Here is a 63,711-nt window from a genome sequence, read left to right on the forward strand (position 1 = left end):
TAAGCCACAGCATCTTTGCTGGTGACAGGCAGCAAGTCCCCCATGTGCTGTGGGAGCAGAGCAATTAGCAGGGCCCTGACAACACAGGCAGGGGCAGGCATCCCACAGCCACACATTATGGGGGAGCATGCTGGCAGGTGAGGAGACTTCTCAAAAAAAAAACTTAGAGCTCCCTCACTGACAGGGTGGTGGAGACCAAGCCCTGGCTCATCCTGGCAGCACTTGCTGCTTCTTGTGTTCAAGCCATACCCAGTTCTCCATCAGTGGTTTGAAACCAGAGCATGAAGCTCTCCATAGGGACCATGTGTTGATTTGTTTCACAATTTTCATTAATTACCAGGTAAATGAGATCCCTGCACACTCCTTGGGCACCTTGCCTCATTTGTTCAGGCTTTTGACAGCTGCTGGAGCAGTAAGTATGTTTTCATCACATGACTCCTGGCAGGGCATTCTCTCCCTCATTCTGACCTCCAGAATCATCTGCTTTATTTCAGCATCCCTCCCTTGGAATTTGTCCTCATCAGCTAAAATCCACCTTGGTGCAGAGAGAGAGAGGAGCTCAGAGTTCTTCAGACTTCAATTAGCTGGGGAAAGGCACCTTGGAGCCTCGAGGCTGGCCATGGCTCTTGGGTGAATGCCACCCTGTACTCTGAATTTAGGAGCTGGCAAAGGGCTCGTGTCAGGCTGAGCACACAAGGCACCACGTGGATCAATCCCTCATCTGTCAGACTTTCTCTGCTGAAACTTTTCCTGGAAAGCCAATTAACAGCACCTAGGGCCTGCTTTGGCTGCTCTTGTTTTGTAATTAGTCAGGCCAGAGCTGAGCAACAGCACCCTTTGGGAGGAGGCAATGAGGGAGAGGAGAATAACCTTTGATTTATTGCAAGGGAGGGAGCTCATAGCCTGGCTTCACATGGGACTGGGGGAGTCACACAAACTCAGGGACTTAAAACCTGGGGGGCAGGCAGGGCAGGGCTGCTCCTCTGTCCCAAGAGACTCTCAGTGTTGGAAAGTAAACCCAGAAGGGCAAGAGGTGCAGAAGACGCACATGGCCATGAATGCTCTCATCCACAGGGCAGACTCAGTTCATGGATCACTGAGGAAGATCCCTCCCAGCAATGAGCTGGGAGCACCCAGGCCAAGGCACATTCAAGCACCTGGAAGACACCAAAACCATCCCCAAATTAAATCCCTAGCCAGGGGGTCCTTGAGGTGAGCCCACTGCTTGAGTCCTGCATGGAAACACATCCCTTGGGCCAGGCATGCTCCCACCCCATCACCTATAACAATCCCAGCCCAGAAAACTGTATTTCTAATTAAACATTTTTTAATTTAATGTTTCTCTCTGGAGCAGGGGACACGTTTCAGATCAGATGAAGGGTGGGACACACTCCCTTACCCACTCATTTACAGCATGTGACATGCCCCAGTGATTTACAGGCATGCAGAAGGCCTGCAACACACTGAGGCTTTTAAGGATTACTTAACACAGGATGAAGTAGATCAAATGCAAATGGGTGGATGGTATGTGAAGTACTCCAGCCAGCAAGGGCTGCTAAACCCTCTGGTTTCTTTCAGAAGGCTTTGAAATGGGGAAATGTAGCTTCAGATAATTTATTAGCTAGGGGCACCAGGGAGGGAAGGGGAGTATTTATGAGCCAAAGAAAATCCAGAAGGTATATCTCTGGGGATGAACCCACCAGGGCACCAAGGGTTGTTTGAGGGGGGAATGGGATCCCTGCCCTCAGCCCTGGCTGCCAGGGAGATGAGTTGCCTCCTTGGGAGTCAAGCCAGAGCTCTCCTACTATCTCTACCAGGGCATGGAAGTTGGTGCTGTGCACAAAGCATCTTCTAGAGCAGGAGGAAGGGCAAACACGGGGCTGCTTGGCAGCTCTCTGCAGACAGACAGTGACTGCCCCTTGGTCTCTGCCTCCCGTGGGGTCAGACAAGCTGGTTGGGTGTCAGGGCTGCAGGTGAGATGAAACCCACAAGGAATCTCCCCTACTCTCTTCCAGGATACTCAGCACACCCGGACAGAGCAGCCCTGCCAGAGTCCCAGACATGAAGAGATTGAGTTACCAACACCAGGAACTGTTACTTACTAAAATAGTGCTCAAAAAAAAAACCCACCCTAATCACCATTTATTTTTCTTGGCACTGAAGGTGGTTTCACTGCTCCTCGTGACATCCAGCACACTGGAAACGTGGTGCTCACAAGGGAGATAGCTCAGAGGGAGTGGCTCAGTGTCTTAATTGGGGGCACTTGATGCAGATAAGAGCCAGGCACTGTGAACCGGGCCAGCACCGACCTCCAGCCCCCAACATTCCCATGGATCTGTCCCACTCTGGTTTCTACATACATGGCCCCAAGCCAGAGACTTACTTGGAAAAGCAGAGGAAGTCTGCAGCGTGGGGGGAGAGGGTAATTCCTTGAAATGCTGTCTTTGGGGATGGGATCTGCAGTTGCTGGAAATTCCTTCCCTGGAAGCTCAGTTGCAAAGCTCAGCTCTCTCCCTCCCCACCATGGCTGCCAAGCTCATCCAATGCCTCGTGTTTGGCACCAAAGGCAGAGGGACAGCACAATTCATGGCCCCAAAGTTTATGGGTACAAGGTGAAGGTTCCTGTGTGTGGAACTGGTCTCTCCTACAAGAACGGGTCCAGAAACCAGTTCACATGGAAAAGACAGAAAGCAGCTGGGTCACATAGGGAAGTGGAGTTTTTAACAGAGCAGTGCAGCCACAAGCAATAGTAAGTCTGGAAATTCAGCTGGATACTCCCAGAAAAAAAAAAAAAAAAAAGTGCTCAGCAGCAGCATTTGTGGTCAGAAGGGTAGAGAGCAGAGGCAGCAAGGATCACCAGGCTGGGAACCAAGCTGGCAGCCCCCCACCATGGCTATTGCCTGCTGAGGATTGCTGCTACCTGACAACAACCACCATGTGGGGTGGCAAACCCCCCTAGTCTGATGTCAGCTGCAGCCTGTGCCATCAGCATCAAAAATCTGAAGTGAACTCAAATCTGGGAAAATCATGAACTTATAAAAAGAGAAAATAATAAACTTTTTTTGGAAAAGTAACCCCTCTAAAATAGCATTGTGTGCCTCTGTCCTAACCCCCAGGAACCAAGGGTTGAAAGATCAAACCATATTCCTCAAGGGCCTGTTATCACCATTTGATATCAATTTTCCATCTGAATACTCCTTTTTAGAAATTTTTTTCTCTTGCTTCAGAAAACGAGTGCTCCCAGAGAGCCACCAAGCACAGGGAGCCCTGGCCCCATGCTGCCTGCATGTCACCACCCCACAGCCCCAGATTGCAGGACACCCCCAAGGATGCACCTGCAATGGGAGAGGGAAACAGGACCATGGTCTGGTTCACCCCAACAGATCCAGAGTTCAGCTGTGAGCCAGCATGGGAAGGTGACAGCAGAGTGATTCAGGGAGCCCCATGCCCACACCAGCAAGGATGGAGCATCCAAAAAAGAAAACTTCTGAGGCTATGGCTCTCATTGCCAGGACACAGCAGCACCTGATAAAAGGAACTGCTCAAAGCAGGGAGTACATTTTTTTTTTCCTTCCTTTTTTGAAGGGCAGGAGAATTTCTGACCCTGGGTGGAGGAGCTGGTGCACACACAGGCTTTTTCCCAGAAATGGTCCAGCCCTGACTCTGGTGACTGGCAAGGTGGTAAAGTTAAACTCCTGTGTACTCATGAGCAGGAGGTAGAAGGACACTTAGAACACTCTTTAAACAAAGCATTGAACATCATAAAATTTAAAGCTGACATCCAACAGACACTTGGGAGCAGAGACTTCACTGCCAAAGCCCAGCAGCCCTGTCTTGCTTTCTGCAACAAGAACACACTGGGCGCACATCTCAACACCCTTGCACACACAGAGGGTGTTCACACAGCATGGATGACTCTGGGGACAACACCAGGGTCACCCAACACTTCTTCTCTGCCACGCTGGGAGGGCAGGGATGTGGGCAGGGATCTCTGCAGCACAGGGCATCTCTCAGGCATCCTGGTCAGCAGCCAAGGCAGCAGACGGCTGCGCAGAGCCCTGTGCTGGCCAAGCACAGAGGGCAGATGAGGGCCAGGGCTGCTGGGCACTGCTGATGCCAGCACTGCAGCACAGAGCACAGAAACACTGCTCAGTGTCAGACTGGGGAAGGGCACATCCCCACGGACACTCTAAGGAGAGAGGTCCAGGTGCTGAGCCCCCAGCTTGCACATCGGAGGGGTTCTTGGTTTAGGCTTCATGGATCCAGCCAGGATCCAAACCTGGCACCACAGCGTGACAGAGATCCCCAGCCAAGACAGGATTAAACCCAACCAGCACAGGAGGAGCACAGGGAAAACCTACAGTGCCCGGGTACAGGTAAACCACAGAAGCTCTCCTCCAAAATTGCATGAGCTTTTTATCTTCCCTCCAATTAGTTCCTCCCGGAGACATTCCTTGTGGCCAACTACACAAGAAACCAGGTGCCACAACTCACTTCATCTCCAGGCACCTCTCAGATGGACTTCGGGCCCTGCAGTCCCACACAGGCAAGTTGCATGCACATAACACTCAGTCTCCTGTAGCTATCAGGTAGAAAAACACTTCCTCATCCCACATCATTCTGCCAACCCCTTAACTGCAAAAGAATCAGCTACACATTGCTTTGTTTGTTTGCTTGTCTCATGTGTTTTGTTCTGGATATTTTAAAGCAGTAGGAGCCACACCTCTTCCCCAGGAGACACACTTGCCCACAACCTCTGCAGCAACAATCCTACTCACCATGATTCATTGCTGGAGGATTTTGTCACTGCTGCAAAAGTCTTGCATGTAGGGGACTGGAGCCGCAGCCTGCGTGTGCTCAGGAACAAATCTGGATGCAGCGAAGAGGAGAGGAGCAGTCACACATCACAGCAGAAGAGAGCAAAGACTTGCTGGGTCTCAAGCCAAATGTTCAAACCAGAGCTCCTCCTGCCTGCTGGGGTTTTAACCCAGCACAACCAGTAACAGGCACCTGGGAGCACTGGGACACAGGTGAAGGGGATAATAAGGAGGCTGCTCCAGGTGCAGGGGGGTCTGGGGTTCTCCCCTGTAGCCCCAGAGGATGGCTGAGTTGGGGGTGCTTCAGGGAAGGTGTGATATGGATGGAGAAAGGACATGGGAACAGCTACTGTGCTGCATTCATAGCACATTCATAAAAGAATCTTCCCCCCAGGGGCAAATGGGGAGGCCTGCATTATCTCTGGGCTGTTTTCCAGAGGAGCCAATGGAGGCTCCATCACACAGTGAAGGAAAATAAAGTGAGCACCAAGACCCCATCTCCTCTGTTCCTCCTCCCCCAGTCACCCCTGCACTGCTGCCCAAGCCAAAAGGCAGCTGCTCTCAGCTGGAGAATCACAGAATCTTTCAGGTTGGAAAAGTCCAGCCATCACCCCTACTCTCCAAAGTTCTTCCCTAAACCATATCCCCCAACACCACATCTAAATGACCCTTAAAAGCACAATCTCGGTGGTGAAGCCCCCTGTGGATGGAGATGATGCATTCAGCTCCCCTGGCCATGCCAACCTGAGTGGAAGGAGCAGCCTAAGGCTCTGCACAGTAGAATAAGATTGTTGTGTAATTGTTGAGCCTGTGGAGGCCAATTAAAATCCTTGGGAGAAAGTAAATTACTTTAATCCGTCTTGGCTCAGAGGAGCTGTGCTGGGCCCTGTGCAGCGAGGGGGATGCTGCGGTGTCACAGCCCCGAACACTGTGTACAAAAGCAGAGGGAATTGGCAAGGGAGAATGAGTCAAGGCCAGGAAAAGACTTGGGGGGCTATGGGAAGCATTTTTAAATTAATTGGAAGCTTCACAAGCAGCCCACAAGGTGACTGAAGTGCAGGAGGAGTCTACTTGGAGTTCTCCGAGATGGATAACGAGACTGCAGCCGGGGGCAGATGGCAGGGGCTGGAAGGGACCTCTGGAGATCATCTTTAGTCCAACTCCTCTGCTAGGGCAGGATAACCTTGAGCAACTCACAGAGGAACAGGGGAGAGGGGGACAAACCCCCACGAGCTCTGGGATCAGGCGCTGGTGAAGCCGGCGGGCAGGGGCTGCTGAGGGGGCAAAATGGCTGAACAGCCTGAGGGGGCTCCTCTGCCCCTCCTCAGCGGGGCGGGCACCGGGGGCTTTTCATCCCTGCCTCAGTTTCCCCATCTTCGTGGCGGGGTTTCCAAAGTACCTTGGATGCTGTGTGTGCCCCTCGTGTCCGTGCCCTTCGTGTCTGTGTCCCTCGTGTCTGTGCTGAGGACGCTCCCGGTCCCCCTCAGCCCTCCCGGGCCCGGCGGCTCCGCGGCCCCACAGCGCCTCCCGGTGGCCACGCGGCAGCTCCGCAGCCCCCAGCCCGGGAGCACCCCCGGGGCACCCCCCGACTAAAAACCTATTGCGACCTTCGGATCCGGAATTAAAGTAATTAAAACGCTCTTGAAAGATCTTTTTTTTCTGCAAAGTAAAAAAAAAAAAAAGGAAACAAATGGAAAAAAAAAAAAAAGGGAAAACAAAGCCCCAGTTTGTGCCACAGTCCCATGTTTTATTTCTGCGACAGCAATTAGCACCAGGGCATCGTTAAAGCCTCCAGCAGGTGAGCCCACACCAGGTTTTAGTTTTGGGGAATGCAGCAGGGTCTTCTTGGGGTGACAGGATGGATGGAGGGCCCTGCAGTGCCTTGTGTGGTCCCGATGCTGCTTGCTGAGGCCCTGGGTTCTGAGCATTTGCAGGATAATTTTGGATTCAAGGCCAAAAGGAGTTTACAGCTGCAGTTTAATCATCACCTCCGCTGAGGACTCATGCTGCAGAAATACTCCAGCAGTTCTGGCTACAAGAAGGGACTTTGCTAGTGCCCCTTTGTGACCTGGGCTGCATCACAGCTGTGGCCACGCTAAGCCAGCCCGAGCCCAGCTGCAGGACTGGGGACATGGACACCAGGATAGGAAACTGCTGGTGCTGGGTTTTGTTCCTCTGCTTTTCCTGCCTCGTAAGAGGACAAGCACTGCTTACTCCACTAAAGGGGTCACAGTGCTGTCCTGAACGACTCACAGTGGTAGTGGATTAAGGGCTGGACTTGATGATCTCAGAGGTCCTTTCCAACATTTATTGCTCTGTGATTCCAGTGGTTTCCAGACCATAACAGTATCCATGTCACTTGCAGTGTACCTAGTCCTCTGCTCCAAGAGAGCCCAGAGATTCCCCATATTCCACATTTTAGCCTTGCCAGAGACGCCCTTTGGCTACCCAGGCTCCTAGCTGAATGCAGGGAAGGCAGGTGTGCCAGGCAACCACTGATAGTAGTTATCCAAGAATAACCACGGGCTTTTCCCTTCTTTCCCACTGAAAAGTGACCCCAGCCCAACCACCCGAAATTGACATCCAGCCCTAGATGCCCCCAGACCTTCTTTCAGAAATCTGCAATACTTTCACCAAAGCCTACTAGGGGCATCACTACTTTCATGATTGCACGCAGCTTCCTCCATCTCAAGAGCTCAAGTATCTTCATTGAGGCTCAAGAAGAGGGTCAAGCTCCTGCCTGGTTCCTCCCCACATGCAGGCAGCATGGGCAGAGCAATGTGATGGTCTACAGCATGGCCAGAAAAGCTGACCCTGGGTGTCTGAGCAGGCAGCAGGGACAACTGTCTGTCAGGAATCTAGTGGCAGGTCAGATGTACCACCACGATTTTTTGGCAAGGCTCATCCCAGTTACCCAAAGGAAGGAGAGAGCCAGCAGTCTAAGTAATAAAGGGTTCTGGGCTGGAATCACTGGAGTGCAAGGTCATGGCACAGAATTAGGGCTTTGAAAGTCACCACTGTACTCTCCAACCCATGCCAAGGCTGGAGCAATCCTGGGAATCTTCCAGAAACCCTGGGAAGAGACATCACTGAAGTGACAGCACCCAGCGTTGATTTCTGGTGAAGTTCAGTCACATCAAGTAGCAATAAAACCATAAGTGACTCCAGGACAGCAAGCCCCATGTGTATGAGCTGAACAGTGGGTTTTCAAAAGATCACTAAACCCCATCAGTGCTATGTACACAAACCTCATTTATTTTAAACGCTCTGGTTAAAACGCCTTTTATTCCTAGCAATAGGCAGTTTCAAATTGCAAAATAACTTTTCAAATCAGTCAGCGACCATCTTCATTCCCACTGGCCCATGAGGAGAGAGGGGCTGTGGCAAACACTGTCCCCCTGGGGACAAGGATTCTTCAACTCTGTTTTGGGTGTCTGGATGAGGTCTTCTGTGCCCCGGTGCAAGAGTGCCGGGGCAGTGCTGGCCTGTGGCTTTGCCGTGGCGTGTGGGGTCTCCACTGAGCTGCCCAGGGCAACTTCACCTTCCAGAGGCCCCCATGGGAATCCCAAGCAGGGCTCGTCCTCAGCACGGACGTGTCCTGGTGGGAAGGGTGCCAGGGCCAGCAGCTCAGGCGTCGGCATCGTCCTGGCTCAGCGCGGCAGCGTCCTGGAGCAGCGGAGTCGTCTCGGAGGAGGGGGATGGTTTTGTTTTGCTCTGCGTGGTGGAGTGGCCTGGGCTCTTCTGGGTGGTGGTTCTCTAAAGAGGAGAAGAGAGTGGTTACAGCCATGCCCTTGGTGCTGGCACTGAGCTCAGACTTTAGTGTGCCCAGGTGTCACTTCATGCCCACTTGGGACACACGTCCCTCAAACCTCCTGGATTTTCATGTGGCCAAGAACCCTTTCCTGATGACTTCTTACTTGATGATCTCTGAGGTTCCCTCCAACCTGGATGATTCTATGAAGGTTTTTTGCACCTCCTCCCCTAACAAAATGAAGTAATTTGTGTTCCTGCCCACCAACACTTGTAACACCCCCCAAACACCCAGCCTGAAGAGCTGTGTCACCAAGTGGAGGAGGCACAGGACAAAGTCAGCAGGATGCACAGCATCTGAGATGAAAGGCAGATGGATGGGATCTACTCAGGGACACAACAGCCTGAAGACCCCTAGACCCCAGCTGCAGCAGAGACACAGACAGCACCCATCCCTACCACAGCAATAAGTGCAGCCTCTGGAGAAGGTGACAGATGGAAGTTGGTGCCTCCTGGCACCAGGACAAAGACTTTACCCACGTAAAGGTTTATCACTACAAAAGAGGTTCACCACCCTCAAAACTGAAGTGGAGTCAAATACACTTTCAAGGAAAGCATGTGGGCTTCCTGACCCTAAATCATGCAACACCCTCCTGGAGGTAGCAGCAAGTGACAGCAGTGGGTCAGTCCCTGCTGTCGAGCATCCCTGCATCTGACCTGTCATCTAGAGACACTTGCTGCTTGCTGGGAACCTGGATTCAGGGTGTTGTGGAAGAACTGCAAGGTTTATTTAACCCTCTGACTATTAGCCACTGCTGCTTCTGTGTGAGCACCATTTACACTACCAGGGCCACCTAGAAAGTACCAAAAGTGACTACAGAGCTCAGGCGGGGAGAGTTGGAGCAAAAAAAGATTATTGATATTCAAGGATCACCTCCTCCAAGCTCAAGAGTGGTCCATCCCAACAAGTATCCCAAGTCAGGCAAAACCACCAGCAGGCAGTATGGATCAGCAAGGAGCTCCTGGCCAAACTCAGCTGCAGAAAGGAAGCAAGCAGAGGGTGGAAGCAGGGGCAGATAACCTGGCAGAAATATGAAAACACTCTCCCAGCATGCAGGGATGAAGCAGGACAGCCAAAGACCAGCTGAAATGGAATCTGGCCAGGGATGTCAGAGACAAGAAGAGCTTCTGCAAGTACAGAGGTGACAAAAGGAAGATCAGAGGTCATGGAGGGCTGTTGTGTGGGGCAAGGGACCCCAGAGACCAGGGGAAAGCCTGGAGCAAAGAAAGACAGCCTTGGGGGAAGAGGATGAGGTCAGAGAGTATTTAAGCAACTCAGACATATGTGAATCCATGGGCCCTGATGCTAAGGGAGCTGGCTACACCCCATCATCTTTGAACAACCCTGGCAACTGGGAGAGGTACCCAAAGACTGGAAGAAAGCAAGTAATTGCTATCTAGAAGTTAGAAGGAACCCAGTCAGCCTCCCTTCACCTTCAGCTAATCTTAGGAACCATCTCCAGACACGTGAAGGACAAGAAAGTCATCAGGAGCACTCAGCATGGCTTCACTAAGGGGAAACCATGCTTGACCAAGCTGCTAAACTTCTATGATGAAATGACCAGCTTGGCAGGTGAGGGGAGAGCAGTGGATTTGGTCTCTGTGGACTTCAGTAAGACTTTTGCCACCATCTCCCATAAGAACCTTGTAGAGAAGCTATGAATATTGGCTGCTTGAGCAGTGAGGTGGATTGAAAACTGACAGAGCAGCCAGGTCCAGGGGGTCATGAGAAGTGCCATGAGGTCTGGCTGGAGGCCAGCAGTGTAGCCCAGGGGTCAGTACTGGGTCCAGTCCTGTTTAACATCTTTATTAATGATCTGCAAGGTCGCTGATGACACAAAACTGTGACAATACATCAGAGGGTCTCACTGCTCTCCAGTGGAGCATCAAGAGGCTGGACAAAGGGGTTGGTGGGGACCTCATGAAGTTCAACAAGAGGCTCTACAAAGTCTTTCAGCTGGGGAATAACAACCCCATGCATCAGTACACCCAACTTATAAGCAGCTTGGCAGAAAAGAACCCAAGGGTCTTGGTGGACACCAGGGTGACAATGAATGAGCAGTGTCACAGATGTATCCTGTGCTGTATTTGGAGTGTGGACCAGCAGGTCAAGAGAGATGATCCTTCCCCTCTACTCAACACTGGTGAGGCCACACCTGGAGTACTCTGCACAGTTCAGGGCTTCCCATGACAAGCAAGATGGAGCTACTGGAACAAGTCCAGCAAAAGGCCACTAAAATGATTAAGGGACTGGACCATCTCTTATATAAGCAAAGGCCACAAGAGCTGGGACTGTTTAACCTGAGAAGAAAAGGCTCAGAGGGATCTGGTACTGTGTATAAGTATATGAAGGAAGGGTATAAACATGGAGCCAGAATCCTCTCAGTGGTGTCCAGGGACAGGACAAGTGCCAGCAGGCACATTCTTAAACTCAGAAGGTTCCATCTGCACGTTAGAAAACACTTTTTTTTTTTTTTTTACTGTAAAAACTGTAAAAATTGGAACAGTTTTGTCCAGAGAGGTTGGGGAATCTCCATCCTTGGAGATATTAAGAGTCATCTGAACATGGTCCTGGGTAAGCAGCATTAGATGTCCCTGCTGGGCAGGGGGGATGGGTTTTATAATCTCCAGAGGTCTCTTCCAACCTCAACGATTCAGTGATTTTGTGATCCTGTAATACAAACCCAGATATTTTATACATGAGAAATACCCTCTTGAAAGCCTTTCTTGTCCAGGCTCCTGCGTGCAGGAGAGGAGTGACACCCACCAAGTTGACTACTTCTGGGATCCTCAGGAGTTTTTACCCATTCAAAAACTTACCTTTGACTTTCAAACACTTGGACAAGGGATGGGGAAATAGGCAAGAAATTGTTGCCTCACACCAGTCCTACTTTTCACCCTTATCCCTGCTGATATTATCAAGGCTCAGGTCCACAGGGAGAAACAATAAGACTGTGTACACACAGCCTGCTTAAGTGTGAGTATTAAGACATCTAAATTGTCCTGAATAAAGCCATGAGACAACATCATTATATCACAGCTTGCCAGGAGGGCATGTCTGGGAAAACGTGGACTGTAAACATTTCCATTTGATTGGTTTTAAGCAAAGTTTAATCAAATCAGGATGAGGAAAAGTGTGTTACCTTGACTGGGTACCCACCTAGAGTCTGGCTTCCTGCAACACCGTCCCCTTAACTGGAGGCAGGTTTTTGGCAGAGGTGGCCTGGTTGGCCTTATTACTGTTCTTTTTATTGCTACTCCAAAATAAAGAGCATTTTTCCTAGAAGACAATCAGGCTCATTTATGGTGCACTGGGACACGAATTCCACAAGGGTTCCAAATTTTAGGAGATTTTAAAAATCACCGTTTAACTAAAATCTAGTTATTAACAAAGATTTCAAAATTTAGGTGAAACTAAGTCCTAGTTAAGATTTCAGTCAGTGGCAAGCCAGTTTTAAAATGGTCTGTTTGCCTTTTTTTCTGCACATCACCACACATGCTGTTGGCCATGTTAACAGGGGAGAGCTACAATGCTGCATTCTGGGCATGTTTTGAGCCTGTTCAGATTTAGATGTTTTTTAGAACTGCAGATCCAACAGATGCATTTCAAACTGGCTCCACTCTCCACTAGGCTAAGATTTAAGTATTTCACAGGACCTCATCTGGACTAGGTTTTGAGCACACTCCTCCCTCCAGAAACCAGAGGCACACAGGATACTTCAGGAAGGAGCTGGGATCAGGCAGACACGTGAAGGTGGGGACACTGCCCCCACTCACTGTCCCCTCTGACATCACCTGGGACTTCAGGAGGGAGGACTGTGCATGATTGAGCAATCAACACTAGATCACCAGCACTCCAATCAAAAGAGGAACATACCTTGGCTGCAAATTGCTGTCTTCCAGCTTACAAGCTCTCACCTATTCATTTGGCAGAGACTTTGGTGTGCTGTTGCATACCTTCCTTAGGGATGTATAAGGTCATTAAGACTGTTTAAATCACTTTCTAGGTAGTCAGGCACTTCCTGCGGTTGATCTTTAGTTCTAACACTTCATGACACTTCTGGCAGAGCACCCAAATAAAGCTGGCTTATGCCTGGGCTTGGGATGTTTCACAAGGAGATATTCAGTTGACTCGAGCAAATTTTAAATCCAGCTTTTCTTCCTGACCTTTTCTTGCATAATTAAGGCTCTTTGATACCAGGGATTAAGGTTAGGACAAAGCAGGGTGAGGAAATGCTCTCAAAAACAGCTGCTCAGCAAAATTCTGGCATATTTCAGATACTCTGGTTCTGTGCAGGAGAGTGAAACCCATTTGCAGGTGAAGCAGAGAGGTTCAGGGCACCACACCTGAGCACCTCAAGAGCATGGGATGGGTTCAACAATGAGGTCTTGGCCCTTAGTATCACTCCTGCCCTGCAGGAAAGTGCATGGAGGGACAAGGGGATTTGGGATCATGTGTTTTAAGTCAATTAAGCACTGGTAGGCTTGGTTAGAATCCAGTTACATGATACTCTGGTGCTGTTTAAAGTGGGTTTGCATTAGGGTTTCAGTGAAGGCAGTTACAGGAGGTTGAGCAGAAGCAGCCCCTCACATTTGCCCTTGCTGTACCCTGCTCTCATCCTAAGCATTGCCTTTTTATTTCTACAAGCAGTCTCTTCAGTTCTGCAGCTTCTGAGCCCACTCGAGTCATTTGTAGTGCAAATCTAAAGAAGCTTGCTTAGGGTAGGGAGCTAGATCTCTACTTCAAGAGCTAAAACTTTTAGACAACTTAGTGGTATCAGATGAGTGTTTTGGAGCTGGAGCCATAGATCTCCAAGTGTTTTAGCTGTTTTATGTTCCACCCTTACAGCTCCAACCAGACTTCTGTGCCAGCCAGGCAACCCCCATCCTGCCCAACTGCTCCCAGCAGGATGCAAAGATATTTGCTTCTCAGTAAGCCCAGGTGCACAAAAACCCCAGGTCCCCCTTCCAGAGCTATTTGCAGTAGTGTGCAGGGAACCAAGTGAGTTCCAGGGAAAAAGACAATCTGGGCTGGGATGAGAAGCAGCCACAGTGACTGCATTTCATTTGTGAACAAGCTGCACTCTGGTAGCTGCATCTCCTCAACAAAGCTCTGTTCAGATTAGAAAACTGTTGGGACCCTGCAGAGAGACACAGATTTGTGCCATGGCACAGACCTGCTGCTTTCCTTGGAAGCTGGGCTGATGAGCTGGGCTTGCTCTTTCATCAGCTGGGTGAGCTGAGAAATGCCTCCTCCTCCAGGCACCCACTTCCATCACTGGTGTGTGCTGAGAGGGTCAGAAATGCCTTGGGTGTTATTTATTTGCAGCCCAGGTGGCCAAGGAAGTCCTGCTGCTCTGTGCTGGCAGCATTAGGGTGCAGTTTGTGGCATCAGGCAGTGTTCTCTCAGGAGTGTTAGATTGTCAGCCCAATCTACATCATCTGATTTCACATTAGCTCTGATTTGACTTGCAGCGTTTCCCATCAGACAGCTGCAAGTTCTTACCTGTCTCCTTAGCACGAGCACAGCTGCTGTGATAAAGAAGGGGATGCTCAGCCCAAGGAAGACATACTGCAGGTAATCCAGGAGGGATGGGATCAGCACCAGGTTGGTGTAAAACTGCTTTAGGACTGAGCCTTCAATGGATCCACTCTGCTCAAAAAAGCAGAGCTGTCAGTGGTGTTTTCCCCCCAGCCAGAGCTAAGATGCACAACTCCCCTTCCACCACCTCCCAGCAGCACAGGTTAGGGAATTTATGGAAGATTTGGTTGGGCTAGAAGCTTTTCCTCAAGAGCTGGAGCCAGCTGAACATGCAGACAGCTGGAGACTGCACTCTCTGACCCACATTGGCACTGGGATGCTGCTGGCAGCTCCATTCTGGGGTCTATTTAACCCCACATCTAGGGCAGAGCCAGAGGTTTACAAGTATAGGGCAGGGTTTGTTCAGCTCAGAGGGATTAACAACACAGCCAAGTATTGTAAAGCCTTCTGGTGGTGCTTAATTAGTCTGGCTTAAGGCTTTATGCAGAGTGGAGTCTCCCTAGCCCTGGGCAATGGGGAAGCAGTTTCCCCCCTCCCACCAGAGGGGCTCTGCAGAATCAGGTCAAGACAGGCAGCTCACCTCTTCAAACCACAGCAATGGCAGGACCACTGGCTTAATCTTCCCTGTTTGACTGGGAGAGAAAAAAAAAATGAAACACACGTTCAGATTTTTGGCTGGCCACACCACAAGCAGTAGCTCAATTCTTCCTAAAAGGAGGCTCTGGCAGACTGATAGGGGCCAGGGAACCAGGGTAAGGAGGCAGCAATTCCTGCTGCTGCTTTCAGCTGCTCCCTCTCTGTGGGCTCAGGTCCAACTGGGGCCTTTCACATAAAAGCAGAGCTTACAGAGCTTCTATTCATGCCAGAGCAGCAAAGGGCTTAATTTCATCCTTAGGGGCATTAACATCTGGCACCATATAGCGTTGTTAAAGCCCTTCCAATTGTTCCCACAGACCTGAAGATGTCTTTTTTGGAACCAGGCTTCAGCTGTCAGCCCTGTAGGCTTGGTGTGCTTTGCCTTTCTTTCACTTTGAGTGCAACATCTGAGCAGCAGCCCAGGGCAGGCAAACTGCTCCTGTGCCTCAGCAGGAGGGACTGTCCCTTCCTTGGCTGTCTGGTCTGGTGCAGGAAGACTGCAGGAGCTGAGCAGCCAGGCTGCACTGCTAAAGGATGGCATGGGATAGCAGTTGGAGGTCACTGGAATAGCTGACATTTCACCACATGAGCCAGCTGGCTTCTGCAGCTGTGACAGCTGGTGACCCCAGCCTCAGCAGCACTCCCCAGGAGAGAAAGGGACATGGCCATTCCTAAAAGGTGACTACTTACATGATACCAGACACCTGCTTTATGTACAGGTTCAGCTGGAGCTTGATGGAGCAATTCATGGGGATGCCAGTCATCTGCAGAGGAAGAGACCAAGCTGCACATCAGTAGAGCCAATATTTGTTTGAGAACTCTGCAGAAGAGCAGCCCTTTGCTTTCCATCATAGCTGCTCTGGGTATGTCCTGGTTTGGGCCAAGATAAAGGTGATTTTCTGTCTTGTACTTTTGCTTTTAGCTAAGTCTCTTGTAAGTAGTTGCACCTTCCAGAGTGATGGAATGAATCATCCAGGGAGCCACTGCAGTCACCACACACAACACCAGGCTGGGGTTTCTACCCAAAGCTTTAGTGTTTTCTTAGTAACTTCAGAGGGTTTGGAAGCCTGGTGAGCCCCTTCCATTGCTCATCCTACCAGCAGCAGGATGGAAATGCATCAGTGCAAAGAGTTCCATGCACACAGCAAAGGACAAAACATTTCTCACAACCAGGAACAAACTCTCACTGTCTAAAACCACCAAGACCATGAAAACAACACACTTCAAAGCTGCTCCTGTTAACACCAGTTAAGACACTGGTTTCTCATGACACTGCAGTTTTGCAACACGTTTAGGGCATTTGGATTGCCCCTGTTTGTACTCAGCAGGCTGCAGCTAGATAAGAATACAGTTAACTTTGCGGTTATCAGTGTTTGATACTGTAATAAATTTAATTAGATTTCCATAACTACGATAAGAAAAGCAGAGTGAACCAACACTTTGATTAGCAGCCCAGTTTACCTGCCCTCAAGGGAGGCGTTGGTTTCTTGCTTGAGGAACCACCACTGAATGTTTGGAAGCTCTCACCAAATGCAACACAGGCCATGAGTGAAATATCCCAAAGTCCCCATCCCACTGGAGAAGGACACTGATGGCTCAGGACACCCCAACTCCTCACCACTTAGCTACACATCAGCACAAAGTCTCATATACTGACAGTCCAGTGCAGCCCCAGCCAGGCAGGCAAGCTGAAAGAGTAGAAGCCAGCCCCAAAATGATGGCAATAGATTAACCTACAGCATATTCTTCAGACTTTGCCAGTCACAGCAGGACATATTTGCAGATCTGGGGTGTAACTGGGCTGCTGCTGCTAGATACACCTCCTGGTGTTATGGTCCTGAGTCACTGGAAAGAACTTGATCATGCTTATCAAAACAATTATGCTTATAATTAGTTCTGCAATTCTCTAGAAGCTGGGCTAATTATTCAATCATTTTATGGCTTTGGCATTTTTATCTGCACACGTCCTTGCCAGTCTTTGCACTATGGAACCTGCTCAAATCACTGCCACGAGAACAGAGTGAGGCAACCATGCAGCTGGTGGCAGGGTCTCCCACCTCAGCCCAGGCTTGGACACCCAGGACAGGGCAAGATCTCCCCTTCTTATGGGGTGAGGACCCCCCCCCCCAAGGTTCACCTACCGGGTGCACATCGAGGAAGAGTGCGTGCTGCTCCTTGCTGGGGTGAAGGCCTTCAACAGTGTCCAGCAGGGCTGGGTCAGCATTGTAGAAGTGAGGATGGGAAATGAACATTGGAGCATCTGGATGAGAACAAGGACACCCTCAGCTCATCCTGTTGAGGTTTTTAAGCCCTTACACCACTGGTTCTGAACAGACTTTTTCAGAGACTTTTCTCCTTCCCACCAGAAAGCTCCTGCCCTCCCCTGCAGCTTATTCCATTGATCTGGGAGGATTAAGACCCAGGGTTGGTCACCCTCTCCCCTCCATGCTCCAAGCAGTGCTATGGTAACTCACTGTACCCAGCAGATAGGACTCCCAGTCTGAATTCCCAGTCTGGTGTGACCTGCACTCAGTGTCCAAAGTTCACATTTAATTTGCAGTTATTTGGCTGCCTCTTCCCACCCTTGCTCCTCAGCCTGATCCCACTCCAGGCCAGAGGACATCCTGCTCCTATCATATCCTTGGCCATTCCCACAAAAACCAGGATCTTGCAGGGCCATGGATCAAGGGGACTTGGCTCACAAGCATTATTCCTCTTTCCTTCCTTGCTGGGATGCCTGCAGAAGCGCAAGAACTCCATGTACAAACACCCCAGAGGTGCCTTGCAGCACCCTGGCTGAGAGCCAAGCCAATTTTATGAACAGCCAAACTTGTCTGGCATCCCTAGACTTAACATTGACATGGCAGAGGCAGCCTGGGGAGGAAAGGACTTACTCATCCTACAGGTACTGACGTTCTGGATCCCAGACTGCATGCAGGGGCAGAAGCCTTCATTGGGTGAATAATCTGTGCCATTGGCAAAAAGAGTTTTTGGCGCCACAAAGCGATAGGTGGGCACACCCTTGAAGTTTCCAGACTGCTCGTACACCAGTGTCATGGATCTGGAAAGGTTTCAGTGAAGAAGGATCAGGATTAGCCAAGAGGTTCCCAGAACCAGGCTCTTATCTTTGCAGGATAAGATGCGGTTGACATGTAACTTAGACTTTGAGATCAAGATAAACACTCTAAGAAGTGCTTTGGATGGGGAATGAGTATTTAAGCCACTTGCTTTCCATGTTTTAAGCACAGATAAAAGGGTAGTCAGGACTAGCTATGGGAAAAAAAACCACAGGCTTACATTCTGCTGGCAGTATCCAGATGAGAATTGTATAAAGGCATGCAGTAATCCCCAGGGCTGCTCTCCAAGAGCTAATTCCCTCTTTGTGCAAGCCTTGGCTCCAAGGCAGAAGTGTTCTGTCACTGGAGATGGACACCAGTTAAACCCTCTTTTGCAGCACAGCTCCAGGACACAGGCTGTTCAGCAGCTGTGTGTGTGCCTCTTGGCTGTGCTCACCTTCCTGCTGGGACATCCAGGTAGTGGCATCTCTGCATCAGCTGCACTTAATTTGCAAAGAGCAAAGGAGATGAACCATCCCATTCCCTTCCCTGCCCAACACTGCTTGCCCTGCACCAAGGCAGATATGCTTGTAGCCTATCAGCTGATCTTTGTGAGCTGATCCTTTCTAGCCAGCTGGGCAAGCAGAGAAGCAGAGAACCTGGGGAGAACAGACATGGAAGAGGCCAAGCCATTTTCTCCACAGCACTGTTCTGTAGGAACCACCCAAGCTAACAAGAACCCAAGCTTGGTTTCCTCCAGCTCACTTTAAGCTCTACCTGGAAACATGCTCTGTTCCCTAGATGATTTCTCTTGTTTTACTGAAACAGGCATATGCATTTAAACTTTGATTAGTGATAAACTTCCCTGTATGTCCTTGGCTCAGGGTCATTTGGGTATTTGCTGATGTCCCCTGTGTAGAGGAATTCCTGCACTAATACTTGGCTCAGCTGACTTTGCTGGAGAGGTCATTGCTCTCTGCTCACCATGAGCACTTGCTTGTTTTGCAGCACTATCTACAAAGCCTGAATTAACATTATCTTCTCTAAGCTGAGGACAAGGTTTTGTGCCACCACCTGCCCCAATGCCTCCTCTCCTTCCAGCCCCAGGGAGTTTCCACACAGGCAGGCACTGCAGGGTACTTTAAAGGGTACTTTAACCTCAAGGTGTCTTACACAGGAGACACACACAAAAAAAGCAGCTGCCTGGGACTAGTGGCACAAGTGCCCTCATCCTCCATCACTTCTCCAGGCACTTAGTCAGCTGAAATAGTTCCCCAAGTGGTTACAGCTGCATTTCCTTGTGACAACTCTTACTTCTCCTTTCACCTCCCACCTCTTATCTAGGCTGCTTATTTTCTACTGGCTCAATGTGGGCAACTTAAGACTCCTCCAGTGACCTGGAAGGTATTTATGAATACCACAAGACAACTAATTAGACAACCACACCATCTGCAAAGCTCAGATACTGCAACACTAAAGTGCAGCTGAACTTTAACTCCAGAACCTCCCCCCAAGCCCTCTGCGTCACCACACAGGTATTCTGAGTGCACGGGACATCTCCTGCCATCTGTCCAGGGAGAAGCTGGCAGCTCTGGCCTCACCTGCAGGCATCAGGGCTGTAGAACTCCAGAGATGTTGGGGACATGAATGGTGGCCACATCTCCCCTGGGGTCCCATTGATCATGTTGCACCCATCGCTCCGCCAGTAGTTTACCTGGGGGACACGTGGAGAGAGAAGAGCTCAGAATGATGAGCTTGATGGAGAGTTGGCTTCTGCCCGTGCAGGGGACATCCAACACCTCAAACACAGGCCACAGAAGCCTAAGATTTCAACCATTAGAAGCAACTGATGAGGACCTGAATTTAATGCTGCCTGACAAGCCTCTTGACATACAGCTGCCTCCTGGCAACTGGAGAGAACAGAAGTTGCAGCAGTTGAAGTCCCACAGAAACTTGCCCTCAAACCCATGGTGCAGAGGTACAACAGCAAGGAGACCCTTTGTTTGACCTTCCTTTAGATCAGATTGCCCCCCATATTTGAGGTTTGCTGCCCAATATTTACCTTCTTCAGCCCATTCCATGAGTCCACCATGTGGACATTACTGATGTTCTTCATGCCTGTGTCCACTGTGAACAGCCCTGAATTGGAGTCGTTCATCTGCAGAGAGGAGAAACAAACCCTGAACCCCTTATCCACAGCAAGGCTGCAATCTGCTCCTGGCTCTGCACGTTTTGTCAGCCCTGGAGGAGCTTCACACTGCAGGCTACTGAACCTTCACTCATTACAAGTGCCAGAAACAGCTTCCAACACACATTTCTCTGGTTGAGGGGAGAATGAAGGCAGCTTTACACAGCCACCACCAGCTAGACATGGCTATTCCAAACAGTTTGTAAGGGAGGCAGCCCAGACCCTCATCCCAAGTCCAATATTGCTGCGATTTTAGTGTTCCAAAGCAACAGCTTACTCACCTGTAGAAATATGCCAAATTTCCCCTCAAAAGGCAGCAGGCCAGGAACAAATGTATTTATTGTGTCTATAAGAGGGTCATCATACCCCCACATGATCTCCCCCACTGTCCGGTTCATGAATGCCTCCTGTTTCAGGCCAGCCAGGGCTCCACTTACTAAAAGTTTCAGGAAGCTTGGCAGGTGATCTATCATCACAGCAGCTCCCTAGGAAAGAAAACAAACCCAAGGTGAGAGCCCCATTATTCCCAAAGAGGAAGCAATGCATCTTCAGCACCCAGCAAGGTCCTCCTGCTGCACCCATCTAAAGCCTTAGAGAAATCCTTTTGCCAAACAGGTTCACCACTGATTCCAAGTGTGGAACAAAGTAGTTAAGAGCTCACCAGGCTTCATTTCCCCAGAGGATACTCAGATGAAGTTGCAGTCTTGAACTCTGCCTCTCTGCCAGCCCCTCTGCACATTCTGCTTTTTGAATGGAAAGAAGCCCAAACCAACACCCAGAAAGCAGAAAACACTATTTTATCAGATTAATCACCTCATGTCTTGATTAGCCCTACTGGAATGTAAGCTTTGAGTCAGCACTGGGCAGCACCCTCATCCCTGCAGTGCAGAATTTGGTACCCATGGAGGGAGCAAGTTCTTACCATCATCAAAATGTTTGGCACAACAATGTACTCTTCTTCACTGCCATTGGACATGTGTGGCTGGAAGAAGAACCTCCGGTACTCCAGGAAGGAGACTGTGTCATTGTCATGAAATGTGATATTTGTTTTATACCTGAACTCTCTGCAAAGAGATGGGAGAGATCATAAGAACCATTCCACAAAAAAAAACATTCCTGCAATGCTCGTGGAACAAGGATGGGATACACAGGCCTGGGGTTGCTTCTGAGGAGAAGAAGGAGTTCAAACCCCAGCAAGAAGCCAGGGAACACCAACATGCCAGGGAGCAGGCAGTGTACCCAGGGAACAGGCAGTGTCAACCTCAGCTCCCCATGGATTAGGGTCTAGAAGGAAGAGATGGCAGCCTGGGAGTGAGACATCCCTGAGCTAAGATTCTGCAGCAGCTTGCAGACACGAGGTGATTCTCTCCAGCTGATGGGAAGTCTGAAGCAAAAGAATACATCACCTCTATCACTTCGCCTACAGCTGCTGCAAAGCCCAGCCCAGCCCTATCAGAGAGACGCCCAGATATGCAGAACTACACCAACCCACATGCCACAACAACTTGCAAAACAAGAGATGACCAAACAAGGTGGCACAAATCCCACCAATGAGCCCTCCTTGATTTGCTCCAGAACTCCCTGAGGGTGCCCAGATTGAGGGCAGCTCGACCCTCCATGCAGCATCCTGGCTTTCCTACTCCTCAAGGGCTTTGGGCCACCTCCTGCACCCTGCTCAGCACCACTCAGCTCCTTGCCACAAACCTGGCAGTGTCTCACAGGGGCTGCTATGCTCCAGAGCAGCACAAAGTTGTCCCCAACATTGCAAGCCTGTTGCAGCTCCTGAGGAAGCTGAGGCTCAACCCACCAGCAAAAACAAAGTCCTTTATTGTGGAGCCTCTGTTTCACTGCCCACATTAGGGAAGGGCACTAATCTTGCTCAGTGGGAAAATAAGAACATTAATAAGCTTTGCCCCTTTGTTTATTCTTATTTATGATAAGTGAAGCCTTTTCCCCAAGCCAAGTGACTGATGTGGTCACAACATACAGAACCCACATGGTCTGTTGTGACCCAGCCAGCCCAGGGGAAACAAGGGCACATCCATACTGCCAAGTTTCCTCCCAGCACTCCTCAAACAGCTTTGGATTAAACCAATAATCTTCCCACATGAGCTTGCTTAGGCTGTTGACCTAGCTTTGCTTCCATCTGTAGACACTCATGTGTTGAATATGGCTATTTATGGGCAAGCTCACACACTCAACTCAATATCAATGAACTCTTCATGGTTTAAGTCCAGAGAAACATCTGGGGCTTCAACCACCATCCTCAGCCATGGCAAACAGACCTAACTTCACTGTAGGTCTCATGTTAGATAAGAGGTTTGAGGCCAATCCATGAAGTGTAACATTGAGGTGACTCCAGCTCTGGAGCTTGGACTCTTAAATGCACAGAGAAGATAAATCCACTCTGAAGATGAGGGTTGCCCAAAAACATCTCCCCAGGCCTATGTTTGAACCATATCAATACAGGTTTGGCTGTCCAACAAGTCCCAGCACAGGACTGAACTCCCCAACTCTGTGTAGGACCAGAGGTCCTACTTGGGGCTTGAGTGAGATCACAGCAATTGCAGCACATTTGGGTCCCTTTCAAATCCTGTGTCCCTAGACTCACATCAAGTATGCTAATACTGTGTTCTCCTGCCAGAGGAGTCAGCCAGAAGCCTGACAGGTAAAACAGTGGCTCAGACCACCACAAATGGTGCCTCACCTGTAAACGTAGGGGCCACGCTGGCTCAGCACTGGCTTCAATCCCTTGAGAACTTCCTTGGGGTTCAGCACTTCAAAGAAGTACACTGACATGTAGAAAGGGACAGGAATGTCCTTCCACATGCTGAAGGAGATGCTGTTGGGGTCGATCCTCACATTCTGCAATAAAAATAAAATAAAATAAAATAAAAAGAGTAAGGAGACACAGCGCCCTTGGGATCAGTGGCTGCAGCTCAGCAATCCCATCCTCAGCTCCACACCAGGCCCAGCCAAAGGCAGCAGTTGCAGCAGGGGCTCTCCAGAGGATCCAGACTTGTTATGCATCCTGAAATTGAGCCAGACCTAAAAGAAGAACTCGTGTATGCAGAAGCATCAGGTTCATGCCACAGGATGTCTGTAGGCTTATTTATTCAAGCTCAACTTCCCAGAACCTACCCACAGGATTTCGGAACTGTTTTGATGTGCTGGAGGCTTGCTCTGTGCTAGATAAGCCAGCACTGAATTATTCACAGCTCTGCATGTTTGACTTGCCTGGCACAAACAACTCTGTCCCCAAGGTCTCCACTTGTCTGCCAGGTTTGGCAGCTCCACGAAGTCAGAAGAGGGCAAGGGCTAGGAGAGGTGGCACACCCAGCCACACAACACCTCTTGGGTACCAGGCAGGGAGGACCCACCAGATTTCCAAAAAGCAGATAGGGAACTGGGATGGTGACCCAGATGTGTCCCAAAAGCACCCAGCAGAACACCTTTGCCTCCTCTCAGCTGCCATCCTACAGTGACTCACAGCTGGTCATAAGGCAGGGCAAAGGCAATGTACAATTGTGGCTTCCATACTACTGGCTTTTTTGCTAGGAATTGCCTGAAAGAGCCCAAACACAGCTTAAGCCCAGGAAATGACATCTGGGCACATCTGTCTCCACTCTTTCCCTGCCTCATGGACAAGTCTGTTTCTTCTTGAGCATTCATTCTGCACGTGTTCCACCACAATCTTCAGCAGACATCTTCACAGCGAGGTGTAAACACCTACCAAACCCTTCCACCTCCACCTCAACACCCACCTGCTGCCAGCTGAGAATGCCCCTCCTGCCAGTCTCAAAGATTTTGTGACAAAGCAGCATTTAGAGAAGATTTTATTTAGCCTGCTCAGAGAGTCTGAAGAACAACATCTGCTTTCCTTTACTTGCTTATTTTGTTTTGCACTCCCTGGATCCCTTGTTGCATATGAATTTATTTATGCAATACGCACAAGTCAGGCAGAGCTGCACCCCAGCTCTCTGCTACCTTTCTCACTCCTCTCCCATCTGGGCACAGCAGCTCCACAGATGCTGTTAACCAAGACCTACTTAACTGGGAAGCCTTAGAATTCAGCTATTTGTAGGTCACAACGAACACGATCATATGCCTGAAATAAAAATAGAATATTTTTCACTTAAATGGGTTAAAGTGTAGCTGAGAGGTCTGACTGCCCTGACCACACTGATCTCTGCTGCTGAGGAACTGGCTGCAGCTCATCTCCTCAAAGCACCAGGAGCTCCAACAGCAGCTCCAACAACAATGTCCAAAGTTTGGTTCTCCAGAAAGGTTTCAGCCACCCTGTTCAGTGAAAAGGAGAGTTGAGGTTTCCTCTTCAGGTTGAAAAGAGCAGTTCTGCTGTGTGCAACCTCAGTGTCAGACCTCATCCTCCACATCCTCTCACCACCGTCCTCACCACCCTCCTAAAACAGCAAGGACACTGCTGTCAGACTTCTGCTGACTTTCAGGTGGGACACCACAAGAGTCCCCAGGTAAGGATGAAATAGTGTGTGGCAGATGGACAAGTTGATGCAGCCTCACTGTACTAGAGCTCATGTCTTAGGCAGGTCTGTGGCATTCCAAGTGCTTCCAGAAAAGCAAAGTCTCCAGGTTTTACAGGGACAATGCTAGGACAGCAGCTGATGCAGATTCAGTATCTGCAAATGGGACAGGAGGTGGGCACCAAGTTCCTGGTTTCTATTGTGCATCCCCCTACAGACTTCTCTCAAAGGTATCCCCAGAAATACCACCTTTTTTTTTTTTTCAATCAAGTGCCTTTCCATCTGGCTACACCATCTTGACCTTCCATTCAGATCTTGGGGAGCCAGGACTGGCAAGCCACACTTCACCTACCCAACCCCTGCTACCAGCCCTTCAAGGCCCATCTCAACTTCTTACCCACCACTGAAGACCAAGCCAAGAATTTCAGTAAGGCCCTGAATATTTCTCACCACCCTAGACATCAGCACTCAGGGTTGTTTGGGGTTTTTTTTTACCCTTTCACATTAAGCCCCTTAAGAACTCAGGACCATTTCAGTTGTGCTGCAGATGTGGAGACCAAGGGCTTGAGTTGAATTGAGACCTAAAGAGAAACAAGGGTTGGACTTTTCCTCCTCTTCTTTTCTCCCTGCAAGTTGTTAGGAATTAACTAGTGAGGTAGAAAGAATCGGGATTAGCTAAAAATAAGAAGATAAAAAGGTTTTTGCACCAAAAATGTCACTCCTGTTTTGCAGGGGCCATTCAGCCTTTTCTTTGCAACTACCAGCTCCTGAGTTCACAAAACTGAACAAAGATTGATTTTTACTGCCTAAGCCACAGAACTGCCAGGCTTTGCCCAGCCAGCAGCACCTCCAGAAGACACATTTAAGTGGCAGTTTGTTTTTGGCAGAGACTTTGTGGCACATGTAACCACAGCTACAGGGCCATGGGGTGTTTATCCACCTCTTTCATCAGATGCACGTTTCCAGGTGCTGACCTGTGTAGGTGCAAACTTGGAGAAATGCCCAGGTGGGGTGCAGGGAGGAAAAGGTCTGGCTAGATGTGGGAATGAGCTAATTGGGTCGTTAGCAGGATAATTGGTGTCCCAACAGCAGGGACTTCAGCACTGGCTCCCAAGATTTTGGGGCTTTATTTGAAGGGACCAACAGCTCCATCCACAGCCCCTCATCTTAACTGTTTATCCTCAGGACCATTCCCGTGGATGAAAGAGGCCTTCAGAGAAACAACTCCGTGTTTTCAGACTAGAAGATGACTTGGGGGTCACTCCATGCACAAGGCTCCTTCAGAGCACTTCTGCACATCACCTGTCCCATCTCTAGTTTGGAAAGCATCTCACCAGAGTACGTCTGAGCCCCTATTTATGAAAACAACTAAAAGTACAACTACCACTGGAGGTAAAGGCAAGAGGGACAGAAAGAAGGGCTGGTCCTTAGCCCAGCACCACCACCCAGCTATCCCTGACTACCCAGGGACACCAGCTCTGTAACCAAGGCTGAACTGCCACAAGCCCCCACTAAGTATGAGGCTGCTGGGTGTCTAGCAGAGCCCTTTCGGTGCTGAGTTGTCTCACCAGACAGGGAAAACATCACCACAGCAGCACTGGCTGCTCCCCCCCCCCGCCTCCAGCACCTTGCACCGGGTCTTGCCTTCATCCCAGCTCCATACCAAGCCCACAGCACCCCAAGCACTGCACCACCAACACCTCTGCACCTTGCACCGGCTCTCTTCTGCACCCCAGCCCCATACCGAGCCCCAGGCACGCCAAAACCTGCACCATCATCACCCCTACACCCCCACACCGGGTCTTGGCTGCACCCCAGCCCCATACCGAGCCCTCACCCTACACCTCCATCACCCCTGCACTTTGTACCGGGTCACGGCTGCACCCCAGCCCCATAGCGAGCCCCCAGCCCCACACCAGCTCCCCAACCCCCCCTGCACCAAGCATACACCCTCACCCCGGTTCCCCCCACACACACGCACCCCTCACCCGAGCCCCCCGACCCCGCTGACCTTGACGACCTGCTCCTTGATGATGAGAGGCCCTACCACCAGCAGGGACACCCCCAGGAGGGCAAAAGCCGCCCCGGCCAGACCCAACCCAAACGGAACCCAGCGCTGGGCCGCGGCCATGGCACAGCTGAGTTGCGGTACCGGACCGAAGCCACTCAGGGCCCCGGGCACCGCTTTATGGCCCCCGGCCCGGCCCGGCGCGGCGGAGGGGGCGTGGCCACGGAGGGCAGGGGGCGTGGTCATTCGTGGCCACACCCACTCCCGTGCCGTGCGGGAGGGGCGGGGGAGTGATACGGGGGGGACTGGGGGAGCTGTGATGCGGGGGGGCTGTGATGCGGGGCTCTGGGTACGGGTGTAAAGTCGTGTTAATAGGTAAATGCGCTGAAATGGATAAAATACATAGATACAGAAAGCATATACAATATATTTATATAGACAGATATCTATATAGAGCATATATAGTATATAATACATGTAGTATATACAGTATATATACAGTATATACACACACATATGTTTTTTATGTATTTATATATATATACTGGTGGGTTTGTAGGTCGAGAGAGGTTCTCTTCCTCTTTTCTGCCCTGGTGAAGCCACATCTGGAATATTGTGTCCAGTTCTCAGTTCAAGGACAGGGAACTGCTTGGAAGAGCCACCAAGATGATCAGTGAGGGTGAAACATCTCCCTGATGAGTAAAGGCTGAGGGAACCGGGTGTCTTCAGCTTGGAGAAGAGGAAAAGGAGGCCTGACTTCATTAATGTTTATAAATATGTAAGGGGTAGGTGAGCTACAGGAGGATGGAGCCATCTCAGTCATGTCCAATGACAGGACAAGGGGCAGCAGGTTCAAGCTGGAGCATAGGAGGTTCCACGGAAATAATAAGAAAATAAACATAAACAAAATAATAAAGACATAAACTAATAAAATAATAAGGAAATAAACATAAGAAAAAAAAAAACCTCACTGTGAGGATGACAGCACTGGCACAGGCTGCCCAGGGAGGTTGTGGAGTCTCCTTCCCTGGAGACATCGAAACCCCAACTGGATTCTTCCTATGTGACCTGCTGGGGGACCCAGCTCTGGCAGGGGGCTTGGACTCAATGGTCTTTTGAGGTCCCTTCCAATCCCTAGCTTTCTGTGAGTCTGTGATATAAATAGATAAAATCTATAAAAGTAGAATAATATATAAATAGTTTAAAATAAACTTTATAGATAAAGATACAAAGGTAATAAATAAATAAAAATATATGGACTGCATCAAAACCAGTGTGACCAGTAGGTGGAGGGAGGGGATTCTTCCCCTCCTCTCTGCTAAGACCCCCACCCTGTGCAATGCTGCATCCAGTTCTGGAGCCCCCAACACTAAAAGGACACAGGAGCTGTAGGAGGGAGTCCAGAGGAGGCCATGGAGGTGATGAAAGACAGGCTGAGAGAGTTGGGGTTGTTCAGCCTGGAGAAGAGAAGGCTTCAGAGAGACTTAATAGCATAAGCTATTAAGCAAATAACTTTGACATGATATTTGGGCACCACAGGAGACACAAGGCCATGGCTCCCACCCAGGATGAGGCCAGTACAGAGGACCTGACTGCTAGCAAAGCCTTTGCCTTGGTGAGACACCTCTACTTGTGTCTTTACATTTAATTGTTTTTTTCCATTCTAGACCTTTTTCTAATACTTGCAGCAATTAGCACAGCTCTGTTCAATCCCAGCCAGGTCCCCAAGGCAGAGGCAGCTTCTGGCCATGCCCCGTTTACCCACAGCAATGCTTCCAGCCCCTGCACAAAGTAGGTGCTGGGTGTTTCTTTACTTCAGAACATTTTGCTGGAAAAAAATATGCTGTGCAAGGCATTTTCTTTCCAAAGTCAACAAATCCAAGTAACATCCAGGAGATACCCTGAGGCACTGCAGGACAAGTGAACGCTGCGGTACCTGAAGCAGGGCAGCACGTACTTTCCTGGTTAGTACAAAAGGCATCTCTCATGTTAATTAAATGCTTTACTGTTCCCATCAAACGTGGCAGTTCTCTGGCTTACCCTACCCAGGCTGTGGTCTCTGCTCAGGTGCTGTCCCCTGAAGCGTTTGCACTGCACCATTAACAACCCCATCAAGTTCATCAAACCCAGCAGAGCCCCGCAAAGGGAAGAGGCTTAAACTTGGCTCCCAAACCACAGCACAGGTTTCCTCTCCAACAAGCTCTCTGCTTTGCCTGGATGCAGCACAGCCACTTGGATGTCACTCCAGGCCCACGTGCATTTCCACAGCATTGCAGGTGTCTGAGGTATTTAAAATAAAAGAATTTTATTTTGTAAAGCAGTACTGCACTCATGTAGGCTTTGACACCGAGTGTCCCTGTGTCCTCCTGAAGCTCTTCTCCTCAGAAGTGCTCCCAGTTATTTTTATTTTTTGATCATCACGTTTCCAAGGGAAAGTTCCACAGGCAGCCAAAGTAGCAATGAAAACATAACCAGGCTGCACTTTCCTTTTTTACGCAAGAGGAGCTCCCTTCATTCCAGAAACACCCACCCTGAACTAGGTCAGCCACCCACAGGCAGAGAGCTCCAACACAGCACACCCAAAACTGCTGCACAACTCCTCAGCAGCAACTCCCGTGACCCAAGAGGCCAGAACCACACAGCCCCAACCTCCTGTTGTGTTTCTTGAGGACTCAGATGCAGCAGTGAGAACATCAACTGAGGGTTCTCCATCCTCAGCTGAGGTCACTGCACCAGCACCACATTGAAGGTCCCACCCCAACAGCATCAACCAGGTGGTGACACAAGGACAGGTAGGGTCAGGTTGTCCCCTCGGGGACACTCCAGGGTTTGGTGATGGCAGACACCAACTCTTACCTGGCTCAGTGATGGTCAAAAGATTTCTCACCACAGATCCTCAGCATCCAAACTTGTTCCTCACAGGGCACTAATGGCATCTTCCACCACTCTCTCAATTAACAATTTGGTATTATTGCAGGCAGTTCCTGTTATCCCACCCTTCCCATCTGGACAATGCTGGATCACTTGAGGTCCCACCACTGACACCTCTGCTCCACCAGGTCACATCACTTGTCTGGGACATTTTGGGCTTTGTACACTTCCAGCCTCCCACCTTTGTTTCCTGATCCTCAGAGCAAGGTTTTTACCTCCTGTTTCACTGCAGACCTCTCTTCAGCCTGTAGTTTTACAGCCTCTGGCAACAGCTCCCTGACACCTGTACCTCAGGAATATTGCAAGGCTGGAGTGAAAGCCCATTCCAAGAATTAAGGAAACTTAGAGAGTACCTGGAATTAGGAAATTTCCTTAATACTTTCCTGAAAATGAAGTTTACCCCACAGCTTGGTGACAACTCACAGGGGCCACAACACTCCTCTAGCCCCAGATGCAAAGGCAGCAGGATCAGCAGGGATGCTTTCCCACTGCTGGTGTAGGATTATCCTTTTGCTGCTGTGAATGCAGAACCCCAGGACTCAGCAATCACGGAGCCCAGCAGCAGTATCAATGCCTCCCAGCTGAAAAACAATCAGTTTCACGTTACAAATGCCTGCTTACACAACCCCAGCAGCTGGGCAACACCTGCAGGCTGGCACTGAAGGGCAGCCAGGGCTTCACCTAGTTACAAAAACACTTATACAACCACAGGAAAACCATGGCACAGGGATTAGTTACACTTGTGGATGGGTGAGCCTTGCATAAGGCAGTTTTGCAACCCCTCTGTATGTGGAAGCTGGCTAATTATAGTTTATTAGATAACTAGAGCTGGTTAATGGCATAACCAGTTGTTCACATAACTTGAGACACAAACTTCAGTGGATGCAACAGCTTTATTGGAATGAACAAGTGCAGAGGAACTTTCACTTCAAAGCAAACAACAACTGGCCAGTTCAGTTACCACCCCTCAGGCGCAGCACAAGATGGAGGGTGGATTCCTTCTGGATGTTGTAGTCAGACAGGGTGCGCCCATCTTCCAGCTGCTTGCCAGCAAAGATCAGCCTCTGCTGGTCGGGGGGAATGCCCTCCTTGTCCTGGATCTTGGCCTTGACATTTTCGATGGTGTCACTGGGCTCAACCTCCAGGGTGATGGTCTTGCCTGTCAAGGTCTTGACAAAGATCTGCATGCCACCTCTCAGACGCAGCACCAAGTGCAGAGTAGACTCCTTCTGGATGTTGTAGTCAGACAGGGTGCGCCCATCTTCCAGCTGCTTGCCAGCAAAGATCAGCCTCTGCTGATCTGGGGGAATGCCTTCTTTATCCTGGATCTTGGCTTTGACATTTTCGATGGTGTCACTGGGCTCAACCTCCAGGGTGATGGTCTTGCCTGTCAGGGTCTTCACAAAGATCTGCATGCCACCTCTCAGACGCAGCACCAAGTGCAGAGTAGACTCCTTCTGGATGTTGTAGTCAGACAGGGTGCGTCCATCTTCCAGCTGCTTGCCAGCAAAGATCAGCCTCTGCTGATCAGGGGGAATGCCCTCCTTGTCCTGGATCTTAGCCTTGACATTTTCGATGGTGTCACTGGGCTCAACTTCCAGAGTGATGGTCTTGCCTGTCAGGGTCTTCACGAAGATCTGCATTTTCGTCTGGAAGAAGGAAAAGCCCCTTTAGTTACCAACCCCCGGCCCTCCCATCGGGAGCCGCCGCCGCTCCCCGGGGCAGCGCTGCGCACCGCCGGGAGAACGCGCTGACGTCACAGCGGAGGCTCCTCCCACAACGTCGAGGGGCGGGGCCACCGCCCTTTGCCGTTCCCGCCCAAGGCGCGCGCGCCCGCCACCATCTTGAAGGCTCCCTGCGCCTGCGCGGCCGCCATTTTCCCGGTGGTTCCTCTCACTCCGCTCTCCCGCCCATCTCCGCCTCCGGTGCTGCCGCTAGCGACCAGCGGAACGTCCCGGCCAACGCTTCGCCCACACCCCGCCATCTCCTCAGCCCCTCCCCACCCTTTTCAACCCCTTTCCCCCGCCCCCCAAAAACACACACATCTCCCGTCCGACCATCCAGCGTACTGAACCCCTGTCGCTGCCATGGCAAGCGGCCGGGGCCTCCGCTTTCCCCGCGAGAGTCCGGCGAAGCCGCGGCACGGCGCACTCACCGCGGGGCTCTCAGGCCAAGCCGATGACGAACGGATAAGCGGCTCTCACACACCTCCAACTACGACACCCATTCCCCTCCCGCCCCTTATATAACCTCCTCCGTCCCCGCCCCTGCGATCTGAATCACTCCGCCGGGAACTACTTTCCCGGCAGCGCGCGCGCGCCCTAGCTCTACTGTTCGGGTGGAAGGAAATGAGATCCGGCGGCGCGGAGGAGTCAGCCCTACGCAGAGCGATGAGGCTCGGGCGGGCAGAGGCAGGGAGAGCGTAAGGGGAAATCCCGGAGTGGAACCATCGGAGGGGAGTCTGGCCTGGGCCTAGGTGGGCTGTGGTGCCTCAGCGAGCCGAGCAGTCTGGACTTTGAGAGACGCCCCTGTGCCTAAAAGTTCTTGTGGGGATTTAAGTCCCTACCTTTGAGTCTCTGCTTCAAAAGCATTTCCTCAATTTGTGGCCTCGAGGGCAGCTCGGCCCATGGGCCCAGCCAGAGACAGGCTCTGAGGTGCCTGTGAGGAGAAGGACGGTTTTTTAGTCTGAAGGAAGACACATATTTCTCTTTTAAAAGTCTCCAGTGTACTAAAGGGAGAGAAGTGGTGGGGAAGTACGTTCTTCCTCCTCCAGGATAGTGTGAGAGGGCACAAACCTTGAGGGACATATGAAGGCCACAGACGGGTTTGTGTCAGGCCCTCTGTGCTACTGTGATCTGTGGAGCAGATGGGGAAAATAACTTGTTGTCAAACTGCTGTAAAGCTGCAAGGATGCCTGATGAGGCCTAAGGCTGGAGCAGGCTGAAGGGCAGAGGCTGAGGCTGGGCAAGACTCCTAAGGAATGGAGATCAGAGGTGGAGTGAGAGACAGAAAAGGCCTGATGGACAAAGAGATCCAAGTGCTGCAGGTGGCTGCACAAGATGTAGTGAGTATATATCTATATATATAATTTTGCATTAATAAAGTGGAGTGTGTATCTGAGATACAAAGGAGTTTATAAATCAGGACTGAGGCCCCTGGGGTAAGATCAATCAGAAATAATAATGCCTGTTTCTTACTTTGTTCTCACAGAGCATTTTCTGGTAGATCTCTTGGTGGCTCCTGTGCTGTCCTAGTCAAAACTATACAGCAATTCAAGGGCATAGCTGTGGACAAAATGAGCCTTTGTTTGCATGATTCATGAGATACCATTTGGTTCACTCCTCCTGCAAAATCCTGCCTAAACCAACAACAAACACAGATAACACCCAGGGCTGCACACCAGTGAGAAGGGAGCAGAGTCCCAGCAACAGCTTTGTGATTGGTTTGAGGGAAACCAGCCTGTGTTTTCCTGACACATGGAGCTTTTACAGAAGTGGAATGCTCTGGGGACCATTCTCAGCCCTGGTGCCTTGAGCTTGTATTAAAACTCAGCATTGCAGGGAAAAAAAAATCCACAAAAGTCTTTTGCTTTCTTCTCTTTTTAGAATCGTGGTCATTGTGTGTGTTTGGAGGTGTATAAACATAGAAATGTTTGGAATGTCTATGATTGGAATAGCCTTTCAAATTCAAGTCTTCCCTCATCTGAAAGCGAATGAGAACTCTAAGCTTATTCTTTTAGTTACAGAGTGAACACTCATGACCAGTCTGAAAATAGCTGAAAAGGCACATAGCTATGTGTTTTGTGACAAGATGGAAATCATATTGATTTCCAAGAAATTCATATTGCTACAGTTCTGGTCTTCATGTAATTAGGGTAAGCAGCCCACCCCCGAGCATCCTGAGTGAGTTTGTACCTGGTGTCTGAATCAGATGGTGGAGCAGCACACCCTAAAGGTTCAGGTTTGTGTTATATTCACATGGCAAAGCAGATTTGAAGACCTAATGCAACAGTGTCTCTAAATATGTGTGGCTGGTTTGCAGAACTATGCTTCCCTGTGCAGGAAGGGGCTTTCTGTGAACAGAAAAAAAACAGAAAGCCAATTTCTGTTTTTCCTGACACTGTATGAGTACCCCTTGCTATGATTGTGCTTGGGGAACAGTAGCCTGTTGGTGCTAAAGACCACAACCTGACAAATACACTGACAAATACTGATTTCCTGTGCCAAACAGTCTGTCACTTTGAGCCTATTATTACAAATTCTCTGGGGGAGGAACTGGCTCTTTCTTGTTTTTGTGAAGGTTATTCCAAAAGTACAGCTGCCCAGAAAGATCCTGCCCAGGGAGCCATTTATAATGGGGAACTTCACACTTAGCCAGTGCTGCAGCCAAAAGTGTGGCTCAAAATAACAAGTAACACCAGTAAATAAATAGCACAAGGAGCATTTTAACCACTGGCAGGAAATGTCATTTCATCATTTCATCTACTAGAGAGAGCTGGATATGGCATCGATAACTGAACAGTGCAGATCAACTGTAGCTGTGTAGATAAAAGCTGTTTCAAGCTCTACATGGGCTTTGGTCTCTCTGTTCCATGCCTTTCAGCCCTCCTGGTTCTCTGGAGTTTTCTGGATGAGCCAGAATCATGTGAGGCTGGCCAACCCAAGGAGATAAAACAGGAAAAGAGTTTCCAGAGACCTCGTCCAGACAGCTCCCAGTAAACCCAGTCCCACTGCCAAGGGGTCCCACTGCCTGCCAGCCTCCAGCTCAGGTGAGTGGGCACTGCAGAGCCAGCTCAAAGCTCCTGCACTGTTCCAGCCAGGGAATGCAGGAATCCTGCCCAATTTCTGTGCTTTTCCCTTGGGCTACGAATGTGGTGCAGAGATCCTGTGCCAGCTCTAAGCCAACTGGAGGTTTGCCCACTGCCAGCTCTGCCAGGCTTTGGGGTGGAGAGGTGTCAGGCCAGCATTGCAGGGTTTGGTGCTTCCTTATTCCCTTCAAGTTGCTCCACATCTGCAGGGCGTTAGGCCAGGGAATACCTGGAGACAGCGGAATCTCGAGAGTCTGCGTAGTCTAGAGGAGAAGCAAGTGAACCAAAACAAAGGCATTTTGTGCCACCGGAAAACCAGGGGCCTTACTGGGCACCATACTCATGGTGCTCAAGCTTAGATAAAATCCATAGGAAAGAAAAAAAAAATGGAAGGAAAAATGCTTTGTAGGGCTCCTCTGGAGATGCCGGGGATTGAACCCGGGACCTCATACATGCAAAGCATGCGCTCTACCGCTGAGCTACATCCCCCTGCCCAGCGTGTTGTGACCCGCCTGCCACCGACCTGCCTGCCCGCCCCGTTCTTCTCCCCCTGATGTGAGGGGACGGGACAGCAGCGAGGGGCTGTGGGGGACCCCCCCGGGCAGGGGGTGCAGGGGCAGCCATGGGGCTCGCTGTGAGCGGTGCACAAGAGCGCTGCGCCTCAACCTCAGACAGCTCGGAAAAGCAACACTTTGGATTCGCGCGCACAGAACTCTGCTTTTTTCACTAGTTTGGAAATCAGAATAAGTTCGCGCAGGAAAAAAATAATAATTTTGAGAAAAAGCGGCGGTAACCTCCCCGTCGGGGAATCGAACCCCGGTCTCCCGCGTGACAGGCGGGGATACTAACCACTATACTAACGAGGACAGGTTACGAGGTGTCCTTTTTAGGCCGCCCGATTCCCGAGACCGGCCGTGGGGAAGGGGCTCTCACACCCCCAATGCAAGCGGCTACTCCTCCAGAATCTTCATTGGCAACACCGCTTGCAGTAACAACCGCAAACACCGCCCCGCACCCTGCGCAAGGACCGCAGCCCCGGGCCGCGCTCGGCGGCAAAAGGACCGGACCGATTGCTTCAGGGTGTAAGAAAAAAACGGCCCTGCCGAAACCCGGGATCGAACCAGGGACCTTTAGATCTTCAGTCTAACGCTCTCCCAACTGAGCTATTTCGGCGGCACAACAGCCTCCCCTGGCCGCAGATAGGACCCCGCCCAGTGCACCCCTAAATGCCGCTGCCTCCCGCAGCTCTGCCCTCCCCACATGGGGTCAGCGACTGCTTCCTGGGGCACTCAGAGCCTCCCCTTTCTTCGCACCGCTTTCCGCGGGGCAGGGATGGCACCCCAGGCAACCCCCACATACCAGCAGCAGTAACGGGGTGCTCAGATGACACCCTGGGGAGTGGCGGACCCCAACCCCCCTCCCCTGGCATAAAAAAGCAGCTCTGGCTGCTTTACTTCTTCCCCATTCCCCAGGCGGCCCCTTTGCCGGAGGATGGTGCCGGCGTTCAGCCCACGCGTCACAGAGAAGCCCCCGCGCACGTACGCGAAAAACGGCAAAGGGGGACAAAAAAAGTTATGACCTCCCCGTCGGGGAATCGAACCCCGGTCTCCCGCGTGACAGGCGGGGATACTCACCACTATACTAACGAGGACGGACACATCTGGATCACGTCCCGCATTCCACCCGAGTCGTGCCACTGCCTCCCGCCCCGCCGGGCCGGCTCCACCCGGAGCTGCTCGTTCTTCCCGGGACGCTCCCGCAGGCACTACCGGGATAAAACAACACTGCGGGGAGCGGACGGGGTGCAGCAGGGATCTTAAGGCTGCACACAAGCCGCAGAACAAATAGGGGATGTAGCTCAGTGGTAGAGCGCATGCTTTGCATGTATGAGGCCCCGGGTTCAATCCCCGGCATCTCCACGTTTTTCGTTTTTTTTTTTTCCTTCCTTCCCCCACCCCTCAGGGCCCCTTAAGTTTCGTTTTCTCTTGCCCGCTTTCCCCCCCAAGAGCCACAATGGTAACGTATGGTCAATATTTTCCTTTTTTTCTTCCCTGAAATTTTGCTTATTGCAGCATCCCATACTGAAAACATTTCTCCCAGCCCAACCAAGAGCTATACATATTTATTATAGTTCATACGACTAATATAGTCCAAAGCAAAACTCAGGTAAAAAAATCAGTCTGTTAAATATAATGGATAAAATTATCCAAACATTAATATTACAAGATACCAGCAAACCAGCTTGTAGGTCTTCTAGAACACAAAGGGTGTCCCAGAAAACCAGAGTAACACCTAGTTTGCTTACAAAAAGGTATTACTAATAGTTAGCAAGACCATCTGTGTGTCACTGGAGTTCAAAGGAAACTCAGTCTTTCAAAACATCTTGGAGAAAAGTATAGAGTCCATCAGTGAGAGGGTCAAGCACCTCACAGTGCTACTGGTGGCCACTTCTGGGCTAGCTCATCATGCATAGCTTCAGGGATCCACTGACGATAGGCTGTGAGCAAATCTGGAATAAAAGACAGGAGCCATTAGGTACAGAAGCAGGGACTGGAGTGGTTTTGCTGGAAAGATGAGGTCCTGTGGTGCCAGCTTGCCTGCAGGCTGAGAATAACAACCAATTTTCCATTACTGGGACAGTTGTTGGAGCTTGGACCCCTGTGTGCAGATATGAAAGTATCAAGTGTGGGAGAATTACTGTGAAAGCCACCACTGCATCAATTTACTGCTGCTTCAATAAAGAGCTGTTATAATCTGGTACCCTAATATTGAACAAAATCCATTTTACCTGGAAAAAAAAACCCTCCTGTATCCACTGACAGGACCATCATACTCTAATTTTTCAAAAGCCCAAATAAAATATTTTAACAGAAAAAAAAAAATCTTAGAATACAAATGTTGCTTTCTACATGAAGGGAACTCCAGTTCTTCCTAATAACCAAACACAGAGCATTACTGTTTCTGCTAAGATAACAGCAAACATTTGGAGCTTAATCAAGTGAAATAATCTGTTTCTTAAATTGTAGTTCAGTAGTGTTTGAGGTACTACAAAGCCTGCACTGATATGATTAATAATTATGCAAACAGAACACTTACATTTAGGATTTTTTCTCCACGCAGCCAGTAAAGCATCACGGTTATCACAATTTTCTGCAACCAGAGCCTGCAGGAGGGATTCTGTCCTGGGCTGAAGTCTAAATCAATCCAAAACAAAATGGTGAAGTAAAACAATATCTATTAGTGCAATTTAGCAAAGTGATACAGCACTCAGTTTACCTGAGTTCATACTTTTAAATATAATTTTAAAAGACTAAACAGAGGTAGAAATACATGACCTCTGAACACAGAGACATGTCATGGGCTATGGAGTTGCACAGCACACAGCAAAACAAAAAGGAATCCATGGTTCTCAAGTTAAAATCTGAACTGACTAAAAAAGGAAAATATTTTGTAATTGTGGGGCCCTTTGATAGCAATTTGTAACATCAATCACTTTTACCAGTCTTTCAAAATCCTTGCATCTATCAACACTGTGAAAACTCATAGCAAGATTTTGGGAAACAGGAGAGGGCAAAGAGGGAATGAAATAGAAGCAATTGCTGACAGCATTATGAGGGTCACCAGTCCACAGATGTAATCAAAGCCAGAAGAAAAACATCATCTTTTGGAAGTATGTATTTGAAAACAAAAGGAAAAACAACAACAAAAAAAAGACAGACATTGTCCACGCTGCAAAGAAAATGAAGGGAAGCAACAGTGCTCATCTGAGAGTTTCTTAAATGCCTGAGCAGTTTACTTGTACTGAGCCACCCGCAGAGGTCAGTGTGACCAGCAGGTTCTGTGTGTTCTATGCTGCCCCTCACAATCACACAGTTCTCCTGGGACACAATTTTTCTTGGTAAGAAAACTCGTTTTCCTTTCCCTGCAGGTACAGCCAAGATCACTATCTAGAACGCCCTTCCCAGCATTGATTTTTTTTTTTTTTTTTTTTTTTTTTTTTTAATTTAAAAGGAAGTTAAACGTGTTTGAAGGAGAAGGCAAACCTGTTTTTAACAACTTACTTGGACCATGTCTTCAGCATTATGAGGGGACTGGACAACAGGCACCGGGTGTAAGAACTCAGCTTTTTAATGACCTGTGAGATTTTTTATAAGGAGTATATAATGAACAAGATAAATTAATTGTTCTGTGGACACAATCATCAATTAATTTGGATTATTATAGATGTCCATCCCATATCCTTCATTACCACCCCATCCAGGTCTTCATCCTGGTCTCATCCTGACTGGTTGCTACATGACTCGTTTCTCAGAATGGACAAAAACATAAGCTACAGCTTTTCCTCTTTGCAAAAACAGGAATTAAACTTGGGGCTCTTTTTAACCAAATGCTGACTTTCCTGCTGTTTTGAATTTTAAAGATATCTTCCCCACCCCAACAACTGCCACAAACTCCTCCAGTCACCAGCAAGTTATGAGCAATGGGCACAAACACAACGAAAGCAAGACTCTTCTCCAAAAACTGGGCTGAAAACTTCCTGAGATAACATCAGGGAAGTCCTGCAGCTGGAACACACTCACCTTGCCCTCAAGCAGAAACCTGGCGAAGTATTTGTAGCGATCAATACCTTCTGGGTAATCAACTTCCACAGCAGGGAGCTGCCAACTAACTCGATCTGGAAAGAAAGATGACACTGAGTCTCCTAAAAGCTCAAAGAGGAGGGTACACTTCCAAGGAAGATGTGACAACACAGGTGCTAAAAAACCTGGAGAGGATGGAGATTGCCACCACCCAGCCAGCTTTGCTCCTTCCCTTGGAGAGCATATGGGCATAAAATACCCATGTTAATGGGAAAATGCTAATACTTAAAAATCTAATGGAACTACTCAAACCACTGTTAGGCTCTATTGAGCATCCCAAGCTGAGCTTGACCTTTCTAGTCCCTGACAGCCTTGTTAAAAGCAACATTACAATAACTACAGAGCAGCTGTCAGCCAAAACTACCAAGCCACACTTCCTGAGATACTTACAAAAGACACTTGGCCTGTGACACCGAACCCGGCCTTTTTCAGGGCAGTAAGATGGAGGAGGATTTTCCAGAGGCTTCCCAAAGTGGCAGTATGGTGGCAACAGAGCAGGAATCCACTCAGGTTCAACTGCAGACACACCTTAGGAAGGGAAAACACCTGAATGAGGGATTGCTGCCCAGAGCTGCCACTCGCCAGCAGCCCTGTGAGTACAGCAGAACCAGGCTCACCTTTCATATACAGTTTTGTGGTCTCAACAATTTCTTGATATACCACAAACTCTGGGAGCTCTTTGAAGAGGACTGAGCTTGGATGGATGAACACTGGGTCGTCCAGGAGAGGAGTCTTTAAGAAAACACAGTAGATTGAAGCAGAGTACTGGCAATCCAGTTCCTTGACTGCATCTAATTTCAGTCTCAAATGTACATTTATTTGGTTTCCTTAAGCAACGGAGGTCTTTAATAACCTCATAATTTTCTGCTTCACTTTCTCTAGAGAGATCAAGCACTTTGCAAGATGGACTAATGCTACTTCTTAGCTCTGCTATAGCAATTCCTACATGAGGACTAGAAAAATTACAACACTGGAATCTTAAATTCCGTGATCCAGCCAGAAGCCCAGGCTTTGCACAGCAGTCTCTTTCTGCCACACAGGGAAGCTGGATTCAGTCAATTCAAGCTGTTTACCTTGTAGGCATTTTTCCACTTTTCATCCAGGAGCTCTTCTGCCTGAACCCTGCGGGCAACGTGATCCCCCAGCCCTGCCAGCACAATCTGTCTCAAGTAAGTTGCTTGAGCTTCTGTTGGGGGCTTCATCTTTGGATCAACATAGAGGCCAGCATCAGTGCAGACAGAGTTCACTGCAGGGGTGAAAAGGCGAGTTAAAATTTAATAATTAAAAGAAAAACCCAAAAGGCTGTGACAAACAGCCCCTAAGAAGTCACTCACCTGCTGTTGTCAGCTGTCCCCTCAAGCGCCTGATTTCCAGCATGGCTTTGGCTCGGAGCCCATTTTCCTCACAGAATTTATGGGTACACCCAGCATATTCACAGGCCCCCACTGCTCCTGGAGGTGAACAGTCAAGTGGAGAAAACAACTCAGCCCCCAGACAGTTCTCTTAATTAACCCAAACTGTGGGGCAGAATTGTCGTGGTCGATGTGTGGGTGATCAGTTCCCACTTGCCATTTGCCTGGGACACTGGCCAGGCTGCCCAGAGAACAAACAGCCTTGAAAATAATATTGCTGGACTTGGTCCTATAGCATAAGGATGCTTGGTCCTATAGCATAAGGATGCTTTTGGTGGTGTGAAGCTGGGGGCTCAGGGTGAGGGGAGGAGAAGGCTTTTAAGTGAACAGTGCAGGGAATACCTAGCATCACCATGAGGTCTCCAAGCTTTTTCATCTGCCCCTGCCCAGCCCAGATCCTTTGCATCTGTAAAAGCTTTGCTTTCTTCTCCTTCAGTTTCACAGTCTCTTCCTCACTTACTGCTGGCCTAAAGGAACCAGAAATAACCAGCATAAATTAATACTCTTCTTATGTGCAGAGGGGCCTCAATCCAAGAGAGCAGTGACAAGGTGACACATCCTGTAGTCAGGCTGTCAAGCTCACTCACCTGTCACACTCTTCAAAGAGCTCCCGGACAGTCATTGCAGACACTATGGTAATGGTGTAGGGCAGGCAGTCGTGCTGCCTGCTTAATGCCAACATCTTGGCATAACGGGGAGCTACAGGAAAAGTGGCCATTATCCTGCCCAGGGGACTAATAGGGCAACTCAGCTTTGCTGCCAGCTGCTGCTTCAGCCTGAGGGAGGAAGAGAAAATCCATGTAGTGAACTAACTTTGACATTAGAACAAGTTTGTCTTTCTGGTTTTGGCAGCCCAATTGATTTCATTCGTTTTCTCAGATTTTGTTATGTGCTGAAGGAAAGATTCCTCTTCCTCGTGCAGCTCCCACCCACCATGGGGCACTCCTACCACACTCTTTCCCTACCTAAACACACCTTGGGTCAGCAAAGCAAACACAGGTGAAGTAGAGTTACTTAAAATGATGCCAGCCTATGTACAGTCTCAGATGTGAGATGGAAAAGCAGGCAGGAGGACAACAGTGCCCACTGCCTCGCTAACTGGTGCTAAAACAAAATCTGTGGGGGACCACAGACATTACCTTCCTGTCATAGGGGGTTCCTTCAAGGCACCCAGGGCTATCAGCAATTCCTCAGCTGCTGCAAGGGCTTCTGCTGGAGGTGGTGTTGGGAATGGGAAATTGATGACCTACAGGCACAAAAAAAAAATAAAGCCCCTCAGAACATCAGACTCCCACTGAAAAACTGAGTCTGAACACAGTCAGAAGTCCTGGAAGGGAGTGAAACCCTCACTTCTGGTTACGTATACCAAAGGAAAGCATTTAGGATGTTTGCCAGGAGTGAGAGGAAAGGACATATAATGGGAGGAAATTCTCAGAACAAAAACATAAGGAAACAGGAATACCAGCATCACCCTGAGCTGCCACTGACTGCAGGTACCGCCTAGGGCAGGCTGCTCTAAGATTTAAGTGTTGTTCTTGCTGAAAGGGCTCAAGTATCTCCAAACAAAACCTCTGTTTGGACAGGGTTTTTTTAAACTATTACGAGTACAAGAAAGCTCTTATTACCAGAACAAACAGGTCTGTTAAGCCCTGGTGGAATTCACAGCAGCTTTTGCATTTTGCAGAACTAAAATCAAGTCCCAGGATCCTAATTTCTAACACAAGGCACAGCTTCAGGCAATGAAGATAAAAGACATTTGTGTTTGTTTCTGGATCCTAGAGGCAACCAATTTTGTGAGTGCTGCACTACAAGGATGATCAACACCTCACCTTTTCTATATTTAATGCCTTCATTTGCAGAATCAAGTCTTCTACTGGTCGCTTTGTTATTTCTGGAGCAGAAAATTTCTCAAAGTCCATGAAGACTGCTGAGGAATATAACCTAGAGGACCAGAAAAGCTGCTTAAAGTCTTAAAAGTAATCTTAACTCAAAATACACACACATGAAAAATTGGCAAGGGATTAAAAAAAAAAAAACAAACCACCAACAGTTGTGGGTATTATTTCCATAACAGTGTAATTATTTACATGGCTGGGGCATACTGCCATATTCAGAAAAAGCTGCCTTGGCTTGGAGTGGCATCCATGCTGATGTGGCCACCAAAATAAGAGTTTTCAGTATGAGAAAGGCCCCCGAGAAGCAAAACTCCCAAACACCATCAGTGACAGTTCATGTTCAGCTTAACCTCTCCTATCTGAATGAAGAGCAGACAAACCCCAAATGCTTCAAGCACCAGGAGATCCTTGTGAAAAGGGTGGCAGGATGAGGGAAGCTGTCAAATTCACTTGATGGGCTTTTTGTTTCTCCTACTCCTCTCCACCACAAGCAGGTAGCTAACCTGTAACAGTGCCCTGGTTCCGTCCGGCCAGCCCTTCCTGCCCTCTGGTTAGCTGAAGCCTGAGATATCCAGGTGACTCTGAAAGCTGAAACCCCAGTAATTTTGTCATAGAAACGTTTCTTGACCTTCCCACAGTCAACCACATATTTGATGCCAGGGATGGTAAGGGATGTCTCAGCCACATTGGTGGCTACAACACACAGTCTCGTGCCAGGAGGAGGAGGCCTGAATACCTACAAGAAACAGATGGGTGTGTGAAATGCACAGCCAAGAATGGAAAACAGACAGGCAGTCAACTTGGATGGACTGCAAAGGGATGACAACACATATGGCATTGCAAGTGAAACCCAAGAGACTGAAGACTTAATTCTTTGGCTCCTGCTCTGGAGCTCTCTACCCAGCTCAGTTAACCCTTCAGAAACATCCACAGGGGCTCCAAGTGAAGCAAGCACAGCTGTGGAGTTGTATTTAGACACTTTGCTGCCACCACTGAAGCCCAAGAGGGAATAAAAGAATTTGTATGAACTGCTGGCAGCAAGATCCCAACATGCCCAGTGGCCATGGCTAACTTCAACATGCTGCAGGACTGTTCATCTCTCCCAGCCTGCTGAGCTGCCACCAGGGAGATCCCAACCCAAGCAAGGCTTGCTCCAACCCCATCCCAACTTGCCCACTGGGCCATTCATCTCTGCTCATGGATGGACAGTCCAAGATGGAAATTTTAAGTCACAAAGCACAAGTGACTTCAGACAATGATCACACATATCTAGAAGGATCATTTATTCCTTGTGACAAAACATCCCTCACCTTTGCTTGTTTCTCAGGTGCTAGTAAAGAATAGAGAGGGAGCACATAGAGTGGAAGGGATGAATCTGATTTCTCATCTGTGAAGAAACAAACAAAGATTCTTAAACAGACAACAAATCAACTTCCAGGCTTAGCCCCAACAATGTCTTCATAAACACCACTTGGTTTAAAACCAGCAAAGTATTTGGTACAAAGCTGAAGCTGGAAAATCTTGATAGCTTTTTCATGACACACCAGTTATCATAAAGTTATTTCCAGCTCTCACACCAGTTTAGCAAAGGACCACTAGCCCATGTCACACATTTCACAGGTGACAGGAGAGATAGAATTTTTATTTCCTAAGTGCCAAACCTTCTTCTGAGTCTCCATCTCCTAAATCAAGGTCGATATCAGACCCTGCAATATCATCATCAGTTTCAGCATCTCTGTCTTCATCTCCTTCATCCACTGGTACAACAGAGTAATTGTCCAGATCAATTTTGGGGAGTGTCTAAGAAAGATGGGAAAAAAGACCACAAAGCATTAAGAGAGAAACACAAACAGCACTTTTTATTGCTTTAAAAGCAAAGCTGAGCACTTACTCCAAACACTTGTTGACCTGAGGGTGACAGAGAGTTTTCATTTGTACTTCAGAGCTGAGGTTCAGCATTTGATAAATGTGAGTCAATAACCCAACTATTTTCAGCCACATTTTGTGCCAAGCCAAGCTTCTTCACTTGGAGGAGTAGGAAAGGGCAACATTTCTTTAATTCAGGTCCCTTCAGCTACCAGGACCCAATGTCAGCAGACAGAATATCTGAAACATCAATATCTGCTAGCAAAGTGCATGTAGGACTTGGGCAGAAGCCAAACACCACCCCTCATCACAGATGCATCAGTCCCAATGATAGGTAATGAGCAGTGAGATGATGAGCAGCCCTGAAGCCAGCAAGTCTGGGACTCCTTCCATTACAGTTTTACTGGTCAATACTCAATCAAAACCAATCTCCTGCCCATAATACCCAAGAACACATTTTAGCACTCATAATGCAGCAGTTGGCAGTGTAGGCAATTACTGGACTTGTCAAAGGTGACATGTGTAGACCACAAGGCTTCCTGCAAGTCTTAAAAAAGCCTGGTGAGAAACACAGCCACACAAGAGGACTCTTTTGCAGGGAGGTACCTGCTGCTTCCTGCCTCTTGGAGAAATTCTAGCCAGCACACATTACCATGACTTTCTTCCTCTTCCTTGATTTCTTAAATCTTCTGAGTTCTTCCACTGAGTCTTCTTTGTCATCATCTTCTCCTACAAAACCAGCCAGAGGAATGACTGAATACAGCTGAGCATGTATAACCCACAAACCTTTTCCCCAACCTCAAACCAGCACAAACTTAACAATCAGTGATCAAAATCATCCACAATGACCCCTTTCCTCATCCCTTGTTTTTTAGGTTTTTAAATAAAAGCTCTTATTTTTAAGGTGCAAAGCCAACTTATTTCTCACTGAGATAAATTCCAAGCTTAACAGTCCTTTACTCTGTAGCATTACCTGCAGTGTTGTTTTTTTTGAAAGGAAAGGCTTTCCTTAGCCTTCTACAGAGAGAGTGAACTTCTGCCTGGCCTGTTAAAAACACCAATATCCCACCTGCAAGAGAAGAAATCAAACTCAGCCTCAGTATTTCACTCTGGAAAGCTTCAGATCTTGTTCTTGATAAAAGACAGGCCGAATATACTGTGAAATAACAAGCAGGAACAAAATGTTCCCCTGCATCTGTCTTCTAGAACAAGCATGCTAACACTATGATGTAACTGAAAGGCCATTTCCAGAAGAAAAGCCTTCTAAGTAAAAGGACACACAATACATCATTGCAGTCATTAAACAAAAAAACCCCAAAAATTAACTAAAAGAACAACCCAGAAAACTCTATAGACATGTTAAGCATTCAGAATTTGAGAGGTTCTCTGCAGTGACCTTACCTGGGGGCAACATTCGATGGATTTTACACACCTTTCTGAAGCACTCCCCACTGTAGTCATCCAGGGGAGTTCTCTTGTTAAAATGAACAGTTACAGGGAATTGCCTTGCATCTACCTAGAGAGGAAATACCAAACTTGGTTTGTTTGCTCTTATAACTCCAGCACATTGTGGGAGAACTAGAAAAGCTCAGCCTGCTCAACTCTTGGTTTAGGTAGCCTACAAAACACCAGCCCCATAGAAGTTAACGGTGTTGTCTATCCTGAACACCACAAAACCATAAAGTCAGGTTGAGGCTTTCTGTTCTCCTGAGCTGTAACTGTTTTTCAATGTAATCAGATTCTGCTGGGCCAGTTTTCTGATAAAAGTGGAAAGAAAAACATAAAGTCCCAGAAGAAACAATAGTCTAATCAAAAAAGCTATTTTAAAATTTGTATCTGATACATTTCAGGACCAACTGGACAGACTACAGTGACCCCACTTTTACACTGATTTTATAAAGGAAACCTCACTGTACTCAGCCATTCCATCTGGTGCAGAGCCCAGCAAGGAGAACGATACCTGAAGAACAGGAGGTGTAACAGAAAACAGCCTTTTGTTTTCAGTGAAATCTTCAACACGAAGGGTTGCTGACATGATGATCAGCTTCAGGGGCAGCCCCTTCTGCAGGGACACAAAAAAAGAGTTATGCCATGTCCCAAAGCACATGGCAAGTTAGCCACGCAGCACACAGACCCAGAACCATTAGCAGCACTGAGTACAAGTCTCTGCTCCAAAGCACTCAAAAATCTTAAAGCACTGTGTCAAGTGACAGAGGATACACACAGCTTCAAAAGTAACAGGTCTTAAAAGTACAAAAAAACCCAGGCTGGCAGTCCTGGTGCTGATGACAACCCACCTTTAAACTGCTGCATTTTCCCTCCATCCATAGGTAAAACAAAAGCAGATGCTGAGCACTGCCCAGCATCAGTCAGAGGCAAACACTTCAGGATGCCTCCCCAAAAGTATCTCCTCCCAAGCACAGCTGTTGGCAGCTCGTTCCAGCACAACAAAAAGCCTCTTGCTTTCTAAGAAGCTCCTAATTATAATTACACACATCTTGCAGCACCACCAGTCTAAAATTAATTGGATATTGTCTGACAAGTTATCTGTTGGCATTGATATGTAATAGTCCCCCTTTTGGTAGACTCTGTGCACTTCTTCCATCATACAGAAAGACAAACACATTATCTGAGCATTAATTCATGGTTTCTGTAAGATTTCCATCCATTTCCACATCACAAGATTCCTTCCTAACACAAATCCTCTCCATGTTTAACACCCCCCTCCCCAGCACACCCACTGCTTCTCTCACCTTTTCACGAAGAGGCACGATGCGAGACAAGAGGCCTATCAAGATATCTGTGTACATGCTCCTTTCATGGGCTTCATCAATAATAATGACTTTGTACTTTGAAAGCAGAAAGTCCTGAGAGGAGAGAGTGAATCATGACATGAGGCTTCACCCAAGGCCATCTTTAACTCAAGCCAACCTACACTAACACTGTCTCCCCACCCTCACAGCTGGAGTCTCTCCCACATATTTGAACACAATTTAATGCCTTTACCTTACACGAAGCAGATTAATTCCTGAGTCTCTTCCTTGCTCTCATTTTACACAGCAAGATAACCTAATGCTTAAGGACTTGGGCAGGAATAGAAAGGGTTGAGATTCCATACATCTCTGGTGCTGAAAGAGATTTTGGGTTGGAAAGCTGCCGACAAATCCACACCAAACAACTCTCCTCTCTTTCTAGCTATACAAAATAGTTCCCTTTTTTATAACACTGAGGACACCAACTCACCTTCTGTATTTCTTTCAGCAGCACACCATCTGTCATGAACTTGATTTGTGTTTCATCTGTAACGTTGCCTTCATATCGGATTTGATATGAAACCACTCTGGGAGGAAGGACCAGGGTTGACACAAGAAGAAGCATGGAGAGAAACAGAAAACTCATGTTTAGACCAGGAGGCAGCCTTCAGCCTAACAACATTAAAACAAGACAAGACAAAAAGCACAGCACCCGCTGCCCAGAGCCCATCACACACACAACACTAGAAGATGGGATATACTGCAATGTCACCTTAAATTATTTCACTGTTACAAGATGCCACCTCACAGGGAGGCAAACTAGGACCACTTCTCTCATCCTACCTACACCAAGTTCTCTCTGAAAAGTAACTTAGAACCTTTAGTAGCAACAAATCTGCATGTGTGGTGGGTTTGATTATTTTCAAGATAACTCCAGAAGAATCTATTAATAACTTTCCCACCATTCTTCTGTTCCTCCAGAGATGGAACAAGCAATGCACAAGTCTTGGTTTCAATCTATCACACACACAGAGCATCTCAGCATTACTTTCCTAGCAAGGTCTCAGTTTTTTTTTTCCTCCTCACCTGTGTGACAAGTTCATTTCCTTAGCGACCCGCTGGGACATGGACACAGCAGCCACCCGCCGAGGCTCAGTGATCCCAATAGCACCATTTGAACTGAAGTGGGGAAGGAAAGAAAAGGAGTTGTTTGGCTTTCTGTTAAACGAGAGAAACACTGAGAAGGACGACAACAGCATTTGTGCATGACAGCTCTGAATTAAGTAATTATCACTTAGACAATATATAAAAGCCTGTTCAGCCACTACCAATGCACTGCACTGGTTCAGGTCAGTCATATCAAAGCAAAAGAAAAACACAAGTGATTGAGCTCAACTTGAATTTCTGTCACTACCTTTCTTGCATACAGAGGACAACCCTTACCTGGCATAGCCAGCTTCATAGAGGAACTGTGGCACTTGGGTGGTCTTCCCGCTTCCCGTCTCTCCACAGATGATGACGATGGGATTCTCACTAATGGCTTCCATGATTACTTGCTCTTCAGCAAGTATTGGAAGCTTTAGTCTTGCTTCCTAAATAATACCAAGCACATACTGTTTTGTCTCCTGCTTTGTCTTTGTTTTCCCCAGAACTGAAAACTGTTCCCTACCTCAGATTAGAAACCCCACAAAGAAGAACCCTGCAAGCATCATGCCTCAAAAAGCTCTAAACCAGCTAGAATCACACTGGCATTTCCAAGAACTAGAGTCATCAGAACACCTTCCCAGAAAGCAGCTGGCAAGCCCCTCACTTTAATTTGTGAAACCTCAAGGTCCCTCGAGTTTATAATAAAGCACTTCAAGCAAAAACTCCTTTCACAGCTCTGCCTTGTCTGCTCTCATGCCAGTTTTACCACTTGCACAGAATGCCCCACTTACAGCAATTAGAATAAAACCATGCTGCCCAAGACATAATGGAGAGCTAAAAGTGACTTCACAGTGTTTTCCAGCAAAGAAGCTCATAGCTTCTGCATTTAAAACTAGAGACAAATGATTCTATGCTAAAACAAAACTAGTTTTCCTTCTGCTACATTAGCCAGGTTTAAAGCTCAGTAATGTGTGTGCACAACTTGCCAGAACAAAAAGACATTAAGTGCATGCTGATGACTTCATCTGATGGCAGATACCATCATCTCCAACCCTTTGACAAGCACTTTGCTGCTCAGAGAGCCTCACCTGAATCTCAGGAGTTCTGTCCACTGGAATGAAAACTGCAGGCTTACAAGCTGGTTTGCTGGAGGCTGCCTGGCACACAGGCACACTGGGACCAGCTGGCTGCTGGTTAGCCACTGCCTTCTTCACATTTTCCACTGGCTTTTCAGCAGCATCCAAATCACTGGTCGAGGACTTCTGGATTTCTTGTTTCTGCTCTTCCTTCTCCTCCTCGGAGCTACTGGGTTCTTCCTCAGGCTCTGATTCTGAATCTGAGCTGTGCCTCCTCTTATTTGCACCACTGATGCTACTGATCTTTTCGGGTACCACAGTCCCTGGCTCCTGTATCATCCTAGAATCAAGCAACAACATGAGAGGAATATTTTGGTCACTGTTCTCCAGGACCTCAAGTCAGACATGTCTTCCACACAAACCAGAAAATTTGTATCATCAAAGTCACTGCCTGAACACAAGTTCTACTCAGACAGGGAAAACTGCTAAACCTTGGGTGTCGTGAAGCCTGGAGAAGCCACCCAGAGATGTGAACCCAGTTCTCCATTCTTGGAGGTTTTCACAACTCTGCTATGTAAAACCTTGGCAGATCTGATTGCTGGATTCTCCTCTACATTTATAGATTCATAACATCAAAAGATATATTTGTAGTTAAATTTATTTCAGCTTCTGTGAAAACACAAATCTTGATTAACCCAGAGACTAAGAGCTGCACCACTTGATGTTTTCCAATACAAGAAAGTAAATGTTTATTCCACTAATTTTGTAGTTTAGCATAATTGTAAGAGCAGGTGTATATGGCTGTCACCTGCCTGCTTATGAAAGGGAAGAACAGCCTATTTTAACTAACATCTCCTGGGGAAAACAACTACTATATTATCAGATAAAAATAGAAAATAATTTAACTCCATCCAACCTGTATGCAGTAAGGAGAAAAGAAATAAAAATGAAGCAATAAAAACCAAAGAAGGTTGCAAGTTTTCAACCACAGTGATAAATCAGAATGGTTTTTTTTTTTCCAAGTAATATTTTACCTTTTAGTCTGATACATGCGCTCCCCAATTCCCAGTCTGGAAGTAGTGTAAAGAAGTTTCATTTCTGCCTCAGAAACTTGGACCTCATTCAGCTTGCTCAGCAATTCAGCTCGCTAGTTGGAAAAAACAACCAAAATCAGTGCTTATTTCACTAGGAAACAATTTTAATTTCAAGATTAGCTCCTGAGTTTTAAAAGGTGTGCTTTGGAAAATCTTGTTGTGGAGTTGTAAAGATGTTCCTGCTGCTACATGGTCAGAAAACTTCAGCTCTGAGCCAGAACAGAAATAGAAGAATTGTGGATTTGACATTTCATCTCTTCAGTGCTCACCTGCACCTTTCAAACAACAGCAAAGAGAATGGATTTGAACTAAAATGCTGGGGTGAGGACTGGAGCAATGAAGCCTCCTTATAACTCCCTCACATGGGATGCTGTGCTGGCAGGAGGTCAGACAGCAGCAGGTTTCAACTACCTCCAAAACCAGAGTCCATTTGCCAAAGCCATTATTTAGACACTATAACAAACAGAAATTTTCCCTGGAAAGCTTTTAGAAAGGCAAGACAAGCTGCATTTGCAGGCAGAAAATATACAAGAGCTGGAAATAAGTATTTCAGAAGCACTGGGAGTAGCTGAGTTAGGGGTGCATCAAGTTTCGTATTCTGCAGCAGAACAAAGCTTCTCCCACAAGCTGTAGGAATGCTTTAAAAATATAACATCATTTATTCTGCTACCAATGTACTTCACAACATGGATCTACCTGAGCAGGGTCAAAGAACTGCCAGGAACCAGAACCCAGAACTGGGGTGTTCCCCCAACTCCTGGTGACCCAAACACCCAGCAGAGGGATAGCTAATGCTTGCCCCATCTCTGGTTTTTCATACCAGGAACTCATCACATATCAGGGGGATTGCCAGCATCACCACACAAGGGAAACCTCAACAGCTGCTTATTAATATCAACCTTATCTGTACATTAATAGAAACCTAATTAATCTCTTAACAGGAGTCACAAAGCTGGAGTTACCAGCAAGCAGCACTGTACCTCTTTTTTCTTTTCCTTCTGCTCCAAAACTTTCTGCAGGATTTTCTTCTGTTTCTTGCTCAGTGGTTTTTTCTGTTTTTGCACAACATGAGTTATTTTTTTCTTCTTTGCTTTTTTTCCTGGCAAGACCAGGGCATTGCTTCCATCGATTCCCTTCAGTGTTGCTTCATCTGAAAGCATTTGTTTGATTACTCCCCTGTGCCAGGTGGATTATTTTCAGCACATTCCTCAACATCCAAATCACAAACCATACCCAATTTAGCTATTTTAAACAAACACAACCCCCACCTCTAGCCAAAAAATAAAATCTCACACAATCACTTAGGGCAAAAGACCATGAAACCAGGGACTTGAGAGCCCTTACAGCCATAAGGGTAATTTTCCTTGACCTGTGCAACAACTCAGGAAATATTGGCTTTATAAAATTAAATTCGGGCAGGGTCAGGAGGCAGCCTTGGCCACAGAGCATCTCAGGGTAACCCTGCAGCCTCCCGCTTTTCCATACATAGTTTTTAATACTAAAACCCCATATTACTAAAGTGTGGATAATAAAAACAGTACAAGAAAGGTGGAGGTTTTTTTAAGTAACGTTTCAAGCTGCAAACGTTAAACAAAATATTTAAAATAACTGCTTTAACACAGCCTGCCTTAAGTGCAGCAACTGCTTTAACAGAGTTGCTGATGCCAAAAGCCCGTAAGATGCTTCCAAATACCCAATTTCACGCTTCCAGGGGAGGTACCAGAAGAACACGGTACCGACACGATACCACCGTGTCTCGGCACCTCTCCGCTCCCTATCCCGCAGTCACCCATCCCCGTTAGCCCCAGCGAACCCAACCCCTGGGAAGAGCCGAACCCGCTGGACCCCGCGGGTCCCGCCGCACCTCCCAGCTCCAGCGGCAGCTCCAGGGGTTCGGCGGCTGGCGGGCCCTGGGCGGTGCCGGGCTGTAATCGAGCTTTCCAGTTGTGCCGGCGGCGGTTCCGACCCATAGCGGCGGCGAAACCGGACCGGACCGGATGCACGTGCACCTCCCGGCAGCCGCCAGTTCCGGGGCACCCGCGGTCTCGCGAGAAAGAGCGGAGCGCGCGCAGGCGCGGGGCGGTGGTTCCGTAAATCTCGGCATGGGTCGAACCGGACTCGAACGGTACCGGCCCAGCCGAGCTTCCATCCGCCTCTCCCCGTTACCTCCCGTTAGGAGCCGCCCCATCCCCGGCACGCCCTGGCATCCCCCGGTACCCGCGGGCATCCCTCGGTACCCCCTGGTATCCCCCGTCCCGGTACAGACACTGCTCGGAGTAAAGTTTGAGTAAACATTTATTGTAGCTTTGTCACAATACCATAGTTGAGTTGTGAAATTGGTCTACAAATACTTAACTACGTAGCACACTGCTTGGGTGGTCAGATAAGTAATAAATAAAGGCATGTAGAGCTCCGTAAAAAATAAGTCTTGATATATCTGTAACTACTTCACGCTACTATCAGCAGAATCGAGTATTTCCCTAGGGGTCATATCTCAAAAGTACACAGACAGCATCTGCAGACCGAGTTGTTTCGTTTTGTTTTTTGCTTTTTTTTACATAAACACAGAAATTGTACAAACTGAAACACGATCATCTGAAACCTGATGTACAAAACAGGAGTGGGATCACTAACAGCAGTGCCACCACAGCAAATGCCATTTCTGATTAAAAGGAACAGATCAACCATTACATGTGCTGCCACCACAGCTCCATGGAATTACCCAAAAGTTTAAAACACATGCGAATACAAAGAAACTTTTGATTTTTTTTCCAACCCCAGACAAAGAGAACTTATGGTCATTTACATCATTAGCTGCCAAATACGGATCAGTACGGGAGGCAAATCACACTTGGAAACTTCTACACCACCAAAGAGCTAAGGTTGATAAGGTTCTAATTTCCACACTAACGATGCAACAAGTCTTTACAAGCAGGCCACGATGTGCAGGACACACTATTGAGTACAGCACTGAGTTACACCAGGGTCTACACGTTGCACTCTGACACCCAATGCCACTTTTGGAAGCGTTACATTCCGAGGACAGGTCGGATATCTACAGGCGAGCTGTGCACTTCAAAAGAAATTGCTACCCACGTTTGTTTTGCAAAAAAAAAAAAAAAAAAAAGTAAAAAAAAATGTGAGTGTTTTGAAAATACTACAGTGGTTTCAAATATTACTTCTAAAAGTATGAAGTTTAAAACACTTAAAGACCTCAGCGGAATTCCTGATGCGAGACAGCCTAAGCCCATCCAAAATGGTTACACCAGCTGGTGATGCTCCTTCACAAGAAGGTCACAGAGCAGGAGCTGTCCCAGCAGAGCAGCCTTTGGTGTGGAGGGGACAGAAGGACACGTTCCCCACCCTACAGGCAGCTCACACCAGGCTGGACACTGAGGGAGTGGTGTACACCAACACTGCCACCCACCTTCCATCCAGCTGTGCCGTGTTAGGGTGCCAGGCCAGGAGCTGCCAGAGCTGGGGATCATTCCCATTTCTGCCACCAACTCAGGGACATCTGTGCCTCAATTTATCCCTGTGTGACCAGGAGACACCCACACATCTCTGCTCCTGCCGAGGGCAATACAAAAGCAGTGCAACCACTGTCATTGAAATGAGGTCTAAAAATCTGAGCAAAAACCTCCATGGATGAACTAGATGTCTTGGCATGGAAAAGAGTTGTAAAAGGTATTTACAAAAGTTGAAAGAGGTTAAGTACAATACCACATTCATGTCCCCAAAGCGCTTTCACTACAGTGCATGTTTAAAAATACAGAGCATTTTTAAAGTTTATATATATATATATATATATATATTTTCAAGATTAGGTTGTGCCTTTAAAAAAAATCATTACTTCTGAATTTGACTAACATGAAAACTGAGCGCTGGGAAAAATACTGATTAAAAATATCCAATTTTATATATACCACTTTTCACATAACATTTTGCTATACATGGGATGCAAGTAAATACAAAAATACTTTTTTTCCAAGCAGCAGGGTGATCAAAATCGAGAGTATCAATATAGGAGGGCTGATTTTACAAAACTAGGATAAATTGGTATAGTGAGACTGGGAGAAACTATAATCCAACTTAACTTTTATCTAGGATCCGAAAAGAAATCTTTATCATATACAACTCTTAATATATATAACAATTCAGTACTTTTAACTTCAACGTTAAATATGGATTACATAAAATACAATCTATGCAAAACTAACTCATGCACATGGTCCTGCTGGAGTCGCTGACACGAGCAAGGTTTGCAGGCTTTGGTCCTCAGGCCTCAGCAAAACACACAGACCTGACAAGCTTTGCTAATCAATTCCTAATTTCTAGGTCTGTGTCTCAGCCCAGCCCTCTGTGCACATATGAATTTGCAAGGAAGACTCTGTAATACTGTGGAAAATGAGCTGCAAAAAGGAATGTGCTGTCATTTACATTTTCAGCTTCACAAAGCGACTATTTGTTGCCATAGTACTTATCTGTTAATGGAAAAGATTTGAAGTTATGGAAAGCAGTTACTCTGCAACTCTAAATGTGTATTTCTTGAAAAAAATGGGGGCGGGCAGATTACATAAAAATTAAAATGGATTACAACAGTGCCAAGTGCATATGAACTTCAACCGTGTTGAACTGAAGTGATCACCATTAGGAGTAAAGGCCATCAACATGGATTTAAAATAACCCCTCATGTAAATGTCACACAGACCAGAAGTTAGGCAAGTAACACACGTTTTAAGAAGAGTAAATTCACCCCACAGTTACATTCATTAAGTGCCACATCCCACAGAAGCTGGGGAGGAAACAAGAAGCTGAAGACCCAGCACCAAGCTGTGCTCAGCTGGCCGGGCCCACCGGATCCGGCACTCGCCAGTGAAGCGACAGCACGTGGGTCACCTCCTCTTTGTTCCCTTCCTTTTTAGCCAGTCCCTATCACAGACCCAATTTCTGTTGCATTTTCTGTTTTCCTTGATTTGTTTGTTTTGGCATTATGGAATATGCAGTTCCTCAGCTGTGGTCCATTTTACCTCTCAAGGTACTGAACTGTGCTCATTGCTACGGGTTTAGGTCCTTCCCCTCCTGTCCCCGTGTAGCTGCTCTGGGTTGTGCAGCTTAAACCACATCTTGGGCTTTCTTCCCTGAGGTTACCTTTGTTTCAATGCATTTCAGCACTCCTTACAAAGCCAGTGCTAGTCTGCCAGCCCAGTTAATTCTAAGGTTACAAAAACATAGAACCCCTCAAAACAAAACTGCTTCAAAGTTCCTGCATCACTCTGAAATACAAGTGTTTAATGCACCCTTCTCATAAGGTGACTCACTTTCCCCAAAACCCAACAGAGTGAGGGCACAGACTTCAAGCAAAAAGCTCCTATAAAACTATTACAATTAAAAAAAAAAAAATCCAGATCTTCCTGAAGATAATTTATTGCTGCTTATTGGTCCTGAGAAAGCTTTAAGCAACAATACATTTGCAAGAGTTTTAACTGTTGCCTTTTTTGAGAAAGTACGTGGGTCCCAAGATAAAAAAAAAATTAAAAAAAAAATCACATTTTGTTCTATGCACTTATGCTTGGAAGATGCTTCACTGTGAAGATCAAATATGAATTACAATCTGCCATGCAACATCTCTTTCCTTTGTGTCAACTTGTTAGAACAGACTTCAGAAACTAAATTAAAATTCTAGAGAATGAAATGCAATGAAATAATGCCACACGTGGCCTTCTCAATTCCTCATGTTGGACTGGCATGTAAGGACTTCAAACATTAGGAAATCTTCCTTCTCTCCTACTCCCCACCTCCTATTAAAAGCTATGGTGTGAGGTTTTTTGGCCTGGATACCAGAAAATTCCTCATCTGATACTCTGTGAAAGGCAACTTCAAGGCAATGAAATATGCCAACAATAAAACAAAAAACATTCACAACTCTCAAAAAAAAAAAAGAAAAAGTGGACCCACAGCAGTTACTTCTCAATGGAAGTGTTTGGTAGCTTGAGATTTTTTTTTTTTCTTTTTAACTTTTAAGTGTCAAATTTGCATATGTTTAGCTCAATCTCAATATTTGAAAGACTACTCCATTTGCTTTTATAAAAACTTTAAAAAAGATGTCTTTAAATGCTTGTAAAAGTAACCATTTATCTACCGAGAAAACTCTAGTACTGGATAAAACTCTCTGAATATACAGCTGATTTTTTTTTTTTTTGTAACTTTTTTGTTTTTTGTCTGTTTTTCCTACAAGTATAATGGCTGAGTGTATAACCTAGATAAACCTAGTCTCACACATGATGAAAAGTTCTAACTTTGCACACTTTTTACCGTGTGATGCTTTGTTGCTTTGTAACTTCGACCGCGACGGCGCGTGGGAGTTTCCTCGAGCTGGTGGGTGTACAGGGGTTGTCTCTGGGGGTTGTTTCACTGCTCACTGCCTCTGTCCAGGTTTTCAATCACCCTGGAGAGACGAATGTTCAGCAGTCTGATCTGACTGTCGAGGTGATCCATCTTCTCCTCAAGGCTGCTGTTGCTGTTTCTTCTCCAGTAAAACCCAACTGGCCCTGTCATGAAGTAGACTGCCACGACAAAGCAGAGAGGCAGGACTGCATGCTCTGGGTCACCTTCATACTTCTGGAGGATGTACACACAGGAGAGAGTGAAAAGGGCAACCCTTGCAATCCAGAAAAAACGACCAAACAGCATGTGCAGGAGATAGAAGAAGAATCCAAGGAAGAGAGATAAAAACCAATAGGCAAGTAAAATGGCACCGATCAGCAGAAGGGCACGGGTTGGGTTGTTGGCAATTGCTGCTGGGCTGAAATAATGAGTCAAGTTGGAGGCTGGAAAACAAAAAACAAAACAAAACAAAACAAACACACAAAAAAAGGGGAAAATTTATGGGATACTGATGAGCACGTGGCAAAGGGATAAAGGTAAAAACACAATCACATCTCCAAAGGGTCACGCAGCGGAGTCGTGCCCGTGATTTCTAAAATAAGAGGTAGATTTGGCTCATCCATTTCTAGATGGATCTTTCTCAAATTGCTGGCTCAGCCCCAATGATGCAACTGAATTAATCCCTTTGAAACAGAGGTGCTAAAAGTTATTTAAAGACAAACTACTGCAGGGCCTAAGGTCGAAGTTCATACTGAGGCTAAAGATCCTGCTTTGTTCACGTTTTATTCTCAAGGTTCTCAAGTGCACTTTTCCTTCTTCTAGCCCTCCTGTATCTCCCTGCACCACTCTTGGCCATGTGAATCCAGTTAAGAATGATACCAAGAAACAAACCATGACTTGTAATAGATTTTACAGATACCCTGCAGATATGTACACAGAAACAGAATGGCAAGTTTTACTCTTGGCTGAAGGTAGCAAAAATCAAAGCCATGTGAAGTGATAAAGGTACAGGAGGTTTAATGCAGTGTGATAAAATGTAACTCTTACCACACTGACACAGACTGATACAGCTCAAGAGTTAACAGGCAACACACTTACCATCAATTCCAAGAACATCTAACAAATCAGTCCATATTCTCCAGAATGTGTCCATTAATACATCCACCCCATTCACAAACCTCTCTGTCAACCTTGAGAAAAACTGAGAAATAAAATTGAAAATTAAAAAAAAAAATAAAATCCTCAAGACTTTAAACACACTTTGAGACTTACTAGTCATGACTAGAATTATGATTTATGAAACCAGGGTTGAAGATAATTTTTAAGTCCTCAAGGGGAAAAAATACAACTCTAAATATTTTTTTATCTTTGAATCACAGCTTTACTTACAACAATTGCCCTTGTCCTGGCTACTTTGGGATTTAAATTTATATGTTAATAGGATGCAAAAAATGCACTTTATTGTCCTGAAGTTTACAGAATCACTATTACTAGCAGTGGACAGTGCTAAAGCAACCCAGAGAATTACAGTTTTATCGAGCAACTGAAAGTCGTTCCCAAATGTCTTAAATGTATTTACAGATCAATTTATCAGTATTTGTTATTCCTTTCTCCTGGCTGAGGAGGGAAAGGAGCAGAGGAATGTATAGCTCTGTCTGCCTCCCATGCCTTATTCCCCACAAGTTCATTTGTGGCCCCGCAAAGCCAGGATGCTCTACTGATGCAGACAGACAATATTTCATTTAGAGGGTTCCTCACAGACACAAGTCTGCCCTAATCGCTTCCCCCACCCCAAATTGCCTTCATTTAGAGTTGTGGCTTTTTTTTTCTTTTTAATTAATGTTTTTGCAGTCAAGCCTCCGCTCCCGGTTTTTTTTTTTTTGGGTTTTTTTTTTTTTTCCTCCCAAAGCCCTTCCCCCCTGCATCCCGAGTCGGGCTCGCAGAGGAGACGAGGCCTCCGGTCTTAAGGGCGCTCAAACCCGGTATGTTCCCCTCGGAACCGCGCTCGGTCAACCCGGGAGAGCATCGGCGCGGAGGAGCGAGGGCGCCAAGGGGGGAAAGGAAACGCCAAGCGGGTGGCAAGCAAGGCTCCTTACCTTCTGCAGGGCCCGCACATTATCCTCCCCGAAGAGGCCGCTGACGCCTTGATAGATACCGCTGGCAGCCCGGCGGAGGCTGTTCTGTTTCTCGGCTCCGCGGCTCCGCGCTGCCCAAGCCGCGGGTCCCGCCGTGCCCCCCAGCAGCAGGGCGAGCAGCACCAGGGCCGGCAGCCGCTCCGCCGCCATGGCCGCTGCCGCCGCGATTGTGGCGCCGCCTGGTGGCCGCACAGGCAACGACAACGACATTGCGGGGGGGGGAGGGCGGTGCTGGGGGGTGGGCGGTGCGCTCTCCGAGCGCACCGCCCCCCCCCCCCGCATCGCCCTCTCCCTCCCCCCTTATTTAGGTTGATAACCCCTTTTAGCGAAGTTTCTCCTAATCCAGAAGTTTCCCTTCTCCAGGGAGAAGAGATCGATCACCCCTCGCTACCCTTCAGGTACCCTTCCCGCAGCTTCCTCGTCCTCAACCCCAGATCCCTGTTGCCCCCCAGCCCCCTGTCAGATTTGTCCTCCAGACTCTTCCTTGCCTTCCTCTGGACTCGCTCCAGCACCTTCTTGGAGCGAGGAACCCAAAACTGAGCGCAGCGTTCGAGGTGCGTTGGGCACCGCCTTGCCTGCGCGGGTATCACCGAGGAGATTCCCAATTGTGATCCCCAAAATATATAAATCAAACGCTAAAAATCGATGTCTTTTCCCTATGTTGTCAACTTGCAATCAAAAGATTCGGAAGGAGCCCCTTGTGGCCTTTGTCTCTCAGGAACTCTGACTCAGAATTGCAGCACCTTTCACGCTGTGGCTCTTCCGACGGGTTTTATGTTGATTTTTCCTGACTAACCAAGCTAACAAAATGCCAGCTGGGAAACAGAAATTAGACAATGTTATCAGCTCCTACTGGGTGGTGAAACCCAGCCAGGATGTTCACACCAAGAATCCCCAAGAGATGGAGAAGCACTTTACTGCCTCCAAGCACCTTCCAGTTCCTTGTTAATTGACAGGATCCTGACTGGACAAGATGGGAACACCACGACGTCAATATAAAATCAGATCCATAGGTTTGTTGTGTAGATTCTGCAACAAACGCTGATGTAAGCTGAGGCAGAAAGTGTTTGCTGAACTGCCCAAAAGCATCTTCAAGGCACAAGGGGATTCCAACACCCTCCCCTGAGCTTTTCCCTGTGCTCTGGGAGGTGCAGGCAGCCCATGTCCTTGACTGGACACCATTCAGGATCTGCTTTGAAAATTACATGGGAAGCTCTGCCCCTTCCTGGGGAGTTCTGCAGAGTGAGGAGTACAGTTGGTAACTCTACCAGGCACTGAATAACTTGGGGTTTCTCTTTCCCATATCCTTGATGTTTGAACCTTGTGGTTGGGCCTTAGCCTGGTTGCTGAATAGTTGGATAGAGATCTATAATATAGACATCTTTATTATGGCCTTTTCCCCAGCTCTAGTCTGGCCAAAACACTTATTTTTGCATTTAGTTTAATGGCCTAGGCCTTTTAGAATTTATTTCTATTTGGCCCTGAGAGGGTTGGGCCAAGATCCAGGAAGGTACTTAGGTTCCTACTTGATTCCAGTAGGATATAGATTCTTTATCTATTTATAATTGGTCCTCTCATTCTCTTTTAATGTGTTCCTGAGGTTGCTGATGTTTGCTGATGGTTGCTGTGTGTATTCTGAAGTCTATCTTGTACCCAGAATGGGTTGTGATTTTAGGCTTTTTCTCTTACGTTTTGCTGCTAGCTCTGTGACATTTTTCTTCTGATGTGTCACTGCTTTTTTTCTTCTTCTTTTTCCCTTTCCCTCTCCTTTCCCCTTTCCCTTCCTTTTCCCTTTTTGAAAATGCATTTAGTTTTGATTCTCCTGACACTGTGAAGGTTGCAGAGATCATGGATGTCAAATGAGCCAGAAGTTTCTTATACAAACTGATTAACCACCTGGTGGCCAATCGAAATATCATTTTTTTTTTTAAAAAAAAAACAACTTTCCTATGTCTTTGGATTTCCTAATCCATGTGTTGAATCAATGGATCATAATCAGGTCTCAGCACACTCCAGACTGCCAGACTTTAATCTCCCAGAGCCATACATTTCATCACTTATTTTAATTTCACAGGCTGGCTGCAGACTCATTACCTTATAAACCACAAATGAGGTAGTGCCATCAACACTGTTATTACTATTAATCACTTCTGAAGCATTTTTTGAAGGGCTCCTAATATAATCTAATGCAGAAAATGTGATTTAATTTTGTAACCTATTATTAATATTAGTAGCTATTAAGCAAGGCTTAAAAAGATTTGACAATGGTTTGTTCCATTTAATCTTGTTCAGGCTATTTTCCAGCAGCTGTCCTAATCTAGTCTCCAAACTATTTTTAGTAGTCACCACAGTCCTCTTAATGCCCATTTTTTGTGTTAAAGGGTTGTTTAATTGTTCTTTTCCTTCCCATTTTTTGCAAAGTCACGTTTGAAGGTAGAAAAAAAAAAAAAGGTCTGGACAAGAGAAAATGGAACGAGGGAGAGGGACATGGAGGCACAGACATAGCCGACTCTAAATAAGGACGTAGTGGTAAAACTGCTGTTAATAAATTAGGTCTGTCAGGCTTTCCTACAAGCCCAGGTTTTATCACCAAATTCCCAGCGTGCCCCTTCCTCCTTGAGCAGTAACTGGGTCGGTTCGTTCAAAATTAAGCCTTTTTCAGCTCAGTGAGCGGATTTTTGGGTCCCTTCTCAGGTGATTCGGCGGCGCATTTTCTTCTTAGATCCAGGGGATGCTTTAGGTGGAGAAAGCCTGCAAGTTCGCTGCTTTTTTTTTTAAATCTCAAAACGAGTAACACCGGTACCGCCCCGGTACCACTCCGGTACCCCTCCGGCCGCGCCTCAGCGCTGAGGTAATCACGGGAAGGGGGGAGGGCGGACCCCACCCTCTTTCCTCCGAGCAGGCTGAGAGCTCCCCCCGGATTGGGCACACCTCCTGCTGATCCCGCCGCTCATCGGTCGACAGAGAAGAGGCCTTGAGAAACCCCCGGTCCAATTGGTTCTCCCCGGTGTCAGCTCTTGTTCCGTCAGCCCCGGCCTGAGCAGAGCGGGCTCTGGGCTGATGTGGGGCCAGGAGCCTGACAGCCAATCAGGCGCGGCGGTGAAGCAAGCGCTCTGAGGGATCCATCCGCCGCGCGGGATCCGTCCGCAGTCCGGGGCCGCCCCCGGTCCCTGAGGGGCCGTGGTGCGGGGCTGGGATGAGGGGATGGTGGGAGGCCTGGGTGAAACGAAAATGAGGTAAAAATGGGAAATTATAATTGCTAGCAGTACTTCAGGCTCCGGGTAGATAATTATAGAGGCCCTCCAGCACCTGAAGGGGCTGCAGGAAAGCTGCGGGGAGCAGCTTTTCACGTGTAGCACTGGGGCAAGGGGTTACGGCTGTGAACTGAAGGAGGTAGTTTCATATTATGAAGAAATTAGGAAGGAATTCTTCCCTGTGAGGGGGGTGAGACCCTGTCCCAGGTTGCTGAGGAAGCTGTTGCTGAAATTTGGGCTATTCTTCAGGCTCGGCAATAAAAGCTTTTCAGCCCTGGATTTTGTCACTAATAAAAATTTACAAAGCAATTGAGTCAGAGCAAAATCGTCAGTGATATTAGATTAAAAAAGTTTTCAGCCTGCCCTATGCACCTAAGGAATACTGGAATGGGGTTTGGAGCAACTTGGTCTGGTGGGAGATGTCCCAGACCATGGCAGGACATTAGAACTGGATAATCTTTAAGGTCCCTTCCAACCCAAACCATTCCATGATTCTGTGATACCTGCATCAATACCAGCCCTGACAGGTTCACCAGGTATTTGTGTCGGACATAATTCTTGGAGAACTGAAGAAAAACTGACCAAAAGCTCACCTTTGCATCCCAGAGCAAGACAGATGTAAATCAACCCAAGGTAAAGAGCTGTGGAGGGGTAGGGCTGCCCTGAAGATCCCTTGCAGAGGGCTGTGGTGTTAGAGGGAAATGTTTCACCCTCGTAAAATCAGATCCTGGCAGCTGCACCTCAAGACTCTTTCCCATTCCAGTCTATATATCCACATGAGCTATTCCTTTGTTATTGTAATAAATATCTTCACAGCCTGAAGGGCAAAGGATAAGTGATCTTCTCTGTAGGCGTGCAGAGAGAGAGACTTTCTAAGTAATTTCTTTTCTCCACCACAGGCTGTGGCTCCTGAGTCCAAATGAAGTGGTGAAACTGGGTGCCCAGGCACTGGAACACAGGTCCTGTGTCCCTCCCGTATCTCCAGGCTTGGAAATGTGTCCGTGCCATGAATTTCACACCTCTGATGACCTCTGCTGCTAAGGCAAGGTATAAAAGCAGGTAACAAGTCCTGATTCCACCTCCAGGCTCTGGAGAGTTATTTAAGAATATGCTATGTGGAAGAAAATAAGAACTGCAGGATTGTTCAGATTGTATCGCCGATTTACCCAAGTAGTTATATTCCAGTAGCACAAAAGATGCAAATGAAATGTATTGCAAGTATGCTGCTACCTGCACGTATTTTACTTTTGTATTTACACTGTATGGCCATGCAATTTATCATCAAATTGGTATTTTTAGAGGCCTCTACGGATTTGAAGGGAAATCATGACCTTGAACGTGAGAATTACATAAGCGGCACGTACAGACAGTGGTTCAGTGCTTCAGTACCACCACATCTTGGCAAAAAGCTCTCTCTTAAGACATAATGATAAAAACCTCACGTTTGGAAAGAGAAACATTTAATTTTCATTGGAGGGCCCGGACGTGCAGGCAGAGAGCGTTTAGGGCAGCGTAACTGGGGTAAGGAGAAATGGGTCACAGCCAGCGGAGACTTCTGCAACCTCCCTGGTTATAAAGCGGTGGCCATTTTGCAGAGATCCCTGGGAAAGCGAGAAGCGATGGGTTCCTCCCCGATGTCTGATCTTTATTTAGAAGCGGTGGGCACTCAAGCTCTGGGGGACCCGGGGCGGCTGTGGGCAGAGCCTGGACTGGCTTCCCCGGGCGGGAAGAGATGGCCCCGAGGCCGCCCCGCACCTGC

General features: G+C 47.7%; 4 protein-coding genes and 5 non-coding genes across 10 annotated transcripts; 1 reads left to right on the forward strand and 8 right to left on the reverse strand.

The window, feature by feature from the left end:
* Positions 1-8,049: 8,049 nt before the first annotated feature.
* SCARB1 (scavenger receptor class B member 1) lies at positions 8,050-26,784 on the reverse strand. 2 transcript variants are annotated; one of them, XM_030460831.1, is made up of 12 exons: positions 26,560-26,781; positions 22,757-22,914; positions 20,972-21,113; positions 20,331-20,534; positions 19,924-20,019; positions 19,463-19,575; positions 17,700-17,866; positions 16,947-17,065; positions 15,496-15,569; positions 14,750-14,801; positions 14,134-14,280; positions 8,050-8,573 (listed from the first exon to the last, which is right to left on the reverse strand). In XM_030460831.1, exons 1-12 carry the CDS (start codon positions 26,677-26,679, stop codon positions 8,445-8,447), a joined length of 1,521 nt encoding a protein of 506 aa, XP_030316691.1. In that variant the 5' UTR covers positions 26,680-26,781; the 3' UTR covers positions 8,050-8,444. The 2 variants fall into 2 exon arrangements, with proteins under 2 accessions (XP_030316691.1, XP_030316692.1); XM_030460832.1 differs by lacking the exon at positions 8,050-8,573 and adding an exon at positions 11,114-11,298 and having other exon boundaries at positions 26,560-26,784.
* Positions 26,785-30,361: 3,577 nt separating this feature from the next.
* Positions 30,362-31,737, reverse strand: UBB (ubiquitin B). Its single transcript, XM_030460833.1, has 2 exons — positions 31,643-31,737; positions 30,362-31,136 (listed from the first exon to the last, which is right to left on the reverse strand). The coding sequence occupies exon 2, from the start codon at positions 31,128-31,130 to the stop codon at positions 30,441-30,443; it is 690 nt and encodes a 229-aa protein (XP_030316693.1). The 5' UTR covers positions 31,131-31,136; positions 31,643-31,737; the 3' UTR covers positions 30,362-30,440.
* A 2,974-nt stretch (positions 31,738-34,711) lies between these two features.
* Positions 34,712-34,783, reverse strand: TRNAA-UGC. Its single transcript has one exon. It is a non-coding gene; the product is annotated as a tRNA-Ala (tRNA).
* Positions 34,784-35,088: 305 nt separating this feature from the next.
* TRNAD-GUC lies at positions 35,089-35,160 on the reverse strand. Its single transcript has one exon. It is a non-coding gene; the product is annotated as a tRNA-Asp (tRNA).
* Positions 35,161-35,394: 234 nt separating this feature from the next.
* TRNAF-GAA lies at positions 35,395-35,467 on the reverse strand. The gene has a single exon. It is a non-coding gene; the product is annotated as a tRNA-Phe (tRNA).
* Positions 35,468-35,873: 406 nt separating this feature from the next.
* TRNAD-GUC lies at positions 35,874-35,945 on the reverse strand. Its single transcript has one exon. It is a non-coding gene; the product is annotated as a tRNA-Asp (tRNA).
* Positions 35,946-36,141: 196 nt separating this feature from the next.
* TRNAA-UGC lies at positions 36,142-36,213 on the forward strand. Its single transcript has one exon. It is a non-coding gene; the product is annotated as a tRNA-Ala (tRNA).
* A 188-nt stretch (positions 36,214-36,401) lies between these two features.
* On the reverse strand, positions 36,402-52,189 carry DHX37 (DEAH-box helicase 37). Its single transcript, XM_030460444.1, has 27 exons — positions 52,041-52,189; positions 51,157-51,326; positions 50,117-50,229; positions 49,095-49,422; positions 48,304-48,452; positions 47,947-48,039; positions 47,351-47,447; positions 46,861-46,974; positions 46,068-46,169; positions 45,509-45,623; positions 45,081-45,176; positions 44,760-44,836; positions 43,903-44,041; positions 43,552-43,628; positions 42,745-42,977; positions 42,176-42,287; positions 41,486-41,592; positions 40,934-41,122; positions 40,689-40,813; positions 40,269-40,385; positions 40,008-40,180; positions 39,552-39,666; positions 39,325-39,462; positions 38,875-38,969; positions 38,356-38,429; positions 37,391-37,488; positions 36,402-36,803 (listed from the first exon to the last, which is right to left on the reverse strand). Exons 1-27 carry the CDS (start codon positions 52,144-52,146, stop codon positions 36,721-36,723), a joined length of 3,435 nt encoding a protein of 1,144 aa, XP_030316304.1. The 5' UTR covers positions 52,147-52,189; the 3' UTR covers positions 36,402-36,720.
* Positions 52,190-52,453: 264 nt separating this feature from the next.
* BRI3BP (BRI3 binding protein) lies at positions 52,454-58,866 on the reverse strand. The gene is made up of 3 exons (XM_008493238.2): positions 58,660-58,866; positions 57,662-57,764; positions 52,454-57,006 (listed from the first exon to the last, which is right to left on the reverse strand). Exons 1-3 carry the CDS (start codon positions 58,846-58,848, stop codon positions 56,588-56,590), a joined length of 711 nt encoding a protein of 236 aa, XP_008491460.2. The 5' UTR covers positions 58,849-58,866; the 3' UTR covers positions 52,454-56,587.
* Between the last annotated feature and the right edge of the window lie 4,845 nt (positions 58,867-63,711).

Source organism: Calypte anna, chromosome 15 (genome assembly GCF_003957555.1).
Source record: "Calypte anna isolate BGI_N300 chromosome 15, bCalAnn1_v1.p, whole genome shotgun sequence".
NCBI classification, from domain to species: domain Eukaryota; kingdom Metazoa; phylum Chordata; class Aves; order Apodiformes; family Trochilidae; genus Calypte; species Calypte anna.

What these genes read in the sequence shown, in the direction of transcription:
- SCARB1 (XM_030460831.1), bottom strand. Translation starts at nt 26,679, where the DNA reads ATGGCCGCGGCCCAGCGCTGGGTTCCGTTTGGGTTGGGTCTGGCCGGG. An exon ending in TCTTCCTCGATGTGCACCCG is followed by an intron (nt 15,570 to 16,946) that starts GTAGGTGAACCT and finishes CTTCCTCTGCAG; the next exon opens with ATGACTGGCATCCCCATGAA. An exon ending in TGCTCGTGCTAAGGAGACAG is followed by an intron (nt 8,574 to 14,133) that starts GTAAGAACTTGC and finishes TCTCCTCTTTAG; the next exon opens with AGAACCACCACCCAGAAGAG.
- UBB (XM_030460833.1), bottom strand. Translation starts at nt 31,130, where the DNA reads ATGCAGATCTTCGTGAAGACCCTGACAGGCAAGACCATCACTCTGGAA.
- DHX37 (XM_030460444.1), bottom strand. Translation starts at nt 52,146, where the DNA reads ATGGGTCGGAACCGCCGCCGGCACAACTGGAAAGCTCGATTACAGCCC. An exon ending in GCTGCCGCTGGAGCTGGGAG is followed by an intron (nt 51,327 to 52,040) that starts GTGCGGCGGGAC and finishes AAATGCTTTCAG; the next exon opens with ATGAAGCAACACTGAAGGGA. An exon ending in CCATCGAATGTTGCCCCCAG is followed by an intron (nt 45,177 to 45,508) that starts GTAAGGTCACTG and finishes CTTCTCTTGCAG; the next exon opens with GTGGGATATTGGTGTTTTTA.
- BRI3BP (XM_008493238.2), bottom strand. Translation starts at nt 58,848, where the DNA reads ATGGCGGCGGAGCGGCTGCCGGCCCTGGTGCTGCTCGCCCTGCTGCTG. An exon ending in ATGTGCGGGCCCTGCAGAAG is followed by an intron (nt 57,765 to 58,659) that starts GTAAGGAGCCTT and finishes TTTATTTCTCAG; the next exon opens with TTTTTCTCAAGGTTGACAGA. An exon ending in AGATGTTCTTGGAATTGATG is followed by an intron (nt 57,007 to 57,661) that starts GTAAGTGTGTTG and finishes TTTGTTTTCCAG; the next exon opens with CCTCCAACTTGACTCATTAT.